General features: G+C 42.1%; 2 protein-coding genes across 2 annotated transcripts; both read right to left on the reverse strand.

Moving 5' to 3' along the window:
• Window positions 1-17,888: 17,888 nt before the first annotated feature.
• LOC124687390 (ethylene-responsive transcription factor ERF027-like) lies at window positions 17,889-25,014 on the reverse strand. The gene is made up of 2 exons (XM_047221177.1): window positions 24,987-25,014; window positions 17,889-18,942 (listed from the first exon to the last, which is right to left on the reverse strand). Exons 1-2 carry the CDS (start codon window positions 25,012-25,014, stop codon window positions 18,368-18,370), a joined length of 603 nt encoding a protein of 200 aa, XP_047077133.1. The 3' UTR covers window positions 17,889-18,367.
• A 19,045-nt stretch (window positions 25,015-44,059) lies between these two features.
• Window positions 44,060-47,634, reverse strand: LOC124687391 (RING-H2 finger protein ATL80-like). The gene is made up of 3 exons (XM_047221178.1): window positions 47,416-47,634; window positions 45,793-45,890; window positions 44,060-44,788 (listed from the first exon to the last, which is right to left on the reverse strand). The coding sequence occupies exons 1-3, from the start codon at window positions 47,632-47,634 to the stop codon at window positions 44,452-44,454; spliced, it is 654 nt and encodes a 217-aa protein (XP_047077134.1). The 3' UTR covers window positions 44,060-44,451.
• Window positions 47,635-72,089: the final 24,455 nt, after the last annotated feature.

Below are 72,089 nucleotides of genomic sequence, written 5' to 3' on the forward strand. Positions count from 1 at the left end.
GAATTAAAATTAAAAGCTTAAATAACAAGTATTAAATAATTGAATTTTTATTAAAAATAAAAATTTCATTTTATATTTTTATTGGATAGGGTTTATCTTTATAAGAATTTTGATATCTTATATTTATTTTTCTGAGCTAATATGATTTTTCTATAATTTGGCAAAGTTGCAGCAATTTTCTGGAATTTGAATTTAAACTAAAAATAGCTAAAGCTACCCGGACAGAGCACACCCACAGTCCATGACTGGTGGGGTCTGTCCACCTCATCCGCCACGTGGTATTTGACCGAGTCAAAATCGCCACAGTGGCGAGGAGGTTGCTGGCCGGCGGCCAGACAAGATCGTCGCCGGCGAATGCGGTCTCCCGCGGGGCCATGCGCGGGCTCGTTAGAACCGGGCGATGAGACGAACATGATGGTGGCGGCGCCGCTCCCTAATGGTCGTCGGAGCGGCGGCGGCGTTTATGTCCGACGGCGGCGCACGGTGGCCGATGGTGAGAGCGAGCTACGGCGCGAGCTAGGGCTTGATAGGATGCTCAAAAGACGCGCAAGATCACCTGGAAGCTTCCTGTAGGGTCGTCGGCGTTGATTGGAGATGGAGACGTCGCGGCGGTCGCCATTTCTTCCGCAGTACCGTGAAAGGGGACGGTCGAATTCTCCATTCCCCAAGCTCCCCTCGACCTGTGACTTCACCGGACGAACAAGGACACCGAGGCGCTCCTCCTGAGCCCAACGGCGGGCTCTGGGGTGGTCGGAATCGGTGGGTTGCTAGGGCTGCCATCGGCTAGGGTTTCGGCCATGGCGACGAAAAGAAGAAGAGAGAGGCTCAGGGGTTCCTCCTCGTATTTATACGATGTCTAGCGGTCGTCGTCGAGAGCGTGATCAGCAACGGCGGCCGGGACGTGGCTCTCCTTGTCGCGCTGGCGCTCTCCCGCGCGTCGTGGATGGCGAAGACGAAGACGATGACCTCGTCTTCGATCTTATCCTAGCGAATCGGTATGCTGGGCCGCGATGAGCTGTGCTGGGCTGACGTTGCTGGGCTGCTAGTGGGCTACCACGACCAGGTGAGTCTGGTAAGTCCTTTTCTCCTCTTTTATTTTTCTGTTTTATTTTCTGTTTTGATTTTCTATTTTGCATTATGTTTTAAATTCAATTTAAATTATTTTTGTACCTTGCAGGCATTTTATAGTTTGAATTTCATTAGGATTAAGGAGGGATCACTGTATTACTGAGTTGTTTTGAATAACCATTTATTATATGAGGACTTTATTGCAATTTTCCATGTAGGTATGGTTTTATATATGAATTTGGATTTCTTTGTTCTTAGAGAATCAAATCTGTTTTGAATTCTTAAAGTTGATAAGTTATACTCCAAATGTTTATCATTAGGGCTCGATCTCTTAATTGAGAATTTGGTTCTCTGCATATGATTTAATGTGAACGTTTATTTATTAAGATCTTGTTGGTTTAATTGTAACCCCATTTCAAGGTTAGCACTAGTATTATATTTTGATAATACCTTGAAATACCTAGAGTAGTTATTATTCTCATCATGGTTTGATCTTAGTTGTAAAGTTGAGTGGTTGAGTACCACATATCTGGTTTCAATTATAAAATGTAGCACAAGGTTATTCTTAAGTTCTATATTTAAGCATAGGGTTTGATTAATATGCCATACTAGGGTTATAATGATATTTACCTAATGGCCATTAATTTGACTCCCAATTATGGTCTGGGTTTATATTGTAATCACCATAGTGATACCATAACTAGGTTTGAGATATAATTCTAGGTTGTAGATATGGAATGACACCATATTGCATGTGCTAGGGTTAATCTTCTTTAACCAAAATAATATGGTTACTTGTTATTATTCTCATTTAGTGGTTAAGGATATGAGAATTGATTCTATCTTATTCCTATAGACTTCTTTTATATCCTTAATCTATAATTAAAGTAACTAAAATAGCTATGGTTCTTTTTATAGTTAACTTTGGTTATATGGATGAATGGTTTCTCACCATATAAAGTATAGAGTTTAACTCTATGGTGTGCTTAGGTTCTTTACTTTATGAAATATAGATGTGGTAGGATTCTTCTTATGATCACCATGTGGTTCACAAGTTAAGGTTAGGATATAAGCTTAGGGTTTCTTACTAGTTACCTCCCTATGATTTCATGTGGTGAATGATATCTGTTTATCCTATTAGGGTTTAACTTATCCTCACATATCTCAAGGGCATGACCATGGTTTAGACATGATCATCTTGTTCTTAATATCTTTACCTCAAGTTCTTAGGGTTTATGATCATTACTCATTTTATAATGATCAAGGTTTGGCTTTCTAAAGTATATCTCTCCTGAGTTAGGTTTCTCACTTCTAAGATCATGTATTGTCTTGATCAACTAAGGTATATTACTTCTCTTATAATTCCTTAGGTGGACATGGTCATGGTTGTCTCATTGGATTGATATCCCAGGAAATGCCTGAGATATATATTCACTTAGAGTTCTCTCAAGGATTGATGGTTTAACCACTTGAATATATAATAGGTCTCTCCCTTAATTCCAAGTGTTTCCTCAACTAACTGAAGTGTAGCACCAGATCTTGAGCTCTCTTATATAGGAATGGATTATACTAGGTTCTATGGTATGTTCACAAGATCTCATTAGATAGTAAAGGGTTAAGTCTCCACCTAGATGCTTAGTTGAATTGGTTGCTACTTTACTTCATCAATTCATGGATGTGATCTTACTCAAATTGGTATTGGCTAGCTCACCACTCCCAAATGATATGGTTTAACTCCTAATATTTTAGTTCAATGGTTGTCCTTTATTCTTAAATATGTAAAGATAAAAATTGGTATCTATGGTTTCTCTCATTTGGAAGGACTTCAATACTAACCTAAGTTTAGGATCCATAGAGAATGATGTGATCATCAATATCTATGTTTAACACAATTGGGTTCTCTCTCTAGGGATGGTCTTGAATAATATCCTATGGTTTCTCTTACAGATGATTATTTGAATACATGGATGCATATCCAAGGTTTAGCTCAAAGTTTGTTAATGCTTCTCTAATAATTAGAATAGAACTCTCACCTCTCTAGGTTTGATGCTTAACTATTTGGAATAGAGAAGGATATATATTTATAAAGTTGATCTTCTTGTTATGTTTTCAATAATGAAGTAAAATGAACACCATGAGGTTCATGATAGGATCAAGGATTAGTTTAAGACATGGAAAAGATAAGTGAAGAATAGTTTCTCCAATTATTGTTACTTGATTTCCAATTAAATGGATGTTCATATGTTATGGCAAGGAATACCATGTTGTGATCTTTAATAAGATCAAGTAGTTGATCCTTGATTGATAAGTTCTTGTGTTGATTTTAATTCCATTTGATCTAATCCCTTAGATCAAATTATCTCTACCCAAAACAAGGTTTTAGCAAAGTCACATTGAGGTTTATAGCGCTTGACTTGATGAGCTACTTCAATTCCACCAAGGTCAAGTGAAACTTCGATTCTTGTGACTGTTTTACTGTAAAGCGCGGAAATTCCCCAGATTTTCTATGCATAAATGCAATGCACACATCTGTTTCCTCTATTTTTGTAACCCCAATACCTGGGATATTACAGGGATGAACTAAGGCGGAGTGGACAGGCCATCGCGCGATCTTGGAGCTCTTGCTTGATTGATTGGTGCGGTCGGTGTCGGCAATGAGATTGGAGTTGGTGACTGTTCGCACACGAACACGTCACCGTGTACCCTCGACGCCGAGCGCGATGCGCGGCAGCACGCGCCGAGGGAGGCTCGCCGGAAGCGCGATACGCAAGACAGTCCGGCGAGCGCTTTTGTAGACCCGAAACCCCGCTCGCCCGGGAGGGACCCCGTCAGGGCTTGCGGCGGCTATGGGCTGCCCTAGGTCAGCCTGACCGCCCCTAGGACCTCGTGGATTCGCAGCCTCCAATCCTGAAGAACAACAAAGAACGAGAAGAAAGATACAAGGGGAGAGAGATAAAAGTAGATGAACACGAAAAAGTAGTAGATTGATTTGTTCGATTGGTGTTGGTTCAATCGGCCATCACCCCTCATGTATATAAAGGGCGACTGGACTTTCCGTGCAAGATGGAGGGTTGGATTCATGTCCAAAACCCTAGATTGGGTCCAGTTCGGATGGTTTGGTCCGAACTTTTTATAACTGTTCGGTCAAAAACGTATCTGCACATTGCGGGCCCTCTTTGAGGCAGTAAACGACCTCAAATCAAAATCTCATAAACAACAAAGTTGTTCGCCTCGAAAAAACGAAGAACTTTCATGTTGACCACTTTTTCATCCGAGTTGATATTGATCGCTCAATCGAGGTAGCAAGAAAAACGATCAATCCCGACGTTTTCGGCTGTGCTCCAACTCCGCTCGGCGCCCTACCTTAGAGGCCTCTATGGTCGGGCGCCCCACCTCCGGTAATTTGAGTTCCAGCAGTATTTTAGCTCCAAAAATCGCATACTAACTCGGATCGCGATGACTCAAAAACCAAAGTTGCTTGTTTCGACGAGACGCACAACTTTCATTTATATCACTTCTTCATTTGGGGTCATGTTAAATGAGCTTTAGTGGAAGCCTTCATATATTGATCCTTGAGATCACCTCTGACTGCTAGCATAATCGGCTATCAAGCCGGATCATGGCACAACTTGAAATGGTGGACATGGTGTCTCCTAAATGAGCAATACATCTGTCACGCCGAACGTCGAATTATGTTCTTGATTACCCATCGGCCCAAAACGAGTATCAACACATGCCCCCCTGTTTTCTGGCAGAGCTTGCATGCCAGAAAATAACTTTCTCCACCTTTTTCCCAGGACGATGTCAACACTCCATCGGCCATTGGTTCTCAGGACGATAATTTTATATCGGCCATTTATGTTCAGGTTGGTCGCCACCTTGGTAGAACTTCTTCAAATAATCACCTTTGAGAACAACCACTTCATCTTAACGATTGATGGATATCCCAAATACTTTCAAGTACATCTCCCATAACGACCCTTGCTTGATCTTCATCCAAGCACTTCAAAAAAATACCGTCAACTGTTTCGGCGATAAATCTTATCGTCCATTAATGCACACTTAAAAGCCATCTGCCGAACAGCTCTGTTCGTCTTCTTGCTAGGATCCTGCAAATATTCAAAAATATGTCTTTCCAATCTTCTTATTTACCTGCTCTAGATCCTTCATTAGTGGCCGAATCAATGGGATTTAATTCGGTCTTACTTATGACAACAAGAGCAAACATCGGCTTATGAGATATATGAAAATGCTACGATTAACATGGTAGCCAGATGCTTGTTGTGCTAACTCATTTGCATTCCAAATGTCTTGCCTAGATATATGAGAAATGCAAAAGTAACCTAAGGTAGAAATTATATCTAGAGATTGATCAAGATACATATTAAGTGATTCGTCGAAACATTGGTAAACCTTAGATTTTTTATATACTACTACCAACGAATCACTAGAAGCCCCAATATGTGTAGCACCTATAGCAAAAAATAGTTCTAGCACGAATAGTGAAGGTTCACATTCGGCCTAAGATAATCTAATCGGCATGAGGCTTCGAAAACAGAACCATTAGGAGATAAATAAATAATACCAAAGAATTGGCTATTGCTTTCAAAAACTGAAGCATCATCATACTATCTCCATGGTACTAGAGAGACAAAATCAATAAACATATTATGCTCATAATCAATACCCAGCAATGAAATTTAGAACAATTTGGCCTTTCATAGATTTACAGATTCATAAGCCAAATTGCAAAAGCATAAGAATAAGCATAATATTCAATAAACGCATACCTTGTCTCGGGTTTCAATAGGACTAGGGACGATGTTAGCACAACACATCGTCCATGATTAGATAATTCTCTCGCGGGCGATAGGATAAGTATCGGCCATGTGTTGTTTGCCTCAAAGGCCTGTATAATTCATCCACCAAAGTATGTATAGCCGAAATAAACAAAATAAAACAACTCTGATTATGAACTCCAAACATTTCGGCCTCTCAGATTAGCAACAAAATTGCAACTAACCAAACGAATAACGTTTTGGTGATACCCTTTGATGATGTAAAGAATTATAATGCATCCACGGATTAAAATAAGACCATGGAGGGTAACTGATCATACCTGAGGATATGCTACATGGCATAGGCATAAATGGCATGGCTGAATAATATGTATGCTGTGTCTTGACCGAAACCTCTTAGTATATGATAGAAAATTCTTTCTTGATCGTTTGCTAGCCTCGGTCTTTTCTTCCTTCATCCTTATCGCTATTCTTGCAATAGGAACTTGCACATCCTCCTTACTTTGAGGTCCTTCCTTAGGGAACCATGCCATGTTCTTTGTCTTCAGCTTTGCGGCACTAAGCCGTTTCAGCTTTCTCTCTTGCCAGCTTGTTAAGCTGAGTGGGCATCCCGGCTGTGATTTAGTTTTGCACATTAGCGTTTCTTCCTTGGCCTCTGGCACTTTCAACTTTACTTTTTCAGATTTGGCACTTCGAGCTCCAGCATTTACTTGCTTCATGTCTTTGTCTTCTGTAGCCAAGGTCAACTTGACCGGCTCTTTTTTATTTGAGATCGAATCTGAAACATCACACTTATGGTTATCCTTTTTCACTTGATAAACTTGCTTGACCATCTCCTTCTTGTTCGTTGAGCTCCTAACCGATTCCTTTTTATTGAAACGGTCTTTGACATGTGATTTTTGTTCAGATTTTGACCTTCTTGGAGCTGCATAATTTGGGTTAGATGATCTATATAAAGACGGATAACGTGCCCTTGGGTCATACCTGTGATCCCATGATGGATATGGATAACAATCACCATAGGAAGGTATCCATGACATTGGCATTGGTGGCCTAAAGGGAGGATACGAAGCTGCTGCATTGAACTTCTCCCATTGCCAATCCCGGTCTTTAGACTTTCGCCTTGGGGGTGATCTCGATGACTTTGCAATACTTGGCCGATAAGAACTCCTTGCTTCACTCTCCTTCTTATATTTCTCCAATAAATCTGCGAAAGTGACTTTAATTTTCTTACCCTTGTGCTTATCACGGCCTTTGTCCTGTTTCGTTTTGCGTCCATCGATCTTTGAATTTTGTTGTTGCCCACCAGTGCTTGATATCCTTGGTGTAGCTTCAATGGAACACCTAGCTTCAAGAATGTCTTCAACATGCTCTTGAATAATTTCTTTACTTGAGAGTGTGATCCCATTATCTCTCGTGTGTACCTTCTCATCATCATATGAATCGGCTAAAGATAACCGATCCAATAACTTTTGACCATCCATACCAATCGAAATAGATTGGCTATCTGTTTGTGTTTCAACAAATTGCAATCGTCCTTTATCTACAGCCGATTGTACTATTTTGTGGAACATGGTGCAATTTTGAATACTATGCTTAAACGAATCATGCAACCTGCAATACATTCGTTCTTTTATTGATGGCTCAACATTGTGATCAATAATTCTAATATATCCATTCTTCAGTAACACATCAAAGATATGATCACATGTGCTCAAACTAAAGGTACACATTTTATCTTCCAGCCGATCTTGCTGTGAGAACGGCTTTGAAATAAAGTAACCGAATGGTTCAGATTTTACATCACCCCATTCAGCTATGTTTTTATTTTCACACTCTTTTTCCGATGCGTTTGAATATGGTAATATACCAGCATCGGCTTTCTCCAAAGATAATAACCTTGGCTTTAAGTTTCTCACCTCTGGATGATTTTCCAACGCCTTGTCTTCATGTTTTCCTGGATCATGTGCTCCTTTACTTTGCTGCTCTTTGTCAACCGAACATTGTTCGGCTATATTTTCTTGTCGTTCATGCTCATTAACTTCTTTGGCATGAAATTCATAGGGCAACATATAAGCTCCCGTGCATCCATAAAAATCAAGCACGGTTGCACCATGATCTTTTTCACTGAAGTTTGCATCTCTTGATTCAGTAGATTCAGCACATGTACTTTTCGATTCGGCTCTTTCAATAACCGAATTAACCATACTACCAGAACCATCTTTATTTTCTTCATGGATCTTATTACTTCGCAAATCTTCTTCTTGTTGCCTTGGTATTGCAGAGGGTTCACCTTGATTGCTGCGAGGAGGATGGGACTTGATTTCTCCAACGGGAGTAACATTATCTTGAGGGTTCTTCTTCATCATTGCATGGAAAAATTGTAGATCTTCCTCTTCAAGTTTTTTCTTGTACGCTTTATGCTCCTCCTTGAGCTTATTTTCAAGCACCTCAAATTCCTCCCTGCGCTTATTTTTTAGTACTTCATAGCCTTGGCGTTGTTCCTCCGATAAATCATCAAACGTAATGACCTTATCGGCGTTAACCTCAGATAGACATTGTTGCCCTCTGATGCTTGTTTTTTCTTTCGGCAATGAAGTGTTGCCGAAACATTGTAGTTGTGAAGGACAAAACCTGATACTATTTGCTTGATGCTCTTCTTTACGCTTCTTATTGTATGATTCATAAGCATGAATTGCTGCAAGATCACATGGATTTTCTTCTAGTTCCCGGTGAAGAGCATTAAGCTTCTTGAACTCAGCTGCAAGTTTTCCCCTACAATCATTGTTTTCATACGCTGCAGCACTAGATGAAGGCACATGAGCTTCTATTGAATTTCCATTTATTCGGCTATAACCATTGTGGAGGTGTGGAGCCGGATTATGGGTATCCCCAGTTGCATATGGTGCTGAAAAGTTAATAACATAAGGTGCAACATATGATGGTTCAGAGTAATTGGCCAAATAGCTAGTACTAGCATGTCCAATTTCCCTATCCATCGGCATGTTTAAATCTGAAACCATGTATTGAGTATCTACCGATGAATAAAATGATGAAACACTATCTTGCATGCTACTGAAATTTTTAACATTGGGTATTTCATATTCATTAACTGAACTCATCATGTTGTTCATCGGCATATGAACTTCTGGGGTTGCCGATGCACGAGAAGTCGATAATTGTTGCAAGTTGCTGAAAGTATGGAGATTATTTTGCATCGGCTTTTGCACATAGTAAGACCTAGGGTTAGCCGATACAACACATATACCAGAGGATCTAGCAACTTCAATATAAGAGTTGTTTGCATCTACATAAGGAGATTGGGGATTCATGATACCGTTGTAGATTGCAGCCTCCTGATGACGCTCTTTTCGTAGCAAGAACGGGCTGGAGACCGTTCGAAGCTTCGTCCCCGCCGGAGTCGCCAAAAAGTGTGTTCGCACACGAACACGTCGCCGTGTACCCTCGACGCCGAGTGCGATGCGCGGCAGCACGCGCCGAGGGAGGCTCGCCGGAAGCGCGATACGCAAGACAGTCCGGCGAGCGCTTTTGTAGACCCGAAACCCCACTCGCCCGGGAGGGACCCCGTCAGGGCTCGCGGCGGCTATGGGCTGCCCTAGGTCGGCCTGACCGCCCCTAGGACCTCGTGGATTCGCAGCCTCCAATCCTGAAGAACAACGAAGAACGAGAAGAAAGATACAAGGGGAGAGAGATAAAAGTAGATGAACACGAAAAAGTAGTAGATTGATTTGTTCGATTGGTGTTGGTTCAATCGGCCATCACCCCTCATGTATATAAAGGGCGGCTGGACTTTCTGTGCAAGATGGAGGGTTGGATTCACGTCCAAAACCCTAGATTGGGTCCAATTCGGATGGTTTGGTCCGAACTTTTTATAACTGTTCGGTCAAAAACGTATCTGCACATTGCGGGCCCTCTTTGAGGCAGTAAACGACCTCAAATCAAAATCTCATAAACAACAAAGTTGTTGTCTCGAAAAAACGAAGAACTTTCATGTTGACCACTTTTTCATCCGAGTTGATATTGATCGCTCAATCGAGGTAGCAAGAAAAACGATCAATCCCGACGTTTTCGGCTGTGCTCCAACTCCGCTCGGCGCCCTACCTTAGAGGCCTCTGTGGTCGGGCGCCCCACCTCCGGTAATTTGAGTTCCAGCAGTATTTTAGCTCCAAAAATCGCATACTAACTCGGATCGCGATGACTCAAAAAACAAAGTTGCTTGTTTCGACGAGACGCACAACTTTCATTTATATCACTTCTTCATTTGGGGTCATGTTAAATGAGCTTTAGTGGAAGCCTTCATATATTGATCCTTGAGATCACCTCGATCGCTAGCATTATCGGCTATCAAGCCGGATCATGGCACAACTTGAAATGGTGGACATGGTGTCTCCTAAATGAGCAATACATCTGTCACGCCGAACGTCGAATTATGTTCTTGATTACCCATCGGCCCAAAACGAGTATCAACAGTGACTCTTGGGATTGAGTTTCCCCATCTCCTTGGGCCGGCAACACTTGTGAGGAGGTGTTGTCGGCGGGGTCTGGTTTCTGGTTCCCTTCTACGGTCTCTTGGCGTTGGCCGGCTACTGGTACGGGACGGGAAACCGGTGAAAGCCGTGCAAGGCTACGGCCGGTGCGGGTGACGATGACGTCCTTGACGCCATTTACCTTCTTGGAGGCGCCACCAAATATCCCTCCTTTCGTGTGGCTGGATCACGCCTCCTTGCAAAACTTGCGTGCTTCTTCGGTCGGGGCGAAGTCTATCTTCATCGACTCTAGGCTCACCCTCTCACCCTTCTTGCGCTTCTCGCCGCCACCGTCTCCTGGTTACGATTAGCACGGTGGTTATCCCGGTTCGGTCGGCTACCTAGAAACCCAGGGGTGGTTGTCTAGCTTGGCGTCTTGCCACGGGTGACGCTGATGATACCTTGTTCAAGCCGTGGACTCAGTGTGTCGTTCGACAAGCGTCAAGGTTGCGTCTTTGGGGTGGTGTTTGGGCTTAGGCGAAAGCTCGGCAAGGCCTTGGCCAGTGCAGGCAACGTGGACGCCCTTGGGCGCCGTCTTCCTCCTTGGAGGCGTCGCATTCAAGCCCTCCTCCTTCAGAATCTCGAATCATGAAGTCAACCAAGCTCCTTTGGTCATGGGCGTGCTCTGTTTCTGCTCGGGAGGTTTGTTAGTCTGGACAGTGTCGGCGCCGCGCCCTCTCAGCAGGATTCTTCGCCTCTTCGCTGGCCTCAAGATCTCTACCTAGTTTCTAGTTACAGCTGCTTGTTCCCCTTTTTGTTTCTCATGTTGTCCTCCTGTGCTGTCATGTTGAGCTGTCATGTTGAGCTGGTAACCCCAGCAGGTCCTTGTAAGCGTTGATGTACTGGTTTCTGTCCCGTGGGGCGTTATTAATTTAAAGCAGGGCTTAGGCCTTCTCTTTAAAAAAGGAAAACGTGCATCAGGTTACGGTTAGAGGTAGTTTGTAAAGGACAAATTTAGTTAACTGGGATAGTTGTAATAACTATGTTAAGTGAACCTTCTGCGAATGAAAAGTTGTATTGCTAGTAACTAGTGGGAATTTAAGCACGAAAGTAAAGTGAGAACAATGATATTTGCATTTTATCAGAAAAATTATGTACAAGAGAGAACCTCGTGCACTTCACAAGTTCGCACAACAGAACTTTAAACTCGAGATCAAGTGTTCCTACTCACATCGCATAAGGTTGTGTGTTTCACCGCAAGCTTTGCTAGATTCATGAATCTGTCCTTTGTCTTCTGTTGTTTGTAGATTGTTAAAATACGTGTATGAATTCTTAGACATAATACATGTATGTATAGGATATGGTATATACCAATCATACTCTCTCTTGTATGCCACCGTGAGGAGCTTTTCCCCAATATAATCGAACCCACGAAGAGGGTATCGAAGTCACACTCTCACAAAATGGTCTGGTCTTCACACAAACCAAATATGCAGCGGATCTTCTTACAAAGGTTAATTTGAGTACATGTACAACTATGCCTACACCTTTATCTACCGTAGATAAGTTATCCTTGCTGGATGGATCACCTCTTGGCTCTTAGGATAGCACCCATTATAGGAATATTGTTGGTGCTCTCGAATATTTAACACTTACACGTCCTAACTTGTCCTTCGCGGTCAAGAAAGTATGTCAATATCTCCATGCTCCTACCACTGTCCATTGGACAACTGTCAAGAGAATTTTACGCAATATTAAGGGTACCATTGATGTTGGTCTCACATTGATGTTGGACAAATTTTATCGAAAAGTTTTTCAGTCTGTCTTGATAACAGACCGATCCACTAGTGGGTTTGCCATCTATTTTGGCCCTAATTTAATCTCATGGAGTGCCAGGAAACAAGTCATTGTATCTCGTTTCAGTACCGAGGCTGAATACAAAGCCCTGGCTAATGCCACTGTCGAGTTGATTTGGGTTGAAGGGGCATTGGTTTGTGAACTTGGCATTTCTCTTCAAGCTCGTCGTTGTCTTTGGTGTGACAATCTTGGTGCTACATATTTATCTGCTAATCCCATTTTTCATTCCCGGACTAAACACATTGAGATTGACTATCATTTTATTCGTGAGAAAATAGCTGGAAAATTATTGGATATCAAATTTATCTCCAATAAAAATCAAGTGGCTTATATTTTACGAAGATTCTACCTGTAAAACTTTTTGATAAGTTTAAGCATAATCTCAACCTCTCTCGTGGTTTAGATTAAGGGGAGATGTTAGACATAATACCAGTATGTATAGGATATGGTATAGTATACCAATCCTATAGGTACTCTCTCTTGTATGCCACCGTGAGGGGCTTTTCCCACGATTATATTAACACCTAACCGAACCCAGGAAGAGGGTATCGTTCCCGTCATTAGCGTTGACATGAATCACTTGCTTGTAATCCAAAAAGGACACTTGACTAAAAGGAGACATTTGATTTATCTAGGTTAAGTTACATATATTTTAGCTTGGTTACCTCAATGCCACAGGGTTGATACAGTGCATAGACATATATGTTTTGAGGAATAGCAAACACTAAGTGATAACCCACACACATCGGGATTTTGATTTTTATTCTTGTTCAAATTATGAAAGCAAACCTCTCTCGCACTATCCTAATTAAATTTGATGAACTGTTGTATGTAAGTTCATCATTGGATTAATTGCAATTTAAGAGAAAGCGAGAAGAACATGTGAAGTGACAAGATACCTTGTTGATAGAGAAAACACACATCCTTGAAGCACTACACGAAACGCACAAGGTGCCGACTGCCATCCTCTATGCCGACGGCTAAATGTCAGAGCCGTCAGCACATGGCCCGTTTCGGTTAGACTAGCAAGCAAGCCATCGACACATGAAACCTTGTGCCGATGGCATCCGTTGGCACAGACCTGGGCTGGCCGTCAGCACAGGTCAGCCGTCGGAACAACCTCTTCACCGTGATGGTGAGGTAATAAAGTTAGGCCTGTGTCGACGGCTTTGCCGTTAGCAAAACCTTTTTTTTCTATTTTAGGGCTGTGCTGACAGCTTTGGGGTGAGCATAGCTATTTTCTATTTTACCACATTAATCTTAGAAAAATCATAACTAAATCATTATGATTTATAAAAATACAAATGATATATCAAAATTTGCATTAAAATAAGATCTATCTTGAAAAATATCAAACTTGGAATATTGCAAATATCTAAAAAAATCTTCTCAGAAATAAGCTATTATGTTCGATGTTTTATGGCATTCAGGCCAAACGACCAATGTTATGGCTAGAATCGTGGCATAGTTTTTGATAATGTGCCCATATTATGCACAGATGTGCATCTTGGGACGGTGAACTATGTTGCAGGAGGAAGTACCTTTTCATTGCACCAAAAATCTATTTTTCATTTTTCGAGTCCCAAAGATGGGGTGTTTTTTTTGAAGCAGCCACCAAATGGAAGTTTCACAATGGCACCACCCCATTTCTTTAAATAGACCACTTTATATGCACAATTTTCCAACATGGGTATCTTAAACATTTTTGCCTACCCCTCGTGAAAAAGATAAATTCCTGCCAAATCGGTAGAATGTCTGTCAGATTTGAGCTATAGGTACATGATATAATTTTTAGGTTCACAATATGATACTTCATCAAAGATCCACTGGAAGTTTAGCAAGGCTCAACCCCGAGCTAAGAATATCCATGCCCGATGTTTTGACCATGGTTTGAAACAGGTATAAGAAATTCAATAACGATCAAAACAATAAAAAAAACCTTCGCATGGTTTCATATTATGTGACATAGTTGCTAGGAAAAATATCAAAATTGGAATATTGAAAATATCTCAAATAAACCTTCTCAGAAATGAGCTATCATGTTCGAGGTTTCATGGCTTTTAGGCCGAACGACCAATGTTATGGCTAGAATTGTGGCATAGTTCATGTTAATGTGCTCATATTGTGCACACATGTGAATCTTGGGATGGTTAATAACGTTGTAGGAGAAAGCTTTCCTTTTCATCGCACCAAAAAGCTATTTTCCATTTTCCGAGTCTCATAAACAAGGCGTTTTGTGAAGCAGCCACCAAATGAAAGTTTCACAATGGTACCACCCCATTTTTCAAAAATACTAGACAAACTTACATCCACAATTTTCCAACCAGGGTATCTTAAAGATTTCCGTCCACCCCTCGTGAAAAGACAAATTCCTGCCAAATCGGTAGGAAGTTGGTCAGATTTGAACTACATGTACATGATTTAATGCTCATGATTTTTTGGAAAAATATTTTTTAGGTTCAAACTATGATATGGATGTCATATTTGGATTCCTCTCATTTTTCTAATCGATTTAGATGTATTATCTGTCAAATTCCGATTTATGGATTTAAAGATATTAACTATTCCATATTAAATAGAAAAGGAAAAGAAAAGGAAATCATTTTATTGTTTTTTGAATTCAAGATCAATATTATTTATTCATTGTTGTTTGCATAATTAATTGTTCGGAATTCAAAAAAAACAAAGAGGTGTGACATCAAGGCATAGGGGTTGATTGGATTGATATGATAGTATTATCATCAAGGTGTCATTTCTTTCACGAAAACTCGTTCGGAAGGAACAGGGAAGTATTAGTGTTAAAAATTTCCTTTGCGAGAGATTAACGAGTTAAACAACTGAATTTTTTTTTTACGTTGGCACAACCTTGCTTCTAGGCCGACAGCCAAACTGTTTGTGCCGAGAACCCGAAGTACCGTCGGCGTCCCTGGCTGGGCCGAGGGCTAGCGGCCCCTTGTGCGTTTCTTGTAGTGAAGCATTGCATGTATTTCACATGGGTCTGATCTTGGTGTCATATTTAGGCATACATGCTCGAGTGGTTCATCATTCTCTTTTTCGATTGTGCCAATTCTAGATGTGTCTTATGTGTATTCACTTTTATGTTTGTGTGTTTGTGAGTTCTCACCTATAACAAAGTATCTATGTAATAAACATTGGGTCTACTCTTTTCACTAGTACTTAACGCTAAAATTGTAAGGTCGTTCATAAATAATCTTTCATATGTTGTTCATCAGTCCAGTTATAATATTTAAGAGCATTTGGCTGGAGTAATTTTTTTTTTGTTGTCTCTAAGCATGTGGATTGTTACGACTGACTTTAGATTATCGGTGGTACTCAAAGATACTAATAGAAATGCATATCCAAACTCAGGATTAGATTTCTCCGAAATCTTTCCCGCTCATCCAGTACATTGAGATTAGTGGCATGCTTGTGGTCCTCATATCTGCAAAAGGAGCATCGTATCTAATAGAATACAATTCACAAGCCTATGCATCATGCATGTTCATGGTTATCATATATGTAAAAGGAAGGTTTTTGCGATGCTTAGCTGTTTTAATAAAATAAAGATTAATTATGTGACAAGAAACACAGCCAAGAATCAACTCTCAAAGCTGAATATGCGGTCAAGATATTGTGTGGTGGAAGGTTCCAAAAGTTTCCTATTGAGAGATAGACCATACGACTGATTCCTCTCAATTTAATTATGATATAGTCAAGAATAAACTTGTGAAACAAATGCAATTTGAACAAAAGTAACAAAAAAAGTAAACAACTAGAATTTTAACACAAACACAACACAAACTAATTGGCAAATTGGAAATTGACATAGCAAGCCAAAGAGTAGTTTGTCCAACTTTCCAAATTTGGATATTTTCACCCTACTTTTTTTACTTAGGCATTGTAGAACTCATGTGTGAGATACTACAAGGAGAGAAAATTTTGTTATATTTTAAAAAGGATACGAGTTCTTATTTTCTGAATTTGACTTCCAAAAAGAAACATATAGCTCAAGGATCTTTATTGATCACCCTCTCCAAAAGATCGACCACCTACCCTTCCTATCTTGCATTCATCAATGGCCAACTTCCCCAATCTTTATATAATTGACTACAGCCAAAATACGTCATACAAATGGGATTAATTGCAATTTAAGAGAAAGCTAGAAAGACATGCGTCACCGAGGGGCTCACGTGAGCATGGTGACATACCGCGGGCCGAATCTCGGCACCGATGCTCTATATGGAGTTATTCCTTGTTTGGGAAAGGGTTTCTGAGGTGCACCTCGACTCAACGAGGGAGGACGAGATGATTTTGAGGTAGGAGGAGCACGTGCATTACTCTTCGTCCTCAGCGTACATGACAACCTTCTTCACCACGGTCACCAAGGCGTAAGACACAGACCAGGTTTGAAGGTTTCATGCCCCACAGAGGCGTTGCTTCTTTGCGTGGCTAGAAGCTAGGAATAGATGCTAGACTGCGGACCAGCGACAGAAACATGGGCTTACACACCTAGCGATATGCGCACTTTATGACCAACATCCGGAGACTCTGCAACATCTCTTTCTGGGGTGCGTGGTTGCCCGTGAGGTTTGGGCGAGGATTCGGGCGCCCTGGGGCAATCCAAAGTTAGCCCCCGAGGCATACACGCCGATGATGCACTGGTGGGTTTACTAGTACCTAAGCTTAAAGCCACAACAACAAAATCCTGCCATTCATAAATAATCTTTCATATGTTGGTCACCAACCCAATTATGATATTTATAAGCATTTTGTTGGAGCATATTGTTACTTTCTTTTCACTGTGTCTAAGCATGGGTTTCTTACAATCGACTTCAGTTTGTCATTGGGTACATATAGATACAAATAGATTGCAAATCTGAACTTATGACCAGATTTACCCAAAATCCATGCGTCTTGTTTATTATATTGGGATTGGTAGATGACGATAGTCCTCAGATCTAAAGAGCCTTGAAAAAGATTCAACTCACAAACTAATGTATCATATGCATGTTGGTGGTTATTACATTTGCAAAAGACATGCTTTTGGCTGCTTTGCTATTTCGAAGCTGAATTAATTGGGTACATTTGAAAAATATGATATTAATTATGCAACAAGGAACACGGCCAAGGATCAACTCTCAAAGCTGAATGCGAGGTCAAGATATTAAGTTCAGATGGTGACAGGTTCCAAAAGTTCCCTACTGAGAGACAAACTATCGCAATTGAATTATTTATATGGTCAAGAATAAACTTGTGAAACAGTTGCCACATAACTAACAAACTAGAACTTTAACACAACACAAACAAATCAAATTAGCAATTAACAAAGCAAGCAAAATACTCGTTTGTCCAACTTTCCAAATTTAGGTAGTTGCACCCATGGTAAGGCATTGTAGAATTCATGTGTGGGATATTGTAAGTAGATGCAATTTTATTATGTTTAAAATAATAAAATGCATAGATAGGACTTCCTTGTTGATTTTGGCTTGTCCAAAAAGTAACATATAACTCATGGATCTTTCATCGATCACACCATCCAAAAGATCGCCCACCTACTCCTTCCTTCTTTTGTTCTCATCAACGGCCAACTTCCCCAATCGGTATATAATTAACTAGAGCCAAAAGACGTCATAAAAAATATAGGAAAATTGGATCCGCACGCACGTCCGCGCTGATCTTAGTTTATCCACCGCCGAAATATTTAATTTTATGTCTACAGTTACAAAATGTTACAATGGCACAAGTCTCCCTGCGATCGATGTGCGATCCACTCGATCGACATTTCCAACAAAAAAGAAGGATAAAGTGGCGCGCCTGCTTGCTCTCATACTAAAACGGTCGAGCAATAAGCCGAGCGAATCAACAAAGTGGACTTTACCTAGGAAAACGACCTTAGCGGGAGAAAAAGAGAAGTGAAACTTAAAGGTAAGTAGCTTGCTAGCAGCACACATAGTATCACAGTCTATAGTTATGGCACACACATATATTACCAGCAGCTATATAGAGGGTGTTTCGTCGTACCGGGGTCCATGCATATACTATCATCTCCAGGTTAGAGAATTCAGTTCGGCGACCGGTATAGTGTACCGCCGCCCAGCTAGCTCACCGGTCGATCATCATGTCCTGTGGAGGAGGTGCCAATGCAGAGAACACACGCTAGGGGTCGTGGTAGCTCCACAGGCTCTCCCCTGACTCCGGCCAGAACTCGTCCGAGACGGTGGGGCTCAGGCGCGGCGGGGTCATCATCATGCCCGCGGCCATGTTGCGCAGCATCTGCGGCATCTCGAAGATGGCCTCCTCGTCCATGAAGTGATCCTCGTTATTGCCCGTCGACATCTCATCCTGCGGCACATCATCGGTGGCGCCTTCTTGCATGGCAGGAGGAGGAGCGGTGGCGGCGGCGGCGGCGTCAGGAGCCTGCTCCAGGTCACCGTGCGGCGGCTTATCCTCTAGCAGGACGGCTGCAGCTGCGGCCGCCGCGGCCGCGCGTATGTCGTCGGGGGAGGCTGACGCGGGGGCCGGGCGCGAGGCGGATGCGCCCGGGAAGTTGAGCAGCGCGTCGGCGCCGCGCAGCGCGCGTGCCGCCACGTCGTAGGCCGCGGCGGCCATCTCGGCGTTCGGGTACGTGCCCAGCCATATGCGGCGCGTCTTGCGCGGCTCGCGGATCTCGGAGACCCACTTGCCGTTCCTGCAGCGGATGCCGCGGTAGAAGGGGTGCTTCCCCGAGGAGCGCGGCGACGGCTCCCCGGGGCTCGTCGCCGCCGCCACCAGCGGCGTCGCGGCCCCCACCGTGTCCACGCCTAGCTGCACCGGCGGGGAACTGGGCGAGACGGGAGGAGTGGCCGGGCCTGCAGCAGCAGCTTGCACCTCCTGAGGCTGAGGAGGCGGGGAGGCTGCAGAGGGGTGGTCAGCCATGAAGCACCATTAGGGCACGCGCATCTATATATACACACCTGACCTGCCTACACGGATGGCAGAGCTGCAGTGCGCCTAGTATTAGCTATCTATCTATGGCGTACGCCGTGCGGGTGAGCAGTTAAGTATACCTGTCGTCTGTCTCGAGGTGTCTGCGTGCGTGCGTGCGTGCGTGTGAGAAGAGGAGGACCAGATCGAAATCGAAGGGGAGGTGGTAGGTGTGGAGAGGACGCACGAGTGGCGTATATAAGAGGGGTCGGTAAAGAAGCGGGGGAGAAGCGTGAGGTCCGCCATGGTGAAAAGCTCCATCGGAGAAGAGGGAGCGCCGCAAGCTGCAAGCAGCCGAGCTAGACCGCGTTGTTTGAGCGGGAGAGTGTGTGTATGGCTAGCTAGCGGTGAGCTGGCGCCTGTGGTGCGACCAACAAGACTCCACCAAACTGTGATTTCGATCACTTGCTATCAGTAGCGCCTGATCGCGGTTAGCTTTGGCGAAAATCCCCTGCCCTGCTGCTTCGTCTCATCTTCGTGGAGGGGCGAGAGGAAGATGGCGACGTCGCGGTGCTAATTATATTTTCTTCAGTGGCTGACTGAAGATCTTTGTGAATGTGACTGTCTCTGACAGGTGGTGGCCGCCGTGTCGGGTGCTTGGATTAAAATTATCCTGCTTTTCTTCGCCAGTAAGCCTTTTGGCCAAGTGGCCACTTCTCCGAAAGCAGACGTGGCCGCCGCTGCGTTCCGGCCGGCATAGAGCGGCGCCGTGTCAATTTCAGACCAGGTTTTGACAAATGTTCTGCCGTTTCCTGTTGGGCTGCACAAGAGATGCATGCACCTGGGGCTGGTCATGGGCGGACCCAGGATCAAAATCAAGAGGGGGCGAAAATGTGCTAATGAGGAAAAAATCTCATGCTAAGTGGGGGTAAATGACTGTTTTTAGCTTACAAAGGAATAAAAATTTGAGTGGAAGCATCTGCCCCCCATGGCTAACACTCTACATCCGCCCATGGGGCTGGTGCGTCACATGGAAAACGTATGGTACAGATTGAGCTACGTATTCTGTAAAGTGAAAACTGGATTAGCACTCTATAGTCATGTCAATATTGTAAAGGTACCCAGCTTTAATGGTACCGAGCTTTCCATTAAATAAATTGTCGGGAACTTAGACCTATTTCCCAAAGTAGAAGTCAATGAGCTAAAAATCAACAACATAGTATAACTATAAATACACCCTACCACATGGTATCTGTGGTTAGCAACATAAAAATACAATGTCAAAACTATAAACACAATCAATATATGTTGGCCGGCCAAAGGTAATGTACAAGTGGACGATCTACACACAAAAAATAGACAAAAGAGAACTAACCGTTGCATGGTGGCTGATTTGTAGGGTGATTCCACTCCCAACACACAAGTATTAAACCCTAGGTTCGACATGGGTTCAACAACTTGTGTATCCTGTTAAGGTGGATTATTTATTCAATGGGAGAAAATGCTACTATCATTATACATAGGCGCAGTTGTGTGAGCATATTACTATGTGTCTATGTTGCACTTATATATTGTTTCTATAACACAAAAAGCTCTTAGGTTTGAAACTGCTATTGTAGATCCATCATTTTGTGTTGTTTCTATGCACGTCTACACATGAATGTTCTATTTATTAAAATTTAGAGGTACAGACTTCGTCCCGCAAATATTAACATGTTAGTTGTAAAAAAAAACTACAAAACTTGCATGCGCGCTTTTTGTTGGCGTTTCTATTTTTTGCTCCAATATACCAGTATCTAAAAAGATCCCTCTCACAAACAATGGCCATGTTGCTAGCCTTTTGGTGTTTCTTGGCCATTGCAATTAAACAATGTCTTTAAAACGGACCACAAGTGGTGAAGTCCCAACTTATCATGATACTACACACCTTTAGTAAAAAAACTAGCGATGCCTTTTTGTTTTGACAGATCTTAATATTGTATTTTCAGTATGTTTATCATAAGCAATACTCACTTACCAGAGTATTGTGATAACTATCTAAAGTATACATACCACACATTGAACACTATTATCATATGGAATATTGCTACTCGTATGCCTTTTGTCTTTAAACCTTCCATCCTCGAGGGTCCACAACATACTATTTTGTTGTTTCTATAATATTTGAGAAATACTCCCTCCGTCCCAAAATATAAGGCGTCTAAGAACTGGTCAAAAGTTAAACTTTACTAACTTTGACCAAATATTTAGAAAAATATATTTACATCTACGATATCGAATGGACATATTAAGAAAATATATTATACGGTGAATCTATTCATGTTGATTCAGTGTTGTAAATATTTATATTTTTGTGTATAAACTTGGTCAAACTTAAAAAACGTTGACTTTTGACTAATCCTTAGACGCCTTATATTTTGGGACGGAGGGAGTAACTATTTCAAAGTCAAGGCCAACAAATCTTTGACTTGAATATTAAAACTTTCTCAATTACAAAAAAATGTGAGAAGGCTTTGAGTGCGCTAGATTTTCGTTTGATAGAACCATAGAAAACATTATTCTAGATGAAGTGTTTTCGAAATCGGACCCTCTCAAAATATTTCTTAAGTATTCAGTTCTACACATCTAATGACACATACAAAAAAGAACCTCATAAGGATTCCATCTCTCAGATTTTTCTATAAGAATCCGGAATAAAAGAGTCCTAATGAGAAGACGTCATGTGCGTTGCTCTGACAATCAAAGAAGGTATATGCATTAGTATTGCATTTATATGTAAACATAATTTTCCCGTGACAGAAAATACATAAGGTCATGCTATGAAATTCATTACCTTAAATTAAAAAAACATGACATTGCCTGCTTTATGTAGGAAATTGATATCGGTATGTGCATGATGCACCTACATTTGGACTACCAGTCACTTAAGACGATAAGTGTGATTTTTAAGGTTACCGGTTTAGGAGTTTTTGTGTATCCGTTGACGTGGCAAAAAAGGGAGGCCCACTTGATAGCGAGTGAACGGTTACGTTAAAGAGGGCCCACATACAAGAGGGGTTTATGTGCAAAAGTGTTGTTGACTACATTAGAACGGTTTGTGCTGAAAATCTTTGGCCTCTCGCTCGAAACCCTAACCAAAATCCTCTACCCCTTAGAACCCTATGACAACATCATCGTAGTTTTGTATATTGGCTAGAGTCCACGAGGTTTAGCTCTAGCAATGTTGTTATGAAAAGTGCTAGATTGAGCAGCTATGCGCCCCACATCCGTAGTCCCTTTATTCCACTCATCCCATGCCCCGCGGTAGGACGGTGAAGCGGAGTGTGTCGTTGATGTCGGAGCACAACTGCTAGACCGACAAGAAGTGCTAATATAATGGGTAGGTCTCTTGGCTCAAATGAAGGTGTGTTTTTTGGAGAACTTTTGAGTTATTTTTGTTGAGCAGCGTACTTTTCTAGAATTTACATTGTTTTGGTATGAATTTGGCTAACACGTGTGGTGACTCAGCATACCATTGTATGTTGTAGTATGCAAATCGTTGACATAACACCAATGAAACACCATTCATATAGTTCGACTAGTTTGTATGATGTGTGTCTTACTCATTCTCAAGAATATGCAGCTTTAGATGTCAGTTTCATATAGTTTCAAAGATGGTCTAGTTTCTTAGTTTCTTTTAATGTTCTATGCTAGATGATCTAGTATGTGCTATTGAGTTATGGTGTGTAATGAAAAAAAATAACACTACAAGTCTATGTCTCCTAGTCTATGTTTTGTGGTAAACAAGTATGTGGAAGATTCTAGTATACAAATTTCATTGTTTCTTGTATCTGAAATGAGCTATGTAACTTGGCTATTGAAATCAACAATATGTCATTACATTTATAATGACCTATATAACCTGGTGCATTTGAGCATTTTGCAGATATACAATAGGTAGCTCAAATAGATGTGAAAAAATCATACAGAGAGGAAAATTTGAGCTTAACCACTGACATAAGATACGTATATCAAACATGCCAGATCAAACCTGATTTTTTTTGCCGTAGTTAACCCAAACAGATGAGCTTACAATAGTTATTCAAATTGGCATGTTTTCACTTCCAAAATGACACTTAATAGAAGGGCATAAACCTAGCAAGTTTTAAACATAGAATTACATATGTTTTCGACATATAAACAAAGGAAGAATACTACATCATTTGTTGTGACACCTTAAATCATCAAACATGTTAAACTCTTTTGCTTTTTGAGAGACAAAAACATCTCAATCATCCAGAGTCTCACTTGATTGAGCCATGTCTACAACTATTGGTACAGTTCATGGTCTAACTCCTGATGTAGCTCTCTCTTATGCTTTTTGCTATTTTGCCGACTTCCCTTCTTGTCTCTACCTTCTCCTATTTTCTTTTAAGATAATTCTTTCTTTACATGTGCTATGATATTTATTGTCTCTTATTTTGCAAGCTTATTTATCTGAGAATCATGTCTTCTCTTCTCCTTATTTTCTACAAGATTAACTGTCTGTGCTTGTTCTTGCTCAACATTTTTTTATTTCCACCTCAAGTCTCTTCTTTTCTACCTCCTCTACCTTTTTCACCTCACCTTGATATGTAGCTTCTAGAATTTTTATTTTTCTGTCTTCCATTGCCTTTTTCTTCTCATGTTACATGGCTAGCAACTTCTGAGCAAGCTCACCTTGCGTAATAGTGCTTGTTATGGATTGTCCTTCATTGACCATGGCCTGAGAAGGAGTGATGAAACTTTGCTGTGGAATTTGCATATGTTCCATATTCCTCACAAATGGCCCCAGCAAATTGATGTTAGTTAGGTAAAGAATAAAAAAATTCAAATAGACATACACACATTGGGATGAGCTTACATGTTGGGCCAAACTTTCAATACCACTATCTTGATAGGAAGGTGTCCTCTCACTACCTGGTTCAGGTAGATGTGTAGGAGGATGCATGTTGACCTATGCTACATATGGTGGTGGTGGTCCATTTTTGTACCATTAGCAACCATTCATGTTATGACCAGGCCCTCCACATAGCTGTAGTGCATAATAACCTCATGTCTTCTCATTCCTTCCCTACTTCCCTACACTCCACTTCACAGGGTGCCTTCCTTCTGATCTTAGTAGGTATTTTGACATGCTTATTGTAGAATGGTGGTAGGATTGGAGTCTCGTTCATCTTCTTCCGCCCAATCTCTTGCTTGCGTGGACATACTATGTTTCCATGTGCCATCTTGTGTATATTCACTAAGTAGCATTGATCAACAAGTGTAAGTGGATCTGGTCTCTCTTCTTCCTAGTGACTGATACTACATGTGGGCATGTGATCCTAATTGTTTCCATATTCTTTAAGTGCATGTATTGGCCTTCAAATCAAAAAATCGTTAATTGGATTAGAGATGGACATTTCTTTCGCTACAAAGTAACCATCTCCTGCTCCATTAACAAAGCACTTGATTAAAAATGTCACATGTTTTAAAACTTCCTTCTTTATCTTAGGGCATATACTTACCACCTTAGCCTCCTCTTTGTGCTTATTTTAGTTTCTACTCATTATCTATGACATGATTCTATCAAATATAGACAAAATAGGTTGTTCTTTAGTTTCCAGAATATGTGTGAGAAATTACAATACATAAGTACATGTATGACTTATAGCCAAATATAGATGAAGGAAAAGGGTATCAGGAAATACTTACTTGTTAAATCATCATAGTTATTGTTAGCAAGGATATCACACTTGGGTAGGTCATTCTGAAAATTCCTAACCCAACTTGTTTGATCCAATTCCTCTAACCAAGCACATGCTTCAAAATTTAGCACCTTCATAGCTTCCACGTGGGAATCAAATCTAGTCATTGTGCTGCTTCGTGTTATCCTCCATAGCTGGTTATTTAGAATATCTTATCTAAATAGCTGTTGGAAGACCTGCCGCATGTGTCTGACATAGAACATATGTTCCGAATCAGGGAACACATGTCTTATAAATATTTATAAGGTCCTGCAAGTAGCTAGAAGTACAATTTCATCAAGAATAAGTTGAGTATACAACAAGTACAATGTCAACTAGAAAGAAGTACAAGATCATCAGGAACGAGTTTAGTATTACATCAAGTACAAGGTTAATTATAAATAAGTACAAGAAAAAGTTGAGGATTACCTTATGTTTGTTAGACATAACAACCCATGGTGTAATTTTTTGAATTTCTAGATCATTCTTCAGTGTTTTAAGAAACTAGGTTCAGTTAGCATTGTCCTCCATTTAAATTGCAGCAGAAGCTATTGTGAATATATAATAATTGGAATCTATTCCAACAAGAATTAACAACTCGCATATGTATCTAGTGTTGATGAAACAACCATCAACAATATAAGAGGCATGCATCCTTGAAGGAACCTCCTTTTGCTAGCTTGCAAGCACATGTAGCATCTACTAAACCTGCAATTTTCATCAAGTGAGAGGTAGAAGAACTGCTTGGATTACTTCTTATTTCATTTCCATAGTCCCGAAGAATCTTGTATTGGCCTTTTTCATCACCATAGATGATCTTAATGGTTAACCTCCTAGCTCTCTACAACTTTTATCTCCCTAGAGTCATGTTCCACTCCTTTTTCACAATCCTAGAATTTTTTTTCATGTTCATGTCTTGATCAGTCACCAAACTTTCCAACTACTTGTGTGCTCAGAAATTGGATGTGAAAGCATGAACCTTAAATGTATTGCTGCAATTGTGCTCAACTGCAAACTTATTGATCACGAAACACTTGGTGATGGTGGCATGTGATTCCCACAAATATGTGCAATCAGGATCACGCCTTGCATTTAGCCTCTTTCTATCATTAACTTGCAACTTGATATCTTGTATGTTGATGCAACTATAAGCTTGTATTGATTTTATCAATAGCTCCAATGACTAAAAGATTTTCCCGTAGTTCAGATCCTTTCAATGTTGCACATATAATTTCCTGAATGTTTTAATCTCTATGCAGATGTATCATCCTCATAGTATGGTCCCCATAGATTATATCCCTCTGAATCCTCTTCTTGCAAACCTTCTCGTTCCATTTCACTATTGAAATCTTTGACTTCTCATTCACATTCCCTTTCATTGTTGAAGCATTTGCCGTATCCTTCTTTACATCTTCGTCATCTTCAACATCTACATTTTCTTTGAAAAGATCATCATCACCGTCGGTGATATCATAATTTGAATCCACATTGTATTTAGGATAAAAAATCTTAATCTTCATCACCATCCTCCTCTTTGTCCGATTCACCCACTTCAGATGCAGGGCCACTATGACTTCTAGCCCTTTTTCCTTTGCCTTGTTCTTGCACCGACATAATCATCTTCATGCACAACTTGCCATGGAGAAACAACTTGCATAGGGACATGATCATGTTCTTTAGTGGAAGCCCATCATAGCTTCTTGTTGATTTTACAGGGATCAATAGTGGTGGCATACCAGAGACTAGAAAACACACAACATCATCCTAGTTTATTGCTCTCATACTCTCGTTGCGTTCAAAATATAGAGGAATAAAATGATGTCCAATGTCCACAAATATTAGTATTTCCTGAGTGCCTTTGGCACCTCTGATATCTCTTAGTCCATTCATGCCAATTTTTAGCATCGACACATAATAATTGACCTTAATCATGCATGACATCTCATAACTAATGTCAGCAATGACATTCTCTGAATGACCATACAACATGACATGGCCACTAACATAGATTCTGTTAATTCCAACCAAGAAAGTAGACCCCCCCCCCCCCCCCAACGCACACAAATACACATGAAACAACTGGTACGTGCTTATGCGACAACAATACATGCATAAATCCCACACTTATTTCAGTAAACTAAACTAACAAATTAATATAAACCCTCTGCCAGGGATAAAGCAGCCCAAATCGACATAGACAACTAGATTGTGCGTTCAAAACCCTAGTTGCAGCTAAAAGACACGATTTTGTGACCAGATTGTGTCGATTTTTGGAGCTTACCTTATATGGGAGCTGGAGCTCCATCAGGCCGCCTCATCCGACAATGCTTGTTGTGGTGTTTGGACCCTCTCTACCCACACCACGATGATGTCCGCCACGAAATCCCTCTCCACTAGGGTGGCATTGCCTCATTCCCTATACTCCATCTTCTTCTCAAAAGATCATGTCCAAAGTGACCAACAGAGTTCTCTCATTCTTGTAGTTGATGCAGGCCACCTATGCTTGTGAGAGCCAACCGGGCTCGCAAAAAATCCGCTGAGCAACCGACGCAAGACACAACAACTCTGTTAGGCCTTGTTTGGTACTACAGGTTTTGTGGAGATTAGTAGGAATAATCTCCTAGAGTACTGGGTAAAATCCCTACCTTCACTCAATCCTCTCGTATCCCCACAAAACCCCAATTCCCAATCCTAGTGTCACATTGACCATTTGGTTTGGTACTATAGTTTTGTGTAAATTAGTGGAAATAATTCATACTAAATGCTAAATCCCCACTTATTTCCAAAAAAAGTTGTTTGGTATGGAAGTATTGATCAAGTTTAATCCTCACTTATTCCTACCTTTTCCCAAAGCTTGAAGTATTTTTTTCAATCCCCAATGGCGATTAGTGGGAATTATTTCCACTAATTTACAAAAAAAGAAAACTCTGCTAACAAGTGGTCAATCTGCCGTGCCGCACCCCCCGCGTCGCCCTCCTCTGGCGACACGGGGGAACCCTAGCCGCCGCCGCACCTAGCGGCTTCCTACCGCCACCCCCCGCATCGCCGCCGCCGGAGGTGCCGTCGGCAAAGCCGTGCGCGCCCCAGGGAAGGTGGCGGCTGGGCACCTTCTTCCTCCCGGCGCACGGGAGCTCTTCAGGCGGCGCGTTTTGGAGTTTGGGCAGCGGGCGGGCACGGCCGTTGCAGGCGGCGAGCGGCGGGCGGCGTGCGGAGCTGGTCCGGTGATACGTCTCCGACGTATCGATAATTTCTTATGTTCCATGCCACATTATTGATGTTATCTACATGTTTTATGCACACTTTATGTCATATTCGTGCATTTTCTGGAACTAACCTATTAACAAGATGCCGAAGTGCCGATTCGTCGTTTTCTGCTGTTTTTGGTTTCAGAAATCCTAGTAACGAAATATTCTCGGAATTGGACGAAATCAACGCCCAGGGGCCTATTTTGCCACGAAGCTTCCAGAAGTCCGAAGAGGAGACGAAGTTGGGCCACGAGGCGCCCAAACCATAGGGCGGCGTGGCCCCCCCCTTGGCCGCGCGGCCCTGTGGTGTGGGGCCCCCGTGCCGCCTCTTGACCTGCCCTTCCGCCTACAAATAGCCTCCGTCGCGAAACCCCCAGTACCGAGAGCCACGATACGGAAAACCTTCCAGAGACGCCGCCGCCGCCGATCCCATCTCGGGGGATCCAGGAGATCGCGTCCGGCACCCTGCCGGAGAGGGGATTCATCTCCCGGAGGACTCTACGCCGCCATGGTCGCCTCCGGAGTGATGTGTGAGTAGTCTACCCCTGGACTATGGGTCCATAGCAGTAGCTAGATGGTTGTCTTCTCCCCATTGTGCTATCATTGTCGGATCTTGTGAGCTGCCTAACATGATCAAGATCATCTATCCGTAATTCTATATGTTGCGTTTGTTGGGATCCGATGAATAGAGAATACTTGTTATGTTGATTATCAAAGTTATATCTATGTGTTGTTTATGATCTTGCATGTTCTCCGTTACTAGTAGATGCTCCGGCCAAGTAGATGCTTGTAACTCCAAGAGGGAGTATTTATGCTCGATAGTGGGTTCATGCCCGCATTGACACCTGGGACAGAGTGATGTAAAGTTCTAAGGTTGTGTTGTGCTGTTGCCACTAGGGATAAAACATTGATGCTATGTCTAAGGATGTAGTTGTTGATTACATTACGCACCATACTTAATGCAATTGTCTCGTTGCTTTGCAACTTAATACCGGAGGGGGTTCGGATGATAACTCGAAGGTGGACTTTTTAGGCATAGATGCAGTTGGATGGCGGTCTATGTACTTTGTCGTAATGCCCAATTAAATCTCACTATACTCATCATGATATGTATGTGCATGGTCATGCCCTCTTTATTTGTCAATTGCCCAACTGTAATTTGTTCACCCAACATGCTGTTTATCTTATGGGAGAGACACCTCTAGTGAACTGTGGACCCCGGTCCAATTCTCTTTACTGAAATACAATCTACTGCAATACTGTTCTACTGTTTTCTGCAAACAATCATCTTCCACACAATACGGTTAATCCTTTGTTACAGCAAGCCGGTGAGATTGACAACCTCACTGTTTCGTTGGGGCAAAGTACTTTGGTTGTGTTGTGCAGGTTCCACGTTGGCGCCGGAATCCCTGGTGTTGCGCCGCACTACATCCCGCCGCCATCAACCTTCAACATGCTTCTTGGCTCCTACTGGTTCGATAACCTTGGTTTCATACTGAGGGAAACTTGCCGCTGTACGCATCACACCTTCCTCTTGGGGTTCCCAACGGACGCGTGTTGAACGCGTATCAAGCAGCTTTTTCCGGCGCCGTTGCCGGGGAGATCAAGACACGCTCGCAAGGGGAGTCTCCACTTCTCAATCTCTTTACTTTGTTTTTGTCTTGCTTAGTTTTATTTACTACTTTGTTTGCTGCACTAAATCAAAATACAAAAAAAATTAGTTGCTAGTTTTACTTTATTTGCTATCTTGTTTGCTATATCGAAAATACAAAAAAATTAGTTACTTGCATTTACTTTATCTAGTTTGCTTTATTTACTGTCTTGCACTCTATATTAAAAATACAAAAAAAAAATAGTTACTTTTGTTACCATGTCTAGCTCTGAACCTGTTACTTCTTCGCCTGAAGAATTAGTCTTCACTTTCAAACAAGGGGATGAGGAGAGTTTTAAGGATGCTTGGTCTAGAATTTTTACTTCTTATCGTAAAACCGAACCTCAAATGACTCTAAGTTTGCTCCTTAGTAATTTTTATTTTGATCTTATGATTCGCTATAGATATGCTTTGGATACTTTAGTGGGAGGAGATTTCCTTCATTGCAATGGGGATCAAGCTTTTAATGCCATAAAGAAGTTGGTTGCATCACATGATTCAGCTAATAACTTTGATTCAGCCCTCACTAGCATATATAGTAGATTAAACAATCTCGAGATAAGTACATCTCGCTTGGATGATAACTATTGCCATGTTCGTAATCGTCTTGAACAAGTTTTAGTGAACTCTAAACTTTCATTGTGGGATCCTACTGTTAAAATTGTTATCGGTGATCGAACTCTTCATGCCTACTGTGATATTATGTCTGAATTTTGCCTTATGCCTAAGAGCATTTATAAATCTTTGAAACTTTGGGGAGTCGAGGAAGGAGGAGAAGAAATAACTTTCATTGATAACTCTGTTATAATTCCTAAGGGAATAGCTGCAGGTGTGCATACAACCATTCTTGGAAGAACAATATCCATTGATTATCTTGTTATTGAATGTGTAGGGACAGGAAAAATCACACTCGGAAGATCCCTCGCTGAAACTATTGGGAGCAAGTCATTGATGTGGGAGAAGGCACTCTGAAATTCACCTCTATACCGGGGGAAATCATATATTTCCTAAACCAAAGGGAAAGAAAAACAATAAGAAAGGTAAGGGTAAAGCCCAAGGTAAGGTTGACACACCATCTCTTGATAATACTTGATATACACTTTCTGCGCCTAGCTGAAAGGCGTTAAAGAAAAGCGCTTATGGGAGACAACCCATGTTTTTACCTACAGTACTTTGTTTTTATTTTGTGTCTTGGAAGTTGTTTACTACTGTAGCAACCTCTCCTTATCTTAGTTTAGTGTTTTATTGTGCCAAGTTAAGCCGTTGATAGAAAAGTTCATACTAGATTTGGATTACTGCGCAGAAACAGATTTCTTTGCTGTCACGAATCTGGGCTGTTTTCCCCTGTAGGTAACTCAGAAAATTATGCCAATTTACGTGAGTGATCCTCAGATATGTACGCAACTTTCATTCAATTTGGGCATTTTCATTTGAGCAAGTCTGGTGCCATTTTAAAATTCGTCAATACGAACTGTTCTGTTTTGACAGATTCTGCCTTTTATTTCGTATTGCCTCTTTTGCTATGTTGGATGAATTTCTTTGATCCGTTAATGTCCAGTAGCTTTATGCAATGTCCAGAAGTGTTAATAATGATTGTGTCACCTCTGAATATGTTAATTTTTATTGTGCACTAACCCTCTAATGAGTTGTTTCGAGTTTGGTGTGGAGGAAGTTTTCAATGATCAAGAGAGGAGTATGATGCAACATGATCAAGGAGAGTGAAAGCTCTAAGCTTGGGGATGCCCCGGTGGTTCACCCCTGCATATTCTAAGAAGACTCAAGCGTCTAAGCTTGGGGATGCCCAAGGCATCCCCTTCTTCATCGACAACATTATCGGGTTCCTCCCCGAAACTATATTTTTATTCCATCACATCTTATGTGCTTTGCTTGGAGCGTCGGTTTGTTTTTGTTTTTGTTTTGTTTGAATAAAATGGATCCTAGCATTCACTTTATGGGAGAGAGACACGCTCCGCTGTAGCATATGGACAAGTATGTCCTTGGTTTCTACTCATAGTATTCATGGCGAAGTTTCTCCTTCGTTAAATTGTTATATGGTTGGAATTGGAAAATGATACATGTAGTAATTGCTATTAATGTCTTGGGTAATGTGATACTTGGCAATTGTTGTGCTCATGTTTAAGCTCTTGCATCATATGCTTTGCACCCATTAATGAAGAAATACATAGAGCATGCTAAAATTTGGTTTGCATATTTGGTTTCTCTAAGGTCTAGATAATTTCTAGTATTGAGTTTAAACAACAAGGAAGACGGTGTAGAGTCTTATAATGTTTTCAATATGTCTTTTATGTGAGTTTTGCTGCACCGGTTCATCCTTGTGTTTGTTTCAAATAAGCCTTGCTAGCCTAAACCTTGTATCGAGAGGGAATACTTCTCATGCATCCAAAATACTTGAGCCAACCACTATGCCATTTGTGTCCACCATACCTACCTACTACATGGTATTTCTCCGCCATTCCAAAGTAAATTGCTTGAGTGCTACATTTAAACAATTCAAAATTTATTACCTCTGATTTGTGTCAATGTTTTATAGCTCATGAGGAAGTATGTGGTGTTTATCTTTCAATCTTGTTGGGCAACTTTCACCAATGGACTAGTGGATTCATCCGCTTATCCAATAATTTTGCAAAAAGAGCCGGCAATGGGATTCCCAGTCCCAAATTAATTAATAAAAATAGACACTCCTCCATGGTATGTGATTGATTGGACGGCACCCGAAGGATTCGGTTAGCCATGGCTTGAGAAAGCAAAGGTGGGGAGGAGTGTCATCATAATAAAACTAAAATAAAAAGGCACTCCTTCATGGTATGAGATTGTTGGCAGTGCACCCGAAGGATTCGGTTAGCCATGGTTTGTGAAAGAAAGGTTGGAAGGAGTGCCACACAAAAATAAAATAAAATGGGAGCCGCTCTTTGAAGGTTTGTCTGGCAAGGGGGTTAGAGTGCCCACTACCATTCGTTGACAACAACAAACACCTCTCAAAATTTTACTTTTATTGCTCTCTATATGTTTTCAAAATCAAAGCTCTAGCACAAATATAGCAATCGATGCTTTTCCTCTATGAGGACCATTCTTTTACTTTCAATGTTGAGTCAGTTCACCTATTTCTCTCCACCTCAAGAAGCAAACACTTGTGTGAACTGTGCATTGATTCCTACATACTTGCTTATTGCACTTATTATATTACTCTATGTTGACAATATCCATGAGATATACATGTTATGAGTTGAAAGCAACCGCTGAAACTTAATCTTCTTTTGTGTTGCTTCAATGCCTTTACTTTGAATTATTGCTTTATGAGTTAACTCTTATGCAAGACTTATTGATGCTTGTCTTGAAGTGCTATTCATGAAAAGTCTTTGCTTTATGATTCACTTGTTTACTCATGTCATATACATTGTTTTGATCGCTGCATTCACTACATATGCTTTACAAATAGTATGATCAAGATTATGATGGCATGTCACTCCGTAAATTATCCGTGTTATCGTTTTACTCGCTCGGGACGAGCAGAACTAAGCTTGGGGATGCCGATACGTCTCCGACGTATCGATAATTTCTTATGTTCCATGCCACATTATTGATGTTATCTACATGTTTTATGCACACTTTATGTCATATTCGTGCATTTTCCGGAACTAACCTATTAACAAGATGCCGAAGTGCCGCTGTCGTTTTCTCGCTGTTTTTGGTTCAGAAATCCTAGTAACAAAATATTCTCGGAATTGGACGAAATCAACGCCCAGGGGCCTATTTTGCCACGAAGCTTCCAGAAGTCCGAAGAGGAGACGAAGTTGGGCCACGAGGCGCCCAAACCATAGGGCGGCGTGGCCCCCCTTGGCCGCGCGGCCCTGTGGTGTGGGGCCCCCGTGCCGCCTCTTGACCTGCCCTTCCACCTACAAATAGCCTCCGTCGCGAAACCCCCAGTACCGAGAGCCACGATACGGAAAACCTTCCTCAGACGCCGCCGCCGCCGATCCCATCTCGGGGGATCCAGGAGATCGCCTCCGGCACCCTGCCGGAGAGGGGATTCATCTCCCGGAGGACTCTACGCCGCCATGGTCGCCTCCGGAGTGATGTGTGAGTAGTCTACCCCTGGACTATGGGTCCATAGCAGTAGCTAGATGGTTGTCTTCTCCCCATTGTGCTATCATTGTCGGATCTTGTGAGCTGCCTAACATGATCAAGATCATCTATCCGTAATTCTATATGTTGCGTTTGTTGGGATCCGATGAATAGAGAATACTTGTTATGTTGATTATCAAAGTTATATCTATGTGTTGTTTATGATCTTGCATGCTCTCCGTTACTAGTAGATGCTCCGGCCAAGTAGATGCTTGTAACTCCAAGAGGGAGTATTTATGCTCGATAGTGGGTTCATGCCTCGCATTGACACCGGGACAAGTGACGTAAAGTTCTAAGGTTGTGTTGTGCTCGTTGCCACTAGGGATAAAACATTGATGCTATGTCTAAGGATGTAGTTGTTGATTACATTACGCACCATACTTAATGCAATTGTCCGTTGCTTTGCAACTTAATACCGGAGGGGGTTCGGATGATAACCTCGAAGGTGGACTTTTTAGGCATAGATGCAGTTGGATGGCGGTCTATGTACTTTGTCGTAATGCCCAATTAAATCTCACTATACTCATCATGATATGTATGTGCATGGTCATGCCCTCTTTATTTGTCAATTGCCCAACCGTAATTTGTTCACCCAACATGCCGTTTATCTTATGGGAGAGACACCTCTAGTGAACTGTGGACCCCGGTCCAATTCTCTTTACTCGAAATACAATCTATCGCAATACTGTTCTACTGTTTTCTGCAAACAATCATCTTCCACACAATACGGTTAATCCTTTGTTACAGCAAACCGGTGAGATTGATAACCTCACTGTTTCGTTGGGGCAAAGTACTTTGGTTGTGTTGTGCAGGTTCCACGTTGGCGCCGGAATCCCTGGTGTTGCGCCGCACTACATCCCGCCGCCATCAACCTTCAACGTGCTTCTTGGCTCCTACTGGTTCGATAACCTTGGTTTCATACTGAGGGAAACTTGCCGCTGTACGCATCACACCTTCCTCTTGGGGTTCCCAACGGACGCGTGTTGAACGCGTATCATCCGGCTGGGCCCGGCGGCGAGGTCAGCGTCTGGAGGTGCGAGGCGGCGTGCGGCATGCGGCTGGAGGTGCGCGTGCCGCCGCGGATGGGCCGGATCTGGGTCGCGAGGGCCTTCTCTGGGCTCGGTCTGGACGGCGTGAGGAGGTGTTCTTCCGGGCTGCCTTGCTGCGGGGGTCGCCGTCTTCGTGGCGCCCTGCAGGGGTGCGTGGCGGTGCGCGGGTGCTCTCGCGATGGCGCAAGGAGGCTGCGGTGCAGGGTTCGTGCGGCGGCGGTTGCAGGCCAGGGGTGGTGGCGATGATCTTCTGTACCTTTCGCGGTGGCGGCTGCCCGGGTTCGCTCTGGTTGTTTTTGGCAACTATCTCGCGGGCAGCGGTGATGATCCGGACGGCGGCTTTAGTCGCGGCGACGGGGAGCCTAGGCGTGGCGGCGGGAGGGTTGCTTGTTGATCGTCGGGGGCTTGGAGGAGGAGGGAAAGTGTGGTGGTTGTGTCGGTCCTTCTTGGCGGGCGTGAGGTTTTGGGACTCTTCGCTGGGCGAAAGCCTTGTCTTGGCTGCTTGCCGGGACCGACGACGGTGACGCCCGTGGGCGCCGCATCCTTCTTGAAGGCGTCGTTGAAGCGGGTGTTTCTTGCTTCTCTGCCCGGGCTCTCCGGGGGAAACCCTAGATATGTAGTAATCGCTAATTTCGGACGACTGCTTGCGTGGTAGACTGGAGAAAAATAAATGGTGAAAGTGCAAGGCGCAGGAGGCTACGTAGTGATGTGACATACTCTTGTGCCATGGTCTGTCTATGTTGGGAAGGCTGACGACGATGACGCTCCCCTTTCTTTTGATTTCTTTTCGTTTCTCTTCCTAAAGAAATGCTTTACAGAGTTACGGTTGCTGAGAGGATCTCTTCTGGGACAAGGCGTTTCTGCTCACGAGCTCATCTGCTCCCGCGCGGTGATTGGCCACAAGAAGCATTGGGAGCTGTGCCACTGTATTTTGCTCGGCAAATACAAGACGTCGAAAATCATCGATACAGAATAAATGCTGCAGCACAACTCCACAGAAACAGTGAGACCCACTGGTAATAAATGCTACAGTATTTTTCTGTAGCATCATCTTCTACCTCCGACTCTTCACCGAGAGCTGCAGTCTTGAATCGGTGGCGCGGAGCTGAGAAATGGCAGCGCGGCGGAAAGAGGGTAAAGATCTGGCGACACAACCATTACAGGCAAGACAGCGATCCCACAAGCAACCTCTGCTCAGCCTGTCCTTAGCTCTGGTCCCAGGTCCGAGCCTGTTCTTCTTGGCCGCGTGCAGGCGGTCGCCGACTGTCACCGGCGAAGCTACTCAAGAGGCGTAACACGCGAGGAGGACAAAAAAAAATTATCATTCGGCGAGCTGCGGGAGATCCTTGCTTGGTTTGTCATGTCTCTTGACTCTCTTCCTCTACGCAATGCTCGAGTTCAGCAGCGGCTAGCTCCCTATTCTCCTCCCGTGGTTCCAAATCAGGGATGGGAGATGCAGCCCTGATGTGGTCTCCCGTACTCAGAGTAGCCTCTAGTTTTTCTTTTGGTGGGGTCGGTGGAAGCAGAGATGTCATTAGTTGCTGTCAGTGAGTGCTACTGCTACCAACACAGTCACATGTGACTTGACATTTACCCATCAAGAAATACGTGAACTATACATACGCAAGTAGAAGGGCAAGAGCACGCTAAGGCATTTGATTGGTTGATTTCTCCAGGAGCAGATGAGCTCGAGCTCAGTTTTGTATATCCGTCTCTTCTCCTCCTTTTTTACTTTTTAATAACAACAACACGGTTACACCGGGCGCTGAATCACTGCCAGCCAGAAAAAGAAACCATTTGTGGACGATGACGTGTCCTCACAGTCGCCCACAGTGCAGAAAACAAGACATAAAAGGGGTCGGTACAAGGTGTCGTCGTCAGCGTTGATTAGATGTCACTGCTGTTGGTACAGGAGTAACAGCCGGACCCACCGTGGAGAAAGCTGGGGGAACCGTAGGTAGTTACCACTGGATGCAGATTGTTCCTTTTTTTTTTTTTGCGATGAGTTCCTTTCTTATTTAGGGCATGTATAATAGGGTACAGTCAGCTGTCTAGAAGAGAAGCCACGTTGGTATAGTCAGCTGACTAGAAGAGAAGCCACGTTGGATTTTTTGTGAGGTGGAAGAAAGAGAACAAGAAAAGAGAAAGAGGTCATCTATATTTGGGCAAACGATCGATTTCCGCAAATATCGCTAACTATAGATGGCTATTTTCCCGTTACGCTCAGAATCGTGGCCACGATCAGGGATTTGGTTACCGGATGAAATACCGCGGTTACCGGCCAATAACCAGAATTCTCAGCCCCTTCGGTAAGCAAACTTACTTGTCAAAAATCTCATTCCATTTGAATTTGGTTTGAATTTAGATTGATTGGTTTGTCCAACCTAAATCGTATGTGTTCCCTCTCCACTATAACCCCATGCCTCAATTCATTTGTCTGAATCTTTCACTTCCTTCTCCTCCAAACCTTTATTTTCAAAATATTTAGATATTTTTCAGTTTAAATTCAAATTTTGTTTGAAAATCTTATATGGTATTTGACAGGTCATCTCCGGTAACTATGGTTACCGAAATCCCAGCCCCCTCTTCAAACCGGTATCCAAAACCTGGAAGGAGATCCTCTGACGTACTCCTTAGCTACTGCAGAGGGACGTGATTGCTCCGATCCATTCGCTGAGCATCCGACGATACCGTGTGGAAACGCAACTATGAGGTTGGCCCAAGACCCAGCTTGATGAAGCGGAATGGAAACAAGGCGCTCAGCTCATCTCTACCGGGCCGATGTACCTCCACGCCCGTTGAAAAATGTGTCTGTATCCCAGCCTAGCGCTCCGATATATAGTGTTCGATTTGTCTGCCTAGACGAGCAAATGCGGTCTAAATATGTTCCATGATTGCGTATGGGCAGACGCTACAAGGTTAGCGCTGCCGTTCGGCGGTTCTAGCACTGCGCCGCCTGGCAGCGACACAGATGCTTCGCCTTCAGCGCAACATAACTAACGAGCGGTGCGTGTAGCTTTCTGCACAACGTTAATGGGACGCCTCGCTTCCGCGGGCCTGCTTTGGAGGCAACGTCGCAGCGGCTTCAAGGCAGGGCACGTCGTCGTCGGTGGCGGCGATGTCGTGGATGACGACGTCCACGGGTGGGGCAGCCGGAGGGGCCACCATCGCCGCTCGCGCCTCCGCGAGCGCCGCCCTGGCCTCAGCGAGCTCGGCCCTGGTGCCGGCGATTTCCTCCCTGGCCGTAGCGAGGCGCTCACGGAGTTGTGCGCGCCCTGCCGCCTCCGCCTCCCCCGCCTCTAGGCCCAGCTGGTCGGCCTGAAAAGCGTCGGCGACTAGCTGCTCGTCCTCCGGGTGGGCTTGGCGGCACATGTGAACAACCTGATCCCAGCTAAGGTTGTGCTCGGCCATGGATGGATGGTAGGGTTTAGCTTGAGGTGTGCCCGTCATCCCCGCCGGTGTTCACCATATATAGCCACGGTGGGGTGGGAAACGATGTTGGCGCCCAGGTTGTTTCCCGCGCGCGTAACACCGCCGAAACTTGCCAATGTATTGGGCAAGCGCGGGAACGACCGTCGTCGCGCGGGAACCGGTAATCGCCAGCGGCAGCCCTCAACGGGAGGTTAAACCGCCATTAACAACCTTAATGTTGTCTCCGCTAAAAAAATACGTCCGCACCGCTGGAGATACCCTGACGCAAACGGTCGCCCTGGACCGCCTAGTGTCCACAGGCCGATGCAAACGGACATTTCGGATGTTCGTAATGCGGCCCATTGGAGATGCCCTGATGATCTTTTGCTTCGTGGAGTGGAACTGGACCTTGGGCTGACCAAGTCGCTGCGTGTCCCTACCCCATAGCTGGGTTTCCAAACGATACCGTCCGATGCCTAGCGAATGAATCGAAGAGATCGACGTCCCTTTGCAGCAGCGAAGGAGTACGTCAGAGAATCTCGTTCCCAAAACCTTGGCCATGATGCGGTTAAGCGCCGGAAATCCCGTGCTCCACGAACTGGAACACCGCAAAATTATTCTTTTTTCCCGTCCTAGATGCAATCTTCAGTTACTTTCCCGCCGCGGAGATGGCCTTCTCCTGCACGAGCACGGCGTCCTCCTCGTCGGAGCCGTCGATGTAGTCGCCCGCCGAGAAGGTGGGTGGCCACGCGGGGACGAGCTCGTCGTCGTCCGAGCTGTTGGCGATGGGGAGCCGCGGTGCGCGACTGGAGCCGCCAGACGACGACCCCTCGCCGCCATTGGCGTACCTTGCCAGCTTTCCTGGGGGCGTGAGCCTCCAGTTCGTCCACTGGCGGGCGCTGTGCTTGCGCGCGCCCTCCGACATGTTCCACTTCCGGCGTTCCACGTCGGTGCGGAACATGGGGGACGCAGCGGCGATTCCCCGCCGCCTAATCCGGCGCCGCGACCTGCTGAGCCGCCACGGGAGGCCATCGCGCCGGTAAGGAGGGTGGAAGGGTGGCTGCGGCTGCTTGATTTCTCACCGGAATACTGGGGAGGCGGCGGCGGAGGGAGTAGAATTTGGAAACCGAACTCCCCTCCGCTGCCCCTTTTAATTCGGGGCGGCCGCGCAGTTTCTCGGGAGGGCGAACTCGTTATACTGGTCAGGCCACGAGTTAGGGCTCCCATCTGGCCTAGTTTCGGCCCGAACCCGTATTACCGCCGGAGTTTTTCAGTTTTCGCCTCTTTTACGGGCGCTGCTAGAGATGCTCTTATAGATCCCATGAGACGATGTGCGTGGTCTCTCTGATTTTTTCATTGAGACGAGAAGCGCGTGATCTCAGTGTAAGGACGAAAAGAGTTAAATACACTGCAGTGTTCTGTACGTGCGCGTATGTATGACTAGATTTAATCCTAGTACTACTTGCAATTTATAAAATTTTACGCAGAGGTATATACACTTTTAGTTGCACAATTTGCAGGCAATGAATGTAAGGTCACTCCTGCGGGTAACTACCTGTACTCTGTTTCCAGTCATGAGTTTGAGAAAGAATATAGTGTAGATTTCAATGCAAGAACATGTGATTGCAAGAGATGGCAACTTATTGGAATACCATGTCACCATGTGGTAGCATGCTCTAGAAAAGATAGGATTAATCCTGAAAACCTAGTACACAGTTGCTACATTGTTGATGCATTCAACAAAACTTATGCATACAAGTTGGTACCCTTGAGAGGGAGAGTATTTTGAGAAAATATGAATGTTGTGACAATACATCCACCTCTATTCACCAAAGTTATGGGAAGGCCTAAGAAAAATAGGAAGAAGGCACCTAAGGAAAAAATAAAGAAAGGAGTAAAGGTGTTTACAAAGGCAGGGGTGACTATGCATTGCTCTAAATGTGGTAAAGCTGATCACAACAAGAAGGGTCACCAGAAATATCTTGACAGGCTAGGAGAGCAGTCTCAAAATAATATTATTGATGAGGATGAAGAACTAAACATCCCATCTATTGTTGAGGTACATTTTTATTTTGTGCAAATATTTGTGGCACCATGTAAAATGCATAACCTATTCTGTACTAAATTTATCTACAGCATGTGATCCCACACATTCCAAACCCTTCTATGGATCCTACAGAACAAGAGGATAGCATGGTGCACATGATTCAAAATGAGGATACTTACGAGTACCTTTTCCTGTAGGAGAGAGAGCATGTGCCAATTAGCAGGTTTCTAGGTCCATTGCCAGAAAATGCCTTTGTAACAGCTGGTAGAGACAACATTCCAACATCAAGACAAAGAGTTACTAACTTACTACTGCATCAACTAGAGGAAGCTTGACACGAGGTAGAGGCGGAGGAAGGAGTAGCAATAGAGGAAGGGCAACAACTAGGAGGGAAGGTTTAGTAGCTGAGCAAGGAAGCAACATTACAGGTAGAGGACAGGGGAAGAAAAGGCAAGGAAATAATACAACATGTATAGTGATAATTTTTTAGAATACTCATTTTCATATCTTCCTCCAATGTGAGAAACAGATGGTGATTTCATTTTTTTGTTACATTAAGAGGAAGATGTAGTACCTGAGCAAGGAAGCAACAATACATGGAGAGGAAAGGGGAAGAAAAGGCAAGGAAATAATACAACATGTATATTGCTACTTTTTTTGGTAGTACTCATTTTCATATATTCCTCCAATGTGAAAAAACAGATGATGATTTCAATTTTTTGTTCAATTCAGAGAAAGGTACCAGTAGTGTTCCGGAGGCTCAACATATTGGGAGAAAAAGCCAAGCAAGGACTATAGGTCCTGGAAGTACTTATATATCATCTACTGTTTGGTGATGAACAGAGAAAACTACTCGGATCCCAGATTTAAATGTTGATGCACATGAAGTTCCTGTTAGTCAGAGTGCACCACCATCTGAAGACATGATTTAAATTCATATATTGGCTGTTACACAATTACAATTTTTACATTCCAGATATTTACATTTTGTATTCGATGACAATATTTACTTCATATTTACATAGATCATTTATACTCTCTGAAATTGAAAGCGATTGTAATTGTATTTCTCTGGTGGCTAAACATTTGTACTCTCTGAAATGAAAAGCCCACTCTATTCTAGTTCACTCGTTACTGTGTGCAATGAAAAGCTCATTCTATTTTTGTGGTTGCTAACAATTTTTACTGTCTCTAATCAAAAGCTCATTCTTACTCTCTCGTTGCAACCATTTTTACTGTCTATGATGAAAAGCTCATTTGAGACAGCTCTGAAATGACAAGTTAATTGCATTGTATCTGTCTATGATGAAAATCATTGGTATTTTCTTTCTTTCCTCACATCCATACTGCAAATGACAAGTTCATTGCATTTAAATTACCATATATGACACATACCTTACTGCAAATGATAAAGGAGAAAAACAAACTTCATTCATTCATTTGAAATTCCACACGGTACAAATAGATTCACCATACCAGCACACTAGTAGTTTCACTAACATTTCAGGAATCTGCCTACACCTAACCATTCAGGTGACACACCTACACCTACATTACCATACCAACACACCCTCTTTACATTCAGGTAACACTACAGGCATGACCAACTAACCTAGAGCATAACATAGGGAACACATATGCACTACTACTACTTCATGCTCTTCCTTGTTCTCTGTATCTTGTCCATCTCCTCCATGCTTCAGTACTCTTGTTGCTCCACTTCTTCTTGCTCCACTACTCCATCTGCACAAAACATGGAAAAATCAGGAAATTTTGATCACATGGACCATAATTCACAATGACCTAACTGAACATAATGGCTTACTGCGGCCGTAGAGGATGCAAATATTCCATACATGCCTTACTGCGGCGGTGCCGGCCACGCCTTGCACCGGTTAGGCGGTGAGGACGCAGGTGCGAAGGAGCGGCCGTTCATCGCGTCGACCCTGCCCTGGAGGATTTCAACCTGCATCTGCAAGCTCATGTTGGTGGCAAGAAGCGGATGCCAGCCAATCGGCTCCACCATCCTCACCTTGTCCTCCTCGGAAGCAAGTATGTAGTGCAGCAACATCACCCTATCGTACAGCTTCTGATTCTGCTCCTCCTCCGCCCTCCTCGCCGCCTCCTCCTGCACCGCCATCCTCGCGACCATCCTCGCCGCCTCCTCCTGTCGCCCTCCACCGCGAGCAGCAGCAGGGGCCACGGGCCTTCCCCTCCACCGCGGTCCTCGACGGGCAGGTTCAGTGAACGCCCCATGCCGTCCATCGAACCTTCCGGCAGCTCCGCCATCGCCGCGTCGCCCTGCTCTCGCCGCTGCCGTCTCCGCTCACGCCATCGCTCTGCTACATTATCCGCTCGTGTGAAGGGATTTTGATCCAGACGACTCAATTTTGACTCACAGAGAGTGGGAGGAGCAAGGACAGAAGGAGTGCTTTTCTCTGGACTTTTCTTTTTGCAAAAAACGATTAGTTCAACTCAACCCACGCGGTCAAATCTATCCAAAATCATTCAAATTTGCTCCAATTCATCCACTTTGGACAAGTCTGCACCCAGGTTGCAAGTTGTCGGACTACTTTTGTCACATTTGCAAGATCTGGGACTAAACTGCTCCCGGGTTGCAAATTGTGGGACTAAAAGTGTATATACTCTTTTACGCACATATTTGTTGCGAGTTCGATTTAGTTCTAAAACCAGGTTTAGCGTTGAAATTGTACTGGCATGAGCGACATGTGGATGTGGGTCCCACTCAAAGAAGAGCAGTTTTCCTAAAAATTTGCACATAGCCTCCACGGCATCTGTCTGTAATGATTGGTTAATCTCCCACAAGTTATTTACTTTATAGAAATCATCATAGAGTCGACTACTTTTTTTGCAACATAGAACGTCGATGGATGATTCGAGGTGAGGATAGGCTTACCGAAATAAGGCGGCGGTTCCCCTTCATGGTGGCAGATAAGAGCAATTGCCGCCGCGATCAACGCGACCTTAGGTGTCTCCTTGACATTGTATCCCCTCCTCGAGCATTCCGATCGACCGGTCACCACCGCCACTGACATCTCCCTCTCCATCGCTCCTTTCCCCTCCCTCGAGCAGAAAAAACTCTCTGAAACTGAAACAACATGGGGTGCTGGTTAATGGACTGATGTTGAAGAGCGCTGGTGTCTTCTAGATGCAGGAGATGCTACGTGGAAATTTCCAGGGCGGTTGCTCTCCTGCGAGTGGGACACACATCCACGTGTCGTCCAAAGCATTGCAATTCTAACGACAAATCTGGTTTAAGACTAAATCGAGTCCAATTGACAAGTATAGCTGGGCATGGGTAGCCCGGCTCGAAAATCCCCGGCCAGGCCGGGCCAAGTTTGCACGTCGGGCTGGGCCAATAGCCTAGACTTTTAGCTTCGGGCTTTTTGGCCTGGCCTGAAGCCCTGTCCGGCCAAATAAATGCCTAGGTATATTGACAAGTGGGCGGCTAATAATATGCAAAAGGCGGGTATCATGACTTAAAATCTGGAAATGGCGAGTATCAGAACTAAATCGAGCCACATGCACAAATACATGGCTTGCTAGTGTATTTTTTAAGTCGGACGGAAATTATGTGAGGACGGCCGTATCAACATACTATCTAAGACTGAAGACTGACGGAAGCTGGAACTTAGGAAACAGAGCATGAAATTCAGAACTTCAGAAGCGTTGGCGATTTCTCAAGAATAGGAGCAGCCACAAATATTTTCGCTGCGCCGAATCTGATCTATATTACTGTTTCCTGTGACAAACTGATAATATACAACAAATAAACATCACAAAGAACATCCAAAGAGCCACAGAAAGGAAAATGGGGTGAAACTCGCTAATCTACAATCTCTGAATCCCAGATATACAAGCATGCCTAACCGCCTAGGCACCAGGCCTGCAAACAAATCCCCTGCAATTCTATGTCCCAAAGGATCGTGCTGCAAGAAGGATGCACACGATTTCTGCAAATCGTCCTCGGTGAGGTGCTCCTCACCGAAGAATTTAGTCTCACCAACATGGCATGATTACACCTCAACGGTGTTCATGTTGGAGTTCAATGACCACTTCTAGTGATTCTTGTGAGGCCGGTCTGTTTTCTCGGCCTCCAGTACGATCACGATGAATAGGCAGTATCCAGTGAGGTGATCGACTGACAGAGCTCTCAGGGTGGCCAAGTAACCGTGGGGGGCTAGGGGCAGGGGAAGCAGTAGCTTTTCCACCGGGTAATTCCAGCGAGATTCGGCAGATTGGGCAAGTCGTCTGCTTTTGTAACCATGTGTCTATACAGGAAAGGTGAAAATTATGTCTGCATGTGGGCATGATCCGCAGAATCTCTTTCTCGTTGTATTCACCCAAACATATGGAGCACCTGTTGAAGAAAAGAAACAAAAAACAAGAAACTTGTTACTTGTTTGATTCAGAAGTCACATGTGAGCATTCTACACACATATCACAGTATATATAAAGAATCCTTATCAAGCAGGTAGCAGAACCCAAAAGGAATTTTTCTTTTCACATGATTTTTTGGTGTTCCTTAGGGAAGATTGTATAACAATGATATCTTCTAGGGAAGAAACTAACTCGATGAAGTCATAGATATATACAAGAAATGAAGAAAAAATGCCATCTTCTAGTATTCTTTTCACTGAATAAATTCTTGTCTCGAACTTCAAGAGAATCAAGTATATGAGAGATTGAAATAATGAAAGTCGTGCCTAGCTATCTAGTACATAATGAAATCCATTTTGAAGGTTCATTATTTAGATTTCACAAAAGGTTATGTTGGATTACTATGTGAGGTTTCAGTGGTAAGCTACCAGACCTTCTCATTTCCTTTCTTCGATTGGAAAGAACGAAAGGGTAACAAGGGACAGTCTTGTAAATCTCACCCAAGAAACATAGTACATAATTTGGTTGTTGCATTTTAAATAGCCTACAAATATCAACTGCAAAGCTAGCAAGTGAGGTGCATTTTAATTTGGGTTTTGCAATTCAGTTTCTAATTGAAGCACCTGACCAGCTGTCCAGTATACATGCTTCATAAGTTGGGTGATAACTCGTAGCTTCGAGCACCGTACCATCACAATTATAAAATACTCCTTCCTCTCACTAATGTAAGAGCATTTAGATATTTCAAAGTGGATTATATACGGACCAAAATGAGTGAACCTACACACTAAAACGCGTCTAGATACATGTATTTATTAAAAAAAACTAATAGGTCTTATATTAGTGAAAGGAGGGAGTATAATTTTGCAGCTGTTTGATACTTAGGTTACACATTGTGTTCTTCTGCATTCTAACTGACACTTTGTACGTGTTTTGAGCAAAATATGAGATAAATAGGAGCAGAAGATATAGCAGTGTACTTACTGGGCATCATCTTTTGAATGGAAGGCCTCAGAGCTATAAGTCATCGTAGGAATCGCAGCAACAACAAAAGGTTCCAATCCACTGCAGGTATGCTCAATCTGTTAACACAATAAAATGAATTATGCCAAGTTCATAACTATCAGGTAACTGTAAGTAAACTGACCCACAGGATCAGAAGGCACAAGCATAAGTCCTATGATGGGTATACATTTTTTAATTGAAAATTTGTAATTGTTTAGTAACCTCAAGCAGCACCTTTTCATTTCAGGCGACACAACAAGAAATAAAAAAGGACGTACCCAGTGCTGAGAGCTCCCGCACTGTGCGGGGTCTGGGGAAGGTGTTAGTGGCAAGTCTTACCCTCACGAAGTGCAATGTGAGGAGACCGCGACTCGAACTTGGGACCTCTCGGTCACAGGCGGTGACGACACAACAAGAAATAAAAGCAAAAAAAAAACAACAATATGATAGTGTGTGCAACAAAGCAAAGAAACATGGAGAGCATCTTACTACTTTAGAGTGCCTGCAAGATTGGCACTTGTGATGGCGTCGGTCAATCAATAAATGGTATGCTCAACTTATTACAAGAATTCTGAATGAGCTAAATTACACTCCTCAGTCATATATAAATGTGTGGGGGCAACTTTGCATCATCTTTCTCTAATTATCAAATATCGAGCTGTGGATGAAATGTAGGGACTAGGAAGGGGGCATAATGGACTATGTGCATACCCTAGGTTTTCAAGGCAAAGTTATACCATATCACACTTACTGAAATGAAACTGGAGATAGAGATTTAAAAAACGTGGCACATGTGTAGCTTTTCGGAAGGCAAATCCTTGCATTTATGTAGTATAATTTTTCAGCTGGAAAGTTGGGCTGAGTGCATGACTGTAAAGCTGTGATATTCCAAAGGAGACCATGCTGGCAAGAATCCGGTTCTAACTTGTCTCAAGCAATTCAGAATACACTTTACATACAACACATTCACGATAGACAGTTTAATCACTTTTCCACTAACCTGTCTAGATGTACAAAAGAAAGTCAGAGGAAAAAAGCAAGCCAGAAATGTTCACGCCTGCATTGTTCAGGTTAAGAGCGCAAGCAATCAAAGTGTCCATTATTCTCCTAATCATACGGCCTGACTCTGAAGATCACACGGTTGGAAATGGTCAATTATTTTGCAGTACAGTTGGACCGATAAGGACTGCATAAAGCTTGGAATTATTTTATTTTTGACCAGCCAATATGTTTAGTCATGTTAGTGAGCTTTCAACTTCCCACAGAGGATTGGTGGCTAAAAAAAAAAAAGCATACGTATTGTGAGTAAGAACTAAAGTGAATGCAGAAGAGCGCACTGGGTAGTATGCATATGCAACCCTGATTTGAGGGCACCAGCAGTGCGCGTCTAACAGCTACTAGATCACTTGAATTGAACTTTTGCGTGTTCATCCAGTGAAAAAAAGAAAACGATAGACGATCGCGAATTAAGTAGGCGCGCGGCAATGACGCGCGCCCATCTCCATCGGATACGGGCCATGCGTCAACATCGGTCAGCTACACACGCGCAGGCAGACAGACAGGATGCCGATATGCTAGCGGCGATAGACAGAAGTAGCTCACCGTGCGATCGGGATCCGCGGCGCGGAACTCGACGTCGAAGTCGAAGGGCGCCATGGCCCGTGCGGCGGCGGCGACGGCCGCGCCCGCGTCGGCGTCGGCGTTGTTCTCCGCGCGCACGGTGCGGCCGCAGATGAGGCGCGCGCAGACGAAGACGATGAAGGTGGCGCTCATGCCGAAGCCGATCACCGTGGTCACCAGATTCAGGCCCGACCCCAGCATCTCGCCGCCGCCAGGGCCAACCAGGTGAGGGAGACGAACGAGCAAGCGTGTGCGGGCGGGCGGCGTTGTCGATCACGGCAGCTGGTGCTTGAGCAGGAGGCTGCGGCGTATAAGAGCGGCGCGGCTGGGGCCGAGGCGGGTGTCCATGGACGGGGCGCGGGGTTTGGGATTTGGGACTTGCGTGGGCCGCTGGCAAGGAATGATGCGGCGAAGGCTGGCGGGCGGCGGGTGGGAAATGGAATCCGGGAGGTTGGTGGGGGGAGTATCTTGCTGTGGCTTGCGCTGCCTACGCCGTGTTGCCGATCGCGCCTCTGGTTCTCCGGTCACCCCGCTTGAGATCTCTCTCTCTGACGCGGGGCCAAGGCTACTACGGCAGTCAGTGAGGCCGACCCTGGCTGCTGTGCCTTTGGATAGGAAGTAGAGGAACGCGTGGGACGGCGGGACAGGTGGGGCGTGCGTCCAAGATTGGGCAGTCGCTAGTCGCCAAGCTGACTCACACATGGTATGGAACGACGAGACGGGTATGACGCGATATTCTGCTCGTCTCCACTTGTGCTACGTGGGAATTCCTGCATTGCCTCCGATACACCCTCCCTCCACAAATAAGAGCATCTCTAACAGTCGAAGAATACCCTTTCGTTTTAGGGTTTCCTTTCTCCTCTTGCGACCCGGCGGGAGTCCAACTTGTCGCCGGCAGCTGGAGATTCTTTCCGATCGACGTCGAAGTTTTCGAGCTAGCAGATCTAACTGGTGGCGGAGGGTGTGGGGGAGGCTCTGGACCCCTGGACCATGGCGGATACCAGTGTTGGGAAGGAAGACGTGGTAACAAAAGAGGCAACGGCATCATCGGTTCATGGAGATGCGACTCATGCAGATGAGGAAGAACGGGGCGAATCTCTTGCCCCGGAACCAAAGGAGGAAATTGAATCCATGCTCAAACGCCTGGAGATCACAGAGGAAGAGGATGATGCGATCGATCTCTCGGGATTAATCGAAAATCGATCCGCCATGAAGTGGGCGGTTATCATGAAGGTGTGCCTTAAGGCTCCTTTTAGTCAGACAGCTTTTTATCAGAAGATGCAAGTGGCTTGGGCAGCGGCCTAGGAAGTCTCTTTCCGTGATTTGGATGAGTTTACCTATATTGCTCAATTTAAGTGTCTTGGTGACTGGAAGACAGCAATGCATGGAGGGCCATGGATGTTTAGGCGCAATGCTGTGGTGATTGAGGAATATGATGGTCTTGTCAACACAGAGACGATAGCCCTAGATTCTATTAGGGTTTGGATTCGTATTATGGGGCTTCCAGAGCTTGTGCGTAATACTGCAGCTGCTAAAGCTATGGCAGGAAAACTGGGAGAGGTTCTGGAGGTTGACCTGGGATTGAAGGGAGCTCCTTATGTCAAATTTGTTAGAGTATACATGAGGATTAAATTGAAGAAACCTTTGATGCGTTTTGTTACAGGAAGGGTGGATGCCGGGAAAGAGCCCCAAAAATTCAGGGTGCTCTATGAGAAAATGCCGCGGTTCTGTGCTCATTGCAGTGTGATTGGCCACATCGCTGAAGAATATGGTGATGGAGCTCATGATCCACAAAAATTCCAATATGGTGATTTCATGATGGTTCCTCAGGAAGAGTTTTGGTACCAGCCAAAAAAAGAATTTGTTACACGCCCTATGTCAAGTAACTTCAGAGGGAGAGGTGGAAGAGGCCGTGGTGGCAGATCTGGTCCTGCTCATTCTAATGAGGGCATGGATGTAGACGGTACCAACATGGGTACTCGTGGAGGCACTGGTGATAGTTCATGGTTGAGGAAACGTGATATGAATGTCAGGGATAACATCCCAAAAAACAATACACTAGCAATCATGTCTGGCTCTCATGTTGCTAATGTGATTGGAACTCTGGAGGGGAAAGCTACTGGAGAAACTACTCCACAGAAAGTTCAGCCACCAAAGAGACATAAGGGTGGAAACACAATGTGATGACCCAGCGTACCACTGCATGGTGTAGTACACAAGTCGTTGACATAACACAAGTGAAACACTGTTCCACTCATATTACATCTCTCAGAGTGGTACAACAGAAACATATGCGAGTCCAAGGTATGTCTATGGAAGGATACACAAACGGTTTACAGAAGATCAACACCGCCTCCTACTTTACATTGAGGTAAAAGTTCAAATAAAGCTCCCGAAGAATGACTCGTAGTCTAACTTATTGCTAATTCTAGCTTAATAGCTACTTGGCTTGCTATAGACATCTAGCTACTTAGGTGCTAGGATTAGGGAAATGTTCCCTTCTATTACTAGTCTAAGTTTCCACTTCAGCTGATGCAAAAGTTGACTCTATTGACTTCTTTGGATTCTTCATCTTGTTGTAGTTGACTTCTTTATCTTCGAGTTCCACAGTAGTTTATCCTCCGATGCCTCCATAGCTAAGCAGGGGATTTAAGAGTGGGATGAGTACGAGCGTACTCAACAGGTTCATATTAGGAAATAGGTGTATCATGCACTAGCTACAGCCATAGACCAGAAAAGTCATAGGCAAATGCAAGTTTTCATAAACATTTCTTCAAAAGGTTTATTTTATTCTGAAAACTATGCCCATCAGTCTTCACAGGTTGACCAGAACTTCATGGAGTTCCTTTCCTGCCGCGTTCGCAGTTCCCTTCCCGGAACAGGGAGTGACAGTCACAATTCAGTATCCTCTGCAGAGGTGCGTTACTTTTCCCATAAGAGACCTTATCCTTGTTGCCAACCAGGCGATATCTTTCCCGTTCACACTTCCTTGGTGTGAGGCCAGGTGTAAGATCCAAGCCCACACTGCCTTCTCCGCGACCCTGCAAACCCACCCTTTTGTCCATCCGTACACCCCCGGTAGACATCTCCCGTTCATACGGCTTTACCCCCGGTGTACTATGGACAATCCCTCATAGACGGTAGAGCCTCTCATCCACACGGATGGGGATTTTAAAGGCCATCCCAACCTACGGCAGTGCCTCCAGCACCCCGCCAGGCTCTATCAAGTCCGTTGGCGTGCAGGAGGGAAAAGATACAGCTGACTTCCCGCAGCCATTATAGATCTTATGGTTAACGCGATATGTACGGCGCTAGAATCACTGGACGACATTGGTACTTAGTCCTAGATGAGTAGTACCCGTGCAATGGAACCTCCACCAATAAACACATACCATGGTTCCATTGCCCACCACATAGTCATATTCATAATTGTAAAGTAATGTTTTGCTTTTCAATGCATGAGTGATAAGTATAGTACTTTGCATATAGTTTGATAAAAATAATCAAATAACATGAGCAAGCGATGAACTTGCCTTTCTTGACTGCAAGATTATGCAGGCTAAAGCTTCGATACGTGAGAACTCCAAATTCTGAAATACCATCATTGTCCGGTAAGGGCAATGTTTAAAGAACTGGCAAAGATGCTATAATGCATAGTATGAGATGCAGTCGTCCCGAGCGTAACCTAACCTCGATGATTTAGCATGTATGAGTTGTAAAGATTTCTTTAGGGTTGGTTGCACTTTTAGGATGGTTCTCAAACAAGGTTCTTATTAGGGTTTGGTTATATTAGCATCATAAACAAGTGATATAAGGCATCATAACAAGCACACACATAAAGGACTTGTAGTTGAACAATATGTAAAAAGCAGTTGTCAATTTTAAGTTCTACAGGACATGGTTGATGATTACTTGTATTCTACTTCAAAAGAATAACTTTTGAAGAACATGTTGTTTAAGAAATAATGAGTATTTCAAAGAAGGATTAGGGCTTCTAAGGTTTGATTGACATCTGTACTTCAAAAGAATAACTTTTGAAGAACATGTTAAATAAGAATATGAACTACTATACATAGGAGCTATGTAACTCTAGGGTTTATTATTGGGTTCATTTAGTTTCACTAATAGGAACTAGTTGGTTCTTAACTTGGAATGGGTTTCTATATAGCAAGTATTGGTAGGGTTATTACTAGGGTTTCTTCTAAGCATCATATCAAAGGATGGTTATCCAGATGGTTCTATAAATTAGCTATTAGGGTTTACTATAGTTTCACAATTGCTTCACTAAGTAATCTCTAATTGATTCTAAACTAGATGGTTTATTATTTCTTAAATAGGGTTTAGTTGAATAGGGGCATGTGATGTGAATTGCTACACAAGGTTGGTACTAGGGTTCATTATTATGGTTCTACTAGGGTTTGATGGTTGAGGTTGATTCCAATGGTGTGGTATAATGGATTGGTGATCAATGGTGCTAACATGTCATAATAAGCTAGGGTTTATACCTAGGTGGTACTAATTGGATCATATAAGTATAAATCAAAAATAAAGACATGAAATGATAATCTCATGTGACTTGGTTTTATGTTAGTGGATCATAAGCATGCATTCATTTGTTTCCTACTAGGGTTTTATAGGTATAAGTGAAGCTTATATGATCACATGGGCTAAACCCCTAGGGTTTTAGAACTGAAACAATTTATGATGAACACATAAAATAATGGGTTCAAGGTCTTACTTATATTAGAACTAGGGTTTCTAAATTATGGTACAACTCTTAAAATGATGATTGGCAATATAGATGTGGTATCTAATTACCTTGAAACAAAATTAATAATGGTTTGACATTCTATTAATTTTCACAAGAATTAATAATTAGGGTAACTCCTAATTAGGTTTAATTCAGAAATCAGGGTTTAACAATTGTTATTAGGTTTTTTTTTAAAAAATAACTTGTTAATTAAAGAATGTTTAAGTTACAAAGTTTGAGTTATCAAAATAATATTAGTTGTTGGTATTTTCTTGCTTTATTAATATTCAAAGAAATAGTAAATGGCAATTTGCAAATTAGGGTTTATGAATTACCACTAATATTTTAATTGATGAACATATGATCAAGAAAATTAATCTTAACATTTTATTTACTTACTGAATAGATAATATTTAATTTTGAAACTTCACTAATTATTGAATTTAAATTGGATTTAAAACAAATGAAAAGGCATAATTAATAAAGTTAAAAATAAGTGAATTTTTATTTTTACACACATTTTTATTTTGTATTTTATTTGAATAGAGTTTATTTTTGTGAACATTTTGATATATTATTTATATTTTTCTGAGCTACAATGAATTTTATCTATTTCTGAAAAGTTTCAGTTATTTTCTGGAATTTGAAATTTAAACGAAATACTAAACGTACCGGCCAAACCCTAGTTACAGACACTGACGAGTGGGGCTTTTGACCAGTCAACTGCCACGCGGGCAGTAGACCAGGTCAAATCTGCTGAGGTGGCATTGGACACGTCCTCCTCGCCGTCGGCTCAACGCCGGCGTCCAGACGAGGACGGCGCCGCCGATTTAGTGACTCCCAGGACGCGCGAACACATGCTACCGAACCCCCGTGACCTACTAAGTACAATGGTGGTAGCCGTTTATCGAAAGGCTCACCGGAGCATCACCGGCATCCATGTGCTGCGGCGGCGCACTCCGGTGAATGATGAATCTCGAGCTACAGAGAGTTCTAAGAAACAAGGGTAGATGCTGGAGATGCGTGAGCTCACCAGGAAGACGATGAGACCCTCGGCGAGGCTGGAGGTGGTCGGAGACGAGCAAATCGTCCACCTCACCGATCATCACCGGCGAAAGGGAATGATCAAATTAGCTTGATTCCGCCCCCCTTTGGATGCGTAACTTGACCAGAAGAACGAGAATGTCGAGGCGCACCTCCTCGACCTAACGGTGGACTCCGGGGTGGCTTCAATCGACGGCTAGCCGGAGAACTGGCCGGCCATGGTGGTGGTTCCAGTGAGAGATAGAGAGTTCTAAATAGGGATTGAGAGGGCGGCGAAGATAGCTAGGGTTTTGGCGACCCTCCTCGTGTATTTATAGGGCTTGAGGAGGTCAGCATCGACGGAACGTCTGCGGCGACCGGCCGGGATGCACAGTAAGGTCGACGCTTGTTCTAAGCGCGAATCTTGACGATTTTGGATAGGCTCAGACGCGAGGACGATAGTGCGGAGCTCTAGAACCTTCTGCGGAGTCCGGGGTGAGCTTATCCACGATGAGGACGTGGCCAGAGCTCCTCTCTGCGCTGTCGACGCCGTGGGAGAAGGAGGAAGACGACGGCCCCCTTTTGTTTTCTGCCAGTGGTGAAACGGTAAGTGGTGGTGGGTTGGTGCTGGGCTGCGGTGCGGTGCTAGGCCAAGGCTGGGCTGTCCATGGGTCGGCTTCGGGCTGCTGCGGCCTGCCAGGTAAGGCCTCTCTCTCTCTATTTTATGTTTTCTTTTCTATTTTCTGTTTTTATATTCTGGTTTGAATTTGGTATTTTGAATTCAAATTGATTTTTGTTTTATTTTGCAGGTGCTAAATTATTTGAACATCAATATAATTTTATAATCATGTCCACTGCATAGTTTTGTTGTTTAAACAAATACTTAGTTTAGGATTTAATTGATATTTTGTGAGACTTGAATAAATAAAAATGGTTTAGGTATCTATTTCAATTCCCTATAAACTTTGGAACCAAATCTATTTAAATGATCTGAATTTTATAGCAGGTTCATAGTAAACATATTATTAATTTACTAGGGTGTTTAACACATTTTATTATGTGTAGAATTTTAGAATGGATGGTAATGAGAATGAGATGAATTCATCATTTTATGTGAAGGATTATTTCCTAAGATTTAGGCATATGGTTGGATAAACTCTATTTGTTTAATAATCTTGCTTAGCCACTTCTAGCTTAACTCATTTAGAATAGATTCTACACTCCTCATAGTTAATTCACTTTCTAAGGTGATGATTCAATTATGACATAATATTCCATTTGGGAAACTAAGCAAGGTAATTGGAAGTCAAAGTAGAATTGGATATTGGTTTCACTCTACTCATCCAATAGCATTAAGTCCTTAGATATATAGAGCTTGGTTTATATTTATGATCCATAATACACAAATTAGGGTTTATGTATGGATTCCTTATGGAATGGTTTAAGGTGTTGGTGATGCTTCACTAAATTGAAATATAAAATAGGCATGAGGCATGGCAGGGTTCTACTTATAATCCTAAGTGATACTTGGATTTAAATGCAAAGGTGATCTAGGGTTTTAGTAGTGATCACCCAAGTGATACACAACTAGGTTTAGGATAAGGTATAAGCTTGGGTTATGTTTCATTGGCTAGGCTACTCCTCCTCACTAAGTTAGAGTTCTAATATCAAGGCAATGTTAGGTTTATCTCAAGGGTTTGGATAGGCAAGGTTTAAATACAATAGCATTACTACTCTACACAAGACATGAGAATTGGTTTGGTTAACTACTAATGATTTACTTATTATTTCATGAGAAGAATGAGATCTATGGATCACATATATAGGTTTAACTTATTATCTCAATTTATAAGGTAAGATCATGCATTAGACATGATCCACTTATTCCTCACTAATCTCTCTTCCTTAATACTTCTCTCAACAAACTCACTGAGATTCTTAGGGTTTATGATCATCACCCAAATTGTAATGATCACAACATTTGTATCCTTTGGATTACTAGTAAAAGAGGTTCTCACTTACCATCAAATGGTGGCTAGATGAATTAGGGTTTAGCACTTAACTTGAATTTCTCATGGCAATAGTTAATATTAATGTCTTACCTCACTTGGATAGGATTTAAATATTAACCTAGAGTTATAATTAATGGACAATATAAACATATGAATAGTTCTCTCCTCTCTCTAAGGTTTAATAGGAATAGGTTTGAGTGGTCAAGATGGAATAGTCAAGGGTTGATAAAGAATAATATGAATACCCTTGACATGGATTCAAGTCTTGTAGTTGAAAAGATATCCCATGCACAACATGATAGAAACATTGATTAAGTAGAAGACATGGAAAAGATAAGTAAAGAATAGTTTCTTAATTAATTGTATTCTTAGATTTATAGTTGAATAATTATTCATTTGTTGTTGTAAGGAATGTCATGTTGAGATCTTTGATAAGATCTTGTAGCTGACCTTTACTTAAGATGTTGTTTGTTGTTAAAACTAATTCCATTTGATCTAGCCCATAGATAGAATCATCTCTACCCAAAACAGGGTTTTAGCAAAGATCACAGTGAAGTTTATAGCGCTTGACTTGATGATCTACTTCAATTCCAGCAAGTCAAGTGAAACTTCAGTTACTGTGGCAAGTTTTGTTTGAAAGCGCAAAAATTCCCCGGATTTTCTATGCATGAATGCAATGCACACTTTGGTGTTCTCTCATTTTGTAGCCTCTAAACCTGGGATATTACAGCCTCTCCCCCTTAAACTGAACTTCGTCCCGAAGTTCAAACGCTCTCATGTTTCAGAATGTAGAACTGACTTGAACAGATCACAATCCTTTCAAACTCCATGGTGATCTCATCAGATATAATTGGATATATCCCTTATCCAGGTCCTTCCTGGAGTCCTCTAATGTCTGGCACTGATACTTCCTTTAATTCTAGGATGATTAGGACAACTTCTTATGCTAATGGCTTTACTAATGGTTGTGGTGATAACTTCCTATCTGGGTACTCAAATCTTGGTTCTACCAGCTGCGGTGATCCAAAGCTTAATTATAAAATATTTATTTAAGGTAGGGTATTGTTTTCCCTTACTACAAAAACGAAAGTAATGGTACTTAATAAGGTATCAACAATAGGCATAGTCCTGGTGGTTTATTCCTACGATTGGATTAGACTCATTTAGTCCTTCCAATCATGGCTTCTAGTTTATATTATGAACCTTCTTTTGGTTTCTTTAGGTTCCATGGAAGGAATCTTTCTAATAGGCTTAAGTTTTGGTATGGTAAAACTTCTTCGGTCTTTTGCCTTCTTAACTTTGATTGTCCTCCGACATCTTCTTCATCCAACTTCATTATCTTAGACTTACTTAAGCTCTTCTGCTTCTGAGTAATTAATTACCCATTCAAGTTAAAATTAACTCTTACTTCCTCGAGATATGAACCTCGGCTTCTGGTCTGACATCCTCCAGAGAGTACTTTTGTATGGGTACTTCCCAACAACCTTATGAAAATAAGATTGTACTTCCTCCCAGATCAGACATTTTTCTTCGTCTATCATACTCCAAGTCATATTTTAATACTTCTCCTTCAGCCTTCCTCTCCCCCTTGGAGTTTACTAATGATCTTCAAGCTCCTTTTCTTCTAATCATTAAACTCCAAGGTTAGAAGATTGGTCTTGGTCTAGCTTTTAGCTTGTACTATTCTAGAGTCTCACGAAGAATTCTTTGCGGTGTATCCAGACAATTGTGGGTATCCGATGTGAATCCTCCGATGAAATGGTTACGAACTACGGAATACCAGCTGCGAAATACTAGCTGCGGAATCCCTCTTTCTTTTAGAGTGAAAGAAATGTTCAAGCTGCGGACTATTGGATGCCATCTGGAAACTATCTAGCACCAGATGTTGCTTATTGGATACCAGTTGTGGCTATTTTATGGTTCTAGTCAACATCTACCTACCAGATGCGGATACTTTTATGGTTTTAATTAAGATATACCTCACTTTCAATACTTCCTCATCATGACTATTCTATATTAGCTGCGGTCTTATTATGCCAGCTGCGACTTTACTTGTCCATTCTCCTTCTTATAGGGTTTGTTTTGCAAGAAACCACTTGTTGACACTATGAAAATAGTATCTTAAGTGACTTCACTTGCATTCCCTTCTTCCATAATGAATATGGCTCCACTTCTACTGCTCCATATTCACTATTTTTCTCACTTCCATGGTACTTCCATGTTGAAGTACTCCTTAATTAAGGATAAAAGTGAGTTTTAATTGGTCCTTCCTTCAGATTGTTGTGGTTGCTTCCCACAACTTTACTTCGTTCTTCTAGTGAACCTTCATCTTGTCTTCAGACTCTTCAGAATTCGTCACTTCCTCACACGAATACCTTTACCCTCTAGATCTATAAAATCAAGTAAGAGCTTGATATTGCAACATGAATTTGCATATCAAAGTCAAACTTCATGTATGGATCTAGTCAAACAATAAAAATCCAATAAAATCCAAGAAAATTCAGCTTTGTGTTTATAATACACATCCTTATATGCCTGAATATAGTAGTTGGGTATGACATCACTAAACATCAGGCTCAGATGTGTAGTATATAACACCACATAAGATAGGTTTAAGTTGTGATACTTAGCACTTATATATGGATTACTACTATTTATCTCAATATTTACCTCGATTGCACACTTGCAATCAAATAAACTTGAGCAAATTGGTCTAAATGGATTATGGTTGACCTAATTTCCTTGGGAAGTGCTAACTGAACTTCCATTCAATTGAAAACTAACCTCACATGATCTCTCGAAACCATAACATAGCTACTCTCAACTCCTGATTGTTAAAGTTTACCACCAATAACTCCAAGTTTCTCTATAAGTTATGCTCTAACCAAACCTTCTTCCGACTATCATCTATGGTTCGAGCATACTTGGCACAGTTTCCAGGATTTTAAGGCCTAAGTTTTTTGAACTATTCCCTAAATCCTACTCCTTATCATCCTTTTGTTGTCGTACTTATGATGGTCTACTCCATCACATCATGACTCTCAAGTGAATCATATATGATTACCAACTCTACCATGAAAAGTAGACTTATATAACTCCTATCACTCTTCCTTACCTCCTATGATTGACTCATCATAGATCTAAACTACCTAGTATGACTTATCTTCCTCATATAATACCAGTCATTTGACATTTTAAACGACTCTTACTTAGCTATAACATGTCTTGGTATACATCTTCCAATAGGATATCTTCCTTATGGTTGTATCCTCTCTTTGGACTACCATGTATTGTATACCAACTGTGGTCTACTACCACCCATTATCTTATGCTTCAATGGAGTTCTACTTATTTGGAATGAAGCAAGATAACTAATTAACTTTACTTAAGAAAATAGATAAGAAAGATTGACTCAAGTGTGTCAGGATTATTCTCAAATGAATACCCATCTCAAGTCAAAAGAATTGTTGGCTTAGCATAGTGTACTTAGCTAATACAACTTCCTATAGACACTACCAAACCTATAGGTCTCCTTTAAAGGGTTTTAATCCTAGGGTCAAAGCATTTGCTCTGATACCAGCTGTGATGACCCAGCGTACCACTGCATGGTGTAGTACACAAGTCGTTGACATAACACAAGTGAAACACCGTTCCACTCATATTACATCTCTCAGAGTGGTACAACAGAAACATATGCGAGTCCAAGGTATGTCTATAGAAGGATACACAAACGGTTTACAGAAGATCAACACAGCCTCCTACTTTACATTGAGGTAAAAGTTCAAATAAAGCTCCCGAAAAACGACTCGTAGTCTAACTTATTGCTAATTCTAGCTTAAGAGCTACTTGGCTTGCTATAGACATCTAGCTACTTAGGTGCTAGGATTAGGGAAATGTTCCCTTCTATTACTAGTCTAAGTTTCCACTTCAGCTGATGCAAAAGTTGACTCTATTGACTTCTTTGGATTCTTCATCTTGTTGTAGTTGACTTCTTTGTCTTCGAGTTCCACGGTAGTTTATCCTCCGGTGCCTCCATAGCTAAGCAGGGGATTTAAGAGTGGGATGAGTACGAGCGTACTCAACAAGTTCATATTAGGAAATAGGTGTATCATGCACTAGGTACAGCCATAGACCAGAAAAGTCATAGGCAAATGCAAGTTTTCATAAACATTTCTTCAAAAGGTTTATTTTATTCTGAAAACTATGCCCGTCAGTCTTCACAGGTTGACCAGAACTTCATGGAGTTCCTTTCCTGCCGCGTTCGCAGTTCCCTTCCCGGAACAGTGAGTGATAGTCACAATTCAGTATCCTCTGTAGAGGTGCGTTACTTTTCCCATAAGAGACCTTATCCTTGTTGCCAACCAGGCGATATCTTTCCCGTCCACACTTCCTTGGTGTGAGGCCAGGTGTAAGATCCAAGCCCACACTGCCTTCTCCGCGACCCTGCAAACCCACCCTTTTGTCCATCCGTACACCCCCGGTAGACATCTCCCGTTCATACGGCTTTACCCCCGGTGTACTATGGACAATCCCTCATAGACGGTTGATACGTCTCCAACGTATCCATAATTTCTGATGTTCCATGCTTGTTTTATGACAATACTTACATGTTTTGCTCGCACTTTATAATGTTTTTATGCGTTTTCCGGAACTAACCTATTAACAAGATGCCACAGTGCCGCTTCTCGTTTTCTGCTGTTTTTAGTTCCGGAAAGGCTGTTCGGGCAATATTCTCGGAATTCGACGAAACGAAGACCAAACATCATAATTCACCGAGACGGACCGAGACACCGAAGGGGAGTCGAGGGGAGGCCCGGGGCCCCCACACCATAGGGCCGCGCGGGCAGGCCCCTGGCCGCGCCGGCCTAAGGGGAGGGCACCCTGGTGCCCCTCCTGCGCCGCCTCTTCGCCTATATAAGCCCTTTCGACCTAAAAACGCGATACCGGTTGACGAAACTCCAGAAAGACTCCAGGGGCGCCGCCACCATCGCGAAACTCCAATTCGGGGGACAGAAGTCTCTGTTTCGGCACCCTGCCGGGATGGGGAAGTGCCCCCGGAAGCCATCTCCATCGACGCCACCGCCTCCATCATGCTCCGTGAGTAGTTCCCCCATGGACTACGGGTTCTAGCCGTAGCTAGTTGGTACTCTCTCTCCCATGTACTTCAATACAATGATCTCATGAGCTGCCTTACATGATTGAGATTCATCTGATGTAATCGGTGTTGTGTTTGTTGGGATCCGATGGATTGTTACATTATGATTAGTCTATCTATAAAGTTTGTGAAGTTATTGTTGCTCGCAATCTTGTTGTGTTTAATGCTTGTCACTAGGGCCCGAGTGGCATGATCTTAGATTTAAGCTCTATACTTATTGCTTAGATTGTATCTACAAGTTGTTTGCACATGTCTATGTCCGGAACCAAAGGCCCCAAAGTGACAGAAATTGGGACAACTGGAGGGGAAGGCTTAGATATGAGGATCACATGTTTTCATGGAGTGTTAATGCTTTGCTCCGGTGCTCTATTAAAATGAGTGCCTTAATTTCCAGTAGATTCCCTAGAGGCCCGGCTGCCACCGGCTGGTAGGACAAAAGATGTTGTACAAGTTTCTCATTGCGAGCACATATGACTATATATGGAAAACATGCCTACATGATTAATAATCTTGATGATCTGTCTTAATGCTATTTCAATCCTATCAATTGCCCAACTGTAATTTGTTCACCCAACACTTGTTATTGGAGAGTTACCACTAGTGTAGATAGCTGGGAACCCCGGTACATCTCTCATCATCATATACTCGTTCTACATGTCATTGGAAGTAGTATCAACTATTTTCTACGGTGCCATTGCTCTCATATTACTGCTACTGCTGCTCGTGTTACTTGTTACTACTTGCTCTCATATTACTCGCTGCTTTCACATCACCCCCGTTACTAGTGCTTTTCCAGGTGTAGCTGAATTGACAACTCGGTTGTTAAGGCTTATAAGTATTCTTTACCTCCCCTTGTGTCGAATCAATAAATTTGGGTTTTACTTCCCTCGAAGACTGTTGCGATCCCCTATACTTGTGGGTCATCAAGACTATTTTCTGGCGTCGTTGCTGGGGAGGCATAGCTCTACTCATAAGTTCACCTGGGGAGTACACTCTACATCTCTCTCTGTTTTATTTTATTTTGTTTTGCTTAGTTTACTTTTGTCTAGTTTCTTTTTGTTTTGTTTTATTTTCCCTATATACCCAAAAATCCATAAAAATTTGAAAAACCGAAAAATTAAAAACTGCTATTATGGGAGAACCTACAACCTATTTGGAGCTTATAGTATTATATAATAATTATAGAGAATCAAGAACGGGAAAAGTTATGAGTGATGTGATAGAAAAACTGAATACAATTGCTAAAATCTTGCTTAAACGCCATGATATAAACTGTCGCTCTCAACAGGATACTAAACATCTTAAATTTCAATGTGGCTTTAGTGAAGAGGTTTTAATTAAGAACTATAATTGGAATAGCTATATTCATTTTGGGTTCGAAGAGGTAGAACAATTTGTCATATTTATGGGACCCTCTGAGATAGAATCCTTCATGGCTAAAAATTATGAAACTTGTGTTGTTTGTAAGGACCTTAAAGATTATGTCTCTTCTATCCTTAATTTTTGCATAGAAAGTTACAACGATAATCCTTATATCATTGATTATAAAGAGAGACTCATTAATGCACAAGAATGCACTCACAATTTGCAGGAACTCGTGGAAGAAGAAATTGATGAACTCGAAAGCTCATTGGATGAAAAAGAGGAGGAAATTGATGAACCCGAAAGCTCATTGGATGAAAAAGAGGAGGAGAGTGATGAACAAAAGGAGGAAGAATGGATTAGCTACCCATGCCAACCTTCTAATGAGAGTAACTCTTTATCTCTTACACTATTTGATTGTCCTACATGCTTACCAAAGGAGGATGAGTGTTATGTTCCCGTGGATTCTCTTGAAATATTCCCTATGAGTAAAACTTGTGAGAATAATTATGCTACTGTTATCTACGATAATCCATGCTATTTTGATAAATCTTATGATAATGCTTTGTTTATGCCTGATGTCGAAATGCATGGTACTAAAGAGTTTTGCTTAGCAAATGTTTATGATAAATCTCTAGATGATGGTCCTATGTTACTTGATACTATTAATTGTACTACTAATGAAAATGGGATTGGAGAGTTCTTGACTTTATCTATGAGTCCCATATCTTTTGAGATTGATCAATCATCTTGTTACATTATTGATAAAAGTGGTTTAGAAAGTTTTGATCCTATTATTTTTGAACTTGATAAAAATTATGTGTTTGTGGATCATGAAAAGTATGCTGCATGTGATAGTTATATTGTTGAGTTTGTTCATGATGCTACTGAAAATTATTATGAGAGAGGAAAATATGGTTGTAGAAATTTGCATGGTACTAAAACACCTCTCTATATGCTGAAAATTTTGAAGTTACTCTTGTTTTATCTTCTTATGCTTGTCACTTTGTTCTTTATGAATTTATTTGTGTACAAGATTCCTATGCATAGGAAGTGGGTTAGAATTAAATGTGTTTTGAATTTGCTTCTTGATGCTCTCTTTTGCTTCAATTCTTATTTCTTGCGAGTGCATCATTAAAACTGCTGAGCCCATCTTAATGGCTATAAAGAAAGCACTTCTTGGGAGATAACCCATGTCTTTATGTTGCTACTGTTTTGTTGTGTCTTGGAAGTTGTTACTACTGTAGCAACATCTCCTTATCTTTATTTTATTGCATTGTTGTGCCAAGTGAAGTCTCTAATAGAAGGTTGATACTAGATTTGGATTTCTGCGCAGAAACAGATTTCTATCTGTCACGAATCTGGGCAGGGCTCTCTGTAGGTAACTCAGAAAAATCTGCCAATTTACGTGCGCGTTCCTCAGATATGTACGCAACTTTCGTTAGTTTTGAGTTTTCTGATTTGAGCAACGGAAGTACCGTTTAAAAATTCATGTTTACTGGCTGTTCTGTTTTGACAGATTCTGTCTCTGTTTTTTGCATTGTCTCTTGTGGACTTTAAGCAAGACTTTCTAGACGTGGAGAGCTATAGCTAATGTTTTATTGAGTTGTTGCAATGTGTCACTACAGGACCAAGGCGGATTCAAGTTTTTTGAGTACTAACCCCTCTAATGAAGTTTATAAGAAGTTTGGTGTGAAGGAAGTTTTCAAGGGTCAAGAGAGGAGGATGATATATGATCAAGAAGAGTGAAAAGCCTAAGCTTGGGGATGCCCCCGTGGTTCATCCCTGCATATTTCAAGAAGACTCAAGCGTCTAAGCTTGGGGATGCCCAAGGCATCCCCTTCTTCATCAACTTATCAGGTTTCTTCTATTGAAACTATATTTTTATTCGGTCACATCATATGTGCTTTACTTGGAGCGTCTGTGTGCTTTTATTTTTGTTTTTGTTTGAATAAGATCGGATACTAGAAATCCTTGTGTGGGAGAGAGACACGCTCCGCTTTTTCATATGAACACTTGTTCTTCGTTTTACTTTTAATGTTCAATGATAAAAGTTGGAAGCTACAACACTTATGGTTATTTGGTTGAAAACAGAAAATGCCTCATATTGACTTGGATAATTTGACACTTGGCAATTGTTTTGAGCTCTCAAGTAGACCATGTTTAATTTCATGCATCATGTAGTTTGAACCTATTAGTGGAGAACTACCGTAGAGCTTGTTGAAATTGGTTTGCATGATTGGTCTCTCTTAAGGTCTAGATATTTTCTGGTAAAAGTGTTTGAGCAACAAGGAAGACGTGTAGAGTATTATAATGCTTGCAATATGTTTTTATGTGAGTTTTGCTGTACCGGTTCATACTTGTGTTTGCTTCAAATAACCTTGCTAGCCAAAGCCTTGTACTGAGAGGGAATGCTTCTCGTGCATCCAAAACCTTGAGCCAAAACCTATGCCATTTGTGTCCACCATATCTACCTACTATGTGGTATTTCCTGCCATTCCAAGCAAATACTTCATGTGCTACCTTTAAACAATTCAAAAGCTATTATCTCTTATTTGTGTTAATGTTTTATAGCTCATGAGGAAGTATGTGGTGTTTTATCTTTCGATCTTGTCATTTACTTTTGACAGACTTTCACAATGGACTTGTGGCTTCATTCGCTTATCCAATAATTTTGCAAAAAGAGCTGGCGCGGGGTTCCCAGCCCCCAATTAATCAACTTTCATTAATAATTCTCTTCACATGTTTTGCTCTGATTCATTAGTAAGCAACTTAATTTTGCAAATAGACACTCCTTCATGGTATGTGAATGTTGGAAGGCACCCGAGGATTCGGTTAGCCATGGCTTGTGAAAGCAAAAGGTTGGGAGGAGTGTTATCCATAAATAATGAAACTAAAGTACATGTGTAAACAAAAGAGAAGAGGGATGATCTACCTTCCTGGTAGAGATAACGTCCTTCATGGGAGCCGCTCTTGAAAGTCTGGTTGATAAGGTAGTTAGAGTACCCATTACCATTCGTTGACAACAACAAACACCTCTCAAAATTTTACTTTTATGCTCTCTATATGATTTCAAAACTTAAAAAGCTCTAGCACATGATTTAATCCCTGCTTCCCTCTGCGAAGGGCCTTTCTTTTACTTCATGTTGAGTCAGTTTACCTACTTCCTTCCATCTTAGAAGCAAACACTTGTGTCAATTGTGCATTGATTCTTACATACTTGCATATTTGCATTCATCATATTACTTTGTGTTGACAATTATCCATGAGATATGCATGTTGAAAGTTGAAAGCAACTGCTGAAACTTAAATCTTCCTCTGTGTTGCTTCAATGCCTTTACTTTGAATTTATTGCTTTATGAGTTAACTCTTATGCAAGACTTTTGATGCTTGTCTTGAAAGTATTATTCATGAAAAGTTTTGCTATATGTTATCTATTTGTTAGCAACTATAGATCATTGCCTTGAGTCACTGCATTCATCTCATATGCTTTATAATAGGATGATCAAGATTATGTAAGTAGCATGTCACTACAGAAATTATTCTTTTTATCATTTACCTACTCGAGGGCGAGTAGGAACTAAGCTTGGGGATGCTGATACGTCTCCAACGTATCCATAATTTCTGATGTTCCATGCATGTTTTATGACAATACTTACATGTTTTGCTCGCACTTTATAATGTTTTTATGCGTTTTCCGGAACTAACCTATTAACAAGATGCCACAGTGCCAGTTCATGTTTTCTGCTGTTTTTGGTTCCAGAAAGGCTGTTCGGGCAATATTCTCGGAATTCGACGAAACGAAGACCAAACATCATAATTCACCGAGACGGACCAGGACACCGAAGGGGAGTCAGAGGGGAGGCCTGGGGCCCCCACACCATAGGGCCGCGCGGGCAGGCCCCTGGCCGGGCCGGCCTATGGGGAGGGCGCCCTGGTGCCCCTCCTGCGCCGCCTCTTCACCTATATAAGCCCTTTCGACCTAAAAACGCGATACCGGTTGACGAAACTCCAGAAAGACTCCAGGGGCACCGCCACCATCGCGAAACTCCAATTCGGGGGACAGAAGTCTCTGTTCCGGCACCCTGCCGGGACGGGGAAGTGCCCCCGGAAGCCATCTCCATCGACGCCACCGCCTCCATCATGCTCCGTGAGTAGTTCCCCCATGGACTACGGGTTCTAGCTGTAGCTAGTTGGTACTCTCTCTCCCATGTACTTCAATACAATGATCTCATGAGCTGCCTTACATGATTGAGATTCATCTGATGTAATCGGTGTTGTGTTTGTTGGGATCCGATGGATTGTTACATTATGATTAGTCTATCTATAAAGTTTGTGAAGTTATTGTTGCTGCAATTTTGTTGTGTTTAATGCTTGTCACTAGGGCCCGAGTGGCATGATCTTAGATTTAAGCTCTATACTTATTGCTTAGATTGTATCTACAAGTTGTTTGCACATGTCTATGTCCGGAACCAAAGGCCCCAAAGTGACGAAATTGGGACAACTCGGAGGGGAAGGCTTAGATATGAGGATCACATGTTTTCACGGAGTGTTAATGCTTTGCTCCGGTGCTCTATTAAAAGGAGTGCCTTAATTTCCAGTAGATTCCCTAGAGGCCCGGCTGCCACCGGCTGGTAGGACAAAAGATGTTGTACAAGTTTCTCATTGCGAGCACGTATGACTATATATGGAAAACATGCCTACATGATTAATAATCTTGATGTTCTGTCTTAATGCTATTTCAATCCTATCAATTGCCCAACTGTAATTTGTTCACCCAACACTTGTTATTGGAGAGTTACCACTAGTGTAGATAGCTGGGAACCCGGGTCCATCTTTCATCATCATATACTCGTTCTACATGTCATTGGAAGTAGTATCAACTATTTTCCGGTGCCATTGCTCTCATATTACTGCTACTCGCTGTCGTGTTACTTGTTACTACTTGCTCTCATATTACTCGCTGCTTTCACATCACCCCTGTTACTAGTGCTTTTCCAGGTGCAGCTGAATTGACAACTCAGTTGTTAAGGCTTATAAGTATTCTTTACCTCCCCTTGTGTCGAATCAATAAATTTGGGATTTACTTCCCTCGAAGACTGTTGCGATCCCCTATACTTGTGGGTCATCAACGGTAGAGCCTCTCATCCACACGGATGGGGATTTTAAAGGCCATCCCAACCTACGGCAGTGCCTCCAGCACCCCGCCAGGCTCTATCAAGTCCGTTGGCGTGCAGGAGGGAAAAGATACAGCTGACTTCCCCAGAGCCATCATAGATCTTATGGTTAACGCGATATGTACGGCGCTAGAACCACTGGACGGCATTGGTACTTAGTCCTAGATGAGTAGTACCCGTGCAATGGAACCTCCACCAATAAACACATACCATGGTTCCATTGCCCACCACATAGTCATATTCATAATTGTAAAGTAATGTTTTGCTTTTCAATGCATGAGTGATAAGTATAGTACTTTGCATATAGTTTGATAAAAATAATCAAATTACATGAGCAAGCGATGAACTTGCCTTTGTTGACTGCAAGATTATGCAGGCAAAAGCTTCGATACGTGAGAACTCCAAATTCTGAAATACCATCATTTTCCGGTAAGGACAATGTTTAAAGAACTGGCAGAGATGCTATAATGCATAGTATGAGATGCAATCGTCCCGAGCGTAACCTAACCTCGATGATTTAGCATGTATGGGTTGTAAAGATTTCTTTAGGGTTGGTTGCACTTTTAGGATGGTTCTCAAACAAGGTTCTTATTAGGGTTTGGTTATATTAGCATCATAAACAAGTGATATAAGGCATCATAACAAGCACACACATAAAGACTTGTAGTTGAACAATATGTAAAAAGCAGTTGTCCATTTTAAGTTCTACAAGACATGGTTGATGATTACTTGTATTCTACTTCAAAAGAATAACTTTTGAAGAACATGTTGTTTAACAAATAATGAGTATTTCAAAGAAGGATTAGGGCTTCTAAGGTTTGATTGACATCTGTACTTCAAAAGAATAACTTTTGAAGAACAGGTTAAATAAGAATATGAACTACTATACATAGGAGCTATGTAACTCTAGGGTTTACTATTGGGTTCATTTAGTTTCACTAATAGGAACTAGTTGGTTCTTAACTTGGAATGGGTTTCTATATAGCAAGTATTGGTAGGGTTATTACTAGGGTTTTTTCTAAGCATCATATCAAAGGATGGTTATCCAGATGGTTCTATAAATTAGCTATTAGGGTTTACTATGGTTTCACAATTGCTTCACTAAGTAATCTGTAATTGATTCTAAACTAGATGGTTTATTATTTCTTAAATAGGGTTTAGTTGAATAGGGGCATGTGATGTGAATTGCTACACAAGGTTGGTACTAGGGTTCATTATTATGGTTCTACTAAGGTTTGATGGTTGAGGTTGATTCCAATGGTTTGGTATAATGGATTGGTGATCAATGGTGCTAACATGTGGTAATAAGCTAGGGTTTATACCTAGGTGGTACTAATTGGATCATATAAGTATTAATCAAAAATAAAGACATGAAATGATAATCTCATGTGACTTGGTTTTATGTTAATGGATCATAAGCATGCATTCATTTGTTTCCTACTAGGGTTTTATAGGTATAAGTGAAGCTTATATGATCACATGGGCTAAACCCCTAGGGTTTTAGAATTGAAACAATTTATGATGAACACATAAAATAATGGGTTCAAGGTCTTACTTATATTAGAACTAGGGTTTCTAAATTATGGTACAACTCTTAAAATGATGATTGGCAATATAGGTGTGGTATCTAATTACCTTGAAACAAAATTAATAATGGTTTGACATTCTATTAATTTTCACAAGAATTAATAATTAGGGTAACTCCTAATTAGGTTTAATTCAGAAATCAGGGTTTAACAATTGTTATTAGGTTTAAAAAAAAACTTGTTAATTAAAGAATGTTTCAGTTACAAAGTTTGAGTTATCAAAATAATATTAGTTTTTGGTATTTTCTTGCTTTATTAATATTTAAAGAAATAGTAAATGGCAATTTGCAAATTAGGGTTTATGAATTACCACTAATATTTTAATTGATGAACATATGATCAAGAAAATTAATCTTAACATTTTATTTACTTACTGAATAGATAATATTTAATTTTGAAACTTCACTAATTATTGAATTTAAATTGGATTTAAAACAAATGAAAAGGCATAATTAATAAAGTTAAAAATAAGTGAATTTTTATTTTTACACACATTTTTATTTTGTATTTTATTTGAATAGAGTTTATTTTTGTGAGCATTTTGATATATTATTTATATTTTTCTGAGATACAATGAATTTTATCTATTTCTGAAAAGTTTCAGTCATTTTCTGGAATTTGAAATTTAAACGAAATACTAAACGTACCGGCCAAACCCTAGTTACAGACACTGACGAGTGGGGCTTTTGACCAGTCAACTGCCACGTGGGCAGGAGACCAGGTCAAAGCTGCTGAGGTGGCATTGGACACGTCCTCCTCGCCGTCGGCTCAAAGCCGGCGACCAGACGAGGACGGCGCCGCCGATTTAGTGACTCCCAGGACGCGCGAACACATGCTACCGAACCCCCGTGACATACTGAGTACGATGGTGGTAGCCATTAATCGAAAGGCTCACCGGAGCATCACCGGCATCCATGTGCTGCGGCGGCGCACTCCGGTGAATGATGAATCTCGAGCTACAGAGAGTTCTAAGAAACAAGGGTAGATGCTGGAGATGCGTGAGCTCACCAGGAAGACGATGAGACCCTCAGTGAGGCTGGAGGTGGTCGGAGACGAGCAAATCGTCCACCTCACCGATCATCACCGGCGAAAGGGAATGATCAAATTAGCTTGATTCCGCCCCCTTTGGATGCGTAACTTGACCAGAAGAACGAGAATGTCGAGGCGCACCTCCTCGACCTAACGGTGGACTCTGGGGTGGCATCAATCGACGGCTAGCTAGAGAACTGGCCGGCCATGGTGGTGGTTCCAGTGAGAGATAGAGAGTTCTAAATAGGGATTGAGAGGGCGGCGAAGATAGCTAGGGTTCCGGCGACCCTCCTCATGTATTTATAGGGCTTGAGGAGGTCAGCATCGACGGCACGTCTGCGGCGACCGGCCGGGATGCACAGTAAGGTCGACGCTTGTTCTGAGCGCGAATCTTGACATTTTTGGATAGGCTCGGACGCGAGGACGATAGTGCAGAGCTCTAGAACCTTCTGCGGAGTCCGGGGTGAGCTTATCCACGACGAGGACGTGGCCAGAGCTCCTCTTCGCGCTGTCGATGCCGTGGGAGAAGGAGGAAGACGATGGCCCCGTTTTGTTTTCTGCCAGTGGCGAAACGGTAAGTGGTGGTGGGTTGGTGCTGGGCTGCGGTGCTGGGCCAAGGCTGGGATGTCCATGGGTCGGCTTCGAGCTGCTGCGGCCTGCCAGGTAAGGCCTCTCTCTCTCTCTCTATTTTATGTTTTCTTTTCTATTTTCTGTTTTTATATTCTGGTTTGAATTTTGTATTTTGAATTCAAATTGATTTTTGTTTTATTTTGCAGGTGCTAAATTATTTGAACATCAATATAATTTTATAATCATGTCCACTGCATAGTTTTGTTGTTTAAACAAATAGTTAGTTTAGGATTTAATTGATATTTTGTGAGACTTGAATAAATAAAAATGGTTTAGGTATCTATTTCAATTCCCTATAAACTTTGGAACCAAATCTATTTAAATGATCTAAATTTTATAGCAGGTTCATAGTAAACATATTGTTAATTTACTAGGGTATTTAACACATTTTATTATGTGTAGAATTTTAGAATGGATGGTAATGAGAATGAGATGAATTCATCATTTTATGTGAAGGATTATTTCCTAAGATTTAGGCATATGGTTGGATAAACTCTATTTGTTTAATAATCTTGCTTAGCCACTTCTAGCTTAACTCATTTAGAATAGATTCTACACTCCTCATAGTTAATTCACTTTCTAAGGTGATGATTCAATTGTGACATAATATTCCATTTGGGCAACTAAGCAAGGTAATTGGAAGTCAAAGTAGAATTGGATATTGGTTTCACTCTACTCATCCAATAGCATTAAGTCCTTAGATATATAGAGCTTGGTTTATATTTATGATCCATAATACACAAATTAGGGTTTATGTATGGATTCCTTATGGAATGGTTTAAGGTGTTGGTGATGCTTCACTAAATCGAAATATAAAATAGGCATGAGGCATGGCAGGGTTCTACTTATAATCCTAAGTGATAATTGGATTTAAATGCAAAGGTGATCTAGGGTTTTAGTAGTGATCACCCAAGTGATACACAACTAGGTTTAGGATAAGGTATAAGCTTGGGTTATGTTTCATTGGCTAGGCTACTCCTCCTCACTTAGTTAGAGTTCTAATATCAAGGCAATGTTAGGTTTATCTCAAGGGTTTGGATAGGCAAGGTTTAAATACAATAGCATTACTACTCTACACAAGACATGAGAATTGGTTTGGTTAACTACTAATGATTTACTTATTATTTCATGAGAAGAATGAGATCTATGGATCACATATATAGGTTTAACTTATCATCTCAATTTATAAGGTAAGATCATGCATTAGACACGATCCACTTATTCCTCACTAATCTCTCTTCCTTAATACTTCTCTCAACACACTCACTGAGATTCTTAGGGTTTATGATCATCACCCAAATTGTAATGATCACAACATTTGTCTCCTTTGGATTACTAGTAAAAGAGGTTCTCACTTACCATCAAATGGTGGCTAGATGAATTAGGGTTTAACACTTAACTTGAATTTCTCATGGCAATAGTTAATATTAATGTCTTACCTCACTTGGATAGGATTTAAATATTAACCTAGAGTTATACTTAATGGACAATATAAACATATGAATAGTTCTCTCCTCTCTCTAAGGTTTAATAGGAATAGGTTTGAGTGGTCAAGATGGAATAGTCAAGGGTTGATAAAGAATAATATGAATACCCTTGACATGGATTCAAGTCTTGTAGTTGAAAAGATATCCCATGCACAACATGATAGAAACATTGATTAAGTAGAAGACATGGAAAAGATAAGTAAAGAATAGTTTCTTAATTAATTGTATTCTTAGATTTATAGTTGAATAATTATTCATTTGTTGTTGTAAGGAATGTCATGTTGAGATCTTTGATAAGATCTTGTAGTCGACCTTTACTTAAGATGTTGTTTGTTGTTAAAACTAATTCCATTTGATCTAGCCCATAGATAGAATCATCTCTACCCAAAACAGGGTTTTAGCAAAGATCACAGTGAAGTTTATAGCGCTTGACTTGATGATCTAC

The sequence above is a fragment of the Lolium rigidum genome, chromosome 2 (assembly GCF_022539505.1).
Source record: "Lolium rigidum isolate FL_2022 chromosome 2, APGP_CSIRO_Lrig_0.1, whole genome shotgun sequence".
Taxonomy (NCBI): Eukaryota; Viridiplantae; Streptophyta; class Magnoliopsida; order Poales; family Poaceae; genus Lolium; species Lolium rigidum.

Coding starts and splice junctions, on each gene's coding strand:
- LOC124687391 (XM_047221178.1), bottom strand. CDS start 47,634: ATGCTGGGGTCGGGCCTGAATCTGGTGACCACGGTGATCGGCTTCGGC. Junction 45,891..47,415: donor CCGCGGATCCCGATCGCACG/GTGAGCTACTTC, acceptor TTGTGTTAACAG/ATTGAGCATACCTGCAGTGG. Junction 44,789..45,792: donor CATTCAAAAGATGATGCCCA/GTAAGTACACTG, acceptor TTTCTTCAACAG/GTGCTCCATATGTTTGGGTG.
- LOC124687390 (XM_047221177.1), bottom strand. CDS start 25,014: ATGGAGGATAACACGAAGCAGCACAATG. Junction 18,943..24,986: donor TAACACGAAGCAGCACAATG/ACTAGATTTGAT, acceptor AGCCGTCGCCGC/GCTCCTCGGGGAAGCACCCC.